Genomic DNA, 72,089 nt, shown 5'->3' on the forward strand with positions numbered 1-72,089 from the left:
AGCATGCACCCATAGGTGATTAGTGTGTGAGGAGTGAGAGAGTGGAGAGAGGATAGATGGGGACGAAATTCTGTCCACCATGCGGGTGGTTTCGGAGGGTGAAGAGAAAAGGAGAGATAGAGAGAGGGATGCAAGGTAATGGTGGTGTGTGATGGCCGGCATGTCCATCCCCCATATTTTTATTAGTATGAGAATTTGGTCAACACACTAGGGCATGACCCAAGGCCAGGTTGAGGCAAAATATAAGATGAGGCATAGGGGTCCTTGCTTGGAGAATTAGTAGAAAGGAAATGGGAAAAAGAATAAAAGAGAATTTGGTGGAGGAAAAAGGGAGGTTGTCATGATCTTGGAGGATCACATGTGATGATGATCACATGCACAATGGTTTTGGTAAGGCTTAATTTCCACAAGTGACAAACACACACATCCAACAATCAAATGCAAGATCAACTATATGCATGCAAATTTTAAAAAAAAAATTGTTGGCCCAAAAATTTGTATTCCAAAATCTTTAATCAATGCACAAAAGTTGGGTTGTTACAAACCTTCCCCCCTTAAAATGAATCTCGTCCTCGAGATTCGGTGGCTAAGAACTGAAGAGTGCGGGGAAATCCTTTCGGAGCTGATCCTCTCGTTCCCAAGTGGCTTCCTCCTCGGAGTGATTAGTCCATTGAACCTTGCAGAATTTGATCTTCCTTCTACGGGTGAGACGGATAGCTTCTTCCAAAATCCGAAGGGGTACCTCCCGGTAGGTTAAATCGGTGTTGAGGTCGAGGGTGCGATAATCGATGTTCTTGAATGTCTCAGGCTTGTCAGGCACTTGGAGGCATCGTCGAAGGAGAGAGATATGGAAGACATCGTGGAAATCTGCCAGCTCGGCAGGCAGTTCCAACTTGCAAGAAACTTCTCCTCGTCGATCGAGGATCTTGAAGGGTCCAATATATCTTGGCGCCAGCTTACCCTTAACATGAAACCGTTGCATTCCTTTGAGTGGGGTGACTCGAAGATAGACATAATCTCCAATATTAAAGGTCAATCCGCGACGCTTGGAATCAGCGTAACTCTTCTGACGGGATTGAGCGGCCTTGAGGCGGTCGCGAATCAGTTGAACTTGTTCTTCGGCTTCACGGAGGTGGTCAGGTCCAAAAACTTTACTATCTCCAGTCTCGGACCAGTTGAGAGGGGTTCGACAACGGCGACCATATAAGGCTTCGAAGGGGGCCATCTGCAGGCTGGCTTGGTAACTGTTGTTGTAGGAGAATTCGCGAAGGGTAGACAGTCTTCCCATTTTGCTCCATAGGCGAGGACACAAGCACGAAGCATATCTTCGAGGATCTGATTTACTCTTTCGGTTTGACCTCCGGTCTGTGGATGATAAGCGGTACTGAAGGACAGGTTTGTCCCGAGGGCTTCATGCAAGCTCTTCCAGAATCTGGAGGTGAATTGGGTGCCACGATCCGATACTATCCTTTTTGGTACTCCGTGGAGACTCACAATCCTGGATATGTATAGGTCGGCTAGTTGGGTTCCATGATAAGTGGTCTTGACGGGAATAAAGTGAGCTACTTTGGTAAGTCGATCGATGATGACCCAGATGGAGTCATGACCACGTTGAGACTTAGGAAGTCCCGTGATGAAATCCATTCCAACCTCTTCCCATTTCCACTCGGGGACTTGGAGGGGTTGGAGCAGTCCAGCTGGTCGCTGATGTTCAGCCTTCACTTTCTCGGCACACGTCGCATCGAGCGATGAAAAAGGCTATCTCTCGCTTCATACCGTGCCACCAGAATTGTTTCTTCAGGTCTTGATACATCTTGGTTCCTCCGGGGTGGATTGAGTATGGGGTGTCGTGGGCTTCCTTCATGATGAGTTGCTTCAGGTCTTCAACATTAGGCACGCATAGGCGTCCCTTGTACCATAAAACTCCTTCGGCATCAATTGAGAAACCGGGAACTTCTTCCCTATCCATCCTACGCTTAATTCCTTCAATGCTCTCATGACCCACTTGAGCTTCCTTGATCTGGTCGAATAAAGTAGGCTTCAACTCCAGATTTGCCAGAAAACCATGGCTGACCAACTCGAGGCCGAATTCCTCAAGTTCTTCATACAGCTTGGGTTGAGCAATCTTGATCAGGGCATTCAACGAACAGGGCTCTCGACTAAGGGCATCGGCTACGACATTGGCTTTACCGGGGTGATAATGAATGCCGAGGTCATAATCCTTGATGAGCTCCATCCATCTGCTTTGCCTCATATTCAGCTCCCGCTGAGTGAAGATATACTTCAGGCTCTTGTGATCGGTGTAGATCTCGCAGCGATTCCCAACTAAATAATGACGCCAGGTCTTCAGGGCATGAACCACTGCAGCAAGCTCTAAGTCATGAGTGGGGTAATTCATCTCGTGTGGTCGAAGTTGTCTTGACAAATAGGCTATCACCTTGCCTTCTTGCATCAACACACTTCCCAGACCAAGTTTCGATGCATCGCAGTATACATCAAAATCCTTGGTGATATCAGGCATGGTCAAGACAGGGGCTGTGACTAATCTCTTCTTGAGTTCCTGAAAACTGGCCTCACATTTATTGGTCCATTCGAACTTCTTATCCTTCTTCAACAGCTGCGTTAAGGGTCTCGCAATGCTGGAGAATCCCTCAACGAACTTGCGGTAATAACCCGCCAATCCTAAAAAGGCGCGGACCTCGGTCTGGTTGGTAGGGGCCTTCTTCTCCAAGATGGACTGAATCTTGGAGGGGTCGACGGACACTCCGCCGGCTGATATGACATGGCCTAGGAATCCTACCTCTTTCAGCCAAAATTCACATTTGCTAAACTTGGCGTAAAGTTGATGGTCTCTGAGAGTTCCCAAAACAATCCGCAGATGTTCAGCATGCTCTTCTTCATTCTTGGAGTAGATCAGAATATCATCGATGAAAACCACGACGAACTTGTCGAGGTACTTCATGAACACCTTGTTCATGAGATTCATAAAATAGGCAGGGGCATTGGTTAGTCCAAAGGACATCACGGTATATTCAAAAAGTCCGTACCGTGTGGTGAAGGCGGTCTTGGGGATGTCTGACTCTCGAACCTTGAGTTGGTGATATCCAGTTCGGAGATCGATCTTGGAGAAAACTCGGGCGCCATTCATCTGGTCGAACAAATCTTCAATCTTCGGGAGGGGGTATTTGTTCTTGATGGTGACATCATTCAATTTCCGGTAATCCACACACAGGCGGATAGTACCGTCCCGCTTATCCACAAAGATAACGGGAGATCCCCAGGGTGATGCGCTCGGGCGAATCAACCCTTTCCTCAACATGTCATCCAACTGCTTCTTCAACTCAACTAATTCTTGAGGGTTCATCCGGTAAGGTCGCTGAGCGATGGGAGCAGCTTCCGGGAACTAGCTCGATGATAAACTCGATATCCCGATCGGGGGGCATACCGGGTAACTCATCGTGGAAAACCTCGGGATACTCACAAGCTATGGGTACTTCATGCAGGGCTGGACTGGCTACACTCTTCTTGCATAAGGCCTTTGATGATGGCATGGTCGCCACATGCTCAACTACTTCACCATCCTCGGCAGTCAGGGTTATGGCTCGGCGAACTCAATCTATGTGACCCTTGTACTTCACCATCCAATTCATCCCGAGGATAACTTCTAAGCCTTTCTCTCCTAATACGATCAGATCCGCATGAAAACGCTTTCCCTGAATATCTATGGGAACATCCTTGCAGGATAGATCCGTTTTGGTGGAGGCTCCCGGAATTTGGACTATCATAGGCCGTTGCATGATGGTAGGTCTCAACCCACTCTTTCTAGCGAATGGCTTAGTGACAAACGAGTGCGATGCTCCGGAATCAAACAAGACAGTGGAGGGTACTGAGTTGACAGGGAACGTACCCAGAACAATATCCGGAGCTTCCTGTGCTTCTTCAGCATTGACATGATTCAGGTGACCTCTAGATGGTCCTGCTGACTTCTTTTGGTTCTGGTTTCTACCGGCAGCAGCGCGAGCTTGTCCCTGATTTGGCTTGGGCGCATTGGGGCGCTGAGCAGTGTTTACCTTGTTGGGACACTCCTTGGAGAAATGACCCGGCTGTCCGCAGGTGTAGCATCCGTTGGTGGGGATGCGGACAGTGTTGTTCTGGCGGTTGTAGTTGGGATTGAAGTTGCTTCCTCCAGAACGCTGAGGGTTGTAGTGGCGGTTAGGGTTGTTGGGGCGAGGTGCAGGGGGTGGTGCCCTCTGCTGTTGGTGCGCCGGCCTTGGCGGAGGAAAGCTGCGGGGTCGCTGAGTGCTGGAGCTGCCTTGCTGCATCATTGCCTTGCGCTTGCGATTCTCAAACGCACTCTTGCGCTTGCTCTCCACCATAATAGAGGCATCAACCAGCGACTCAAGGTCTGGGTAGGGAACGGCCACCAAGATACTCTGCATCTCATCATGCAGACCATTCAAGAAGCGATCCTTCTTCTTCTCTTCGGTGTCGGTGTCCTCTGGAGCATACCTAGACAGAGTGGTGAACTTGTCCATGTACTCCACCACAGACATGCTTCCTTGCCTCAGATTCATGAACTTGTCCTTCATGAGCTTGATCAACCCAGAAGGAATGTGGGTCTTGCGGAACTTGGCCTTGAATTCTTCCCAGTTGATGACGTGTCCTTCAGCTTGAATAGCTTTGACATTTTCCCACCAGGCACGTGCAGGTCCAGAAAGGAAATGAGTGGCGAATAACACTTTCTCATCATTGCCGACTCCGGCGACCTCAAGGTTGTTCTCGATGGTGCGAAGCCAATCATCGGCGTCGAGAGGTTCAGTGCACTTGGCGAAGACGGGAGGGTTGGTGCTCTGGAAATCCTTCAGCTTGGAGTGGGGGTCTCCATTTCCGTTCCCGCCATTGTGGTTGTTGGCGTTTCCTGTAGCAAGCTGAGCGAGGTGCTGAAGGGTAGCAAGGTTAGCTTGGCGCTCTGCGCGGGCTGCCTCGCGGTCTTCCATCATAAGGCGTAGAAGTTGCGCCATGGTTGGGTCCGGAGGTGGAGGGGGGTTTTGGTCTGACCCGCTGGCATTTCCGCTACGGGTTTCAACCATCCTGGAGAGGTGTGGATTCAGATATTAATGGGGAAACAAAGAGATGGGCAGCCACTTAAAAGGGGAGGGCTTGTTAAAAATGCATAATTTTGAAAACGGAAACACGCAAAAACATGGTAGGTAAACGATAGCATAACATAGCGAGGGTGCCAAAGGCACAAAAGCATCACACAACAATCATATCCAAACAATCAAGCTCACACTTCGAAACTACAACAACTACATGAATCGCGCATAGGACTAGTTTCAGGGGACACCTAATATTTGGGGTATCCTATTCGAATCAACTGGAGCTTGTCATGTCTTCAATACCTCGAGTCCGGTGAATCTGAGTTGGGGGAACATCGTCAAATATACAGGCTTGGAAGAGGATGAGATAGTAGAATAAGAACTTTCAAAGTCGCTAGAAATCAGAGGGGTGAGAATTAGAAGTTTTTGAAAGGGTAAGAAAGATAGAAGCTTAAACTTCTAGTATGTAGGAAAACAATTTTAGTAAATAATTTTACCAAAGTAGTATTTTTCCTAACTAACGCCCATGCTAACTAAGGTCTCCTACAGTCAGGATGGCTCTGATACCAGCTCTGTGGGGCCCCGGACTTACCATCCCAGAACTCCTGTTATGCATACAATTTCACGATCCCAAGATCATTCCATCGTGAATACATAACCGAACTGATACCAGATTACATCATCCATTACAGTACCGAATAATATTAATACGGAAGTCTTACATCATAGGCCATCAAGGCCGAAGTTCAACAAACATCAGCGGAATTTATTTGACTTCAAACAGCGGTGGAACCCAAGTCAGGCCTTTACCCTACAGGCGGCTGATCGGGAGAGCGTCCTAGTTCGCGTCTTCGGCGTCGTAGTCTTCTTCTTCGTAGTACTCCTCTTCAAAGTCCGGCCAAGTAAATAGCCGGGACAACAATGCCAATGAGTACGTTTGAATGTACTCGCAAACCACCTTAGAGAGAAATAAAGGATATGCAATATGGCAGTAGCAAGGAACAGGCACTAACTAAGGCGACAAAGAGCGAGAGAGAGTTTCTCTCGAGAATAAGATATCTATATAAATTTGTTGAAAATTCTTTTTGAAAACAATTGTCATTTGAAGACTAATAGGTAAGGGTGACCCAATTTACTTTTCCGGCCCTCAAAATGGCCAAAACAACTGTACCCACTTTCCACCGTACCTCTCAGGTACATTATCTCCAGTCCCACTGGCATTTTCCCGTACCTTCCCTGTACCTTTCAAAAATCTTTTCTTTGAAAACATTTGTAAAACAAAAACTCTTCAGCGTAGGTATCATGCCTTCCCAACCGTCCATGACCGCGGACGCGGCTATTCGAATAGTTTTCACTCTGCGAGAGGTTGTACACTTTCACCATAAGATCCGATAAATCCGCCGGGATCATCCCTGGTTCACCAAGCGTCAAAGCGCGAGGCTCGGATAACCGGTCGTAGTTTTTCGCTTGCTCGCCATAGCCTAAGACATGCCGCCTAGAGTTGTACCTCCCAACACCGAGTCCGAGGGATCGTTTACCCAGGAGTAGCAAATTCCCCGACCAGCTCGACCCTCCGAATGCCGCGACCAACCGCGGGGCATTATTCAATGGGAGCTCATAGGTTGTACCCTCGCCATCGATACGCAATGGAAAGGCGTCCCCGAGTGCGTCGGGGAGGCCACGGTCGATAGGTGTCCATGATCGGACTACCCCTTACATTTGCAGGACCGAAACTATGGCGAGACAAACTACTACGCTACGCCCCGTGCCCACTTTGGGGTAATATGGTTGCACTTGTCTAATTGGTCAGGTTAAGTACCCAAGGCACCGAAGTTTTCGAAAACCTTTTTATCTCCACTTTATTCCAGCAAAACTCACTTTTTCAAATCAGCTTTTCATTTTAAAACTCCCACTTGGGCAGGGCTACCCCATTCCAAGGTTTTCGAAAAAACATCTTTCTCGGAAACATTTTCCAAAAACTTTTCCACAAGGGCTCCCAACCTATAGTCCATCTTTTCTTGAAAATCGGCGACAAGGATGATGAGGTGATAAGCACCATATCACTATTAAGATGGGGATCAGTAGGTTCCAAAGAGGTCTGCACCCTAAGGGTGGATTAATTAAAACTCCGGCGGCGCTAACCACCGACAATAATAAATGAAAAACATGCACTTTGCAAAACCTGGAATAATGCAAGAACAAGGTATATGTAGGATCAGAGATGCATCAAAAGGTGGCTTGCCTTGATCAGCAAAGTGCCCCTGGTCTTCCTCTTCAATCCCTCCAAAGTCTCCTCCTCCTTCGTTGTTGGCGGTGTTCGAATCTAGCGTCGCAAAAAGAAAACAACAAGCAATACCCAATCACAAACCACACCAGAAAAATTCACATAAAAATTCGGTAAAATCACAGTATGTAAAGGTTTACTAATGCAAGCTACGGAAAGTGGTTTCACCCATTTATGATTTTTAAAACAAAAGATATGATTTTTGCAATTCCAGAAATGACTTAGGAACCATTTAAATGGTCTAAATCTTTCTGTATGTCATAAAAATGCATGCAGCATACCTACTGAAAGCTAATAACATGTAGAGTACACATGCACAAGAATCACATGAAAATAATCTTTTAAATGACCTAGGTAAATCAACTAAGGCAGAAACCAGAGCATACAAACAACAAGGCACACCAGTATCAAAGCATCACCAACCAACACCAAGCATACCCCTGGTTAGGTGAGACTAAATATGAACTAACCCCACTGGTGTGGTAATTTTCTGGTTTGTAAATGATTTTATAAAAATCAGATACTGAAAAGATATACTGTTTCAGTAAATAAATTCTTGGAATTAAACTATAATTCATAAAAATATTTCCTTTGGCACAAAATTACCCTACAACTATATCTACCAGTAGCCCTTGGTTTTGCTTCAAAATCATTTGTGGTTTTTGAAATAAAAATCACGGAATAGCTCTCTGGTCATATTTTGATTTGTAAACAAAACCAAAACCATGAAGCTTCTGCATGTCATACTAGTGCCAAAACAAAGTTATTAACTTCTACTTTACACCAAAGTTAACCTCATGCAGAAAGGGTTTGTAAAACTTACATCATAAATAAAATACAAAATCAGTAACATTTTAGGTTCTTATTTATCAGCACATTTTAACAAAACTAAATCACATGAATGCATTTATTTGTGGTAGAGATTTTATTTGTGAGCACATAGGAATTTGAATCAACGAATTTGAGTTAACGAGGAATTTACAACATTTTAAAACCTACCAAGCTATTTACTGGAGGGAAAAGGGCAGATTCAATTTTTAATTGGAAACGGGCCGGAAGAGAGGGGGCGGCCCAGTTCGGCTGCCGGCTAGCCCAGCGAGCGATGGCGACGAGCGGGAAGCCAGGTTTGAACGCCGGGGACGTGGCGGGCCACGCTGGCGTCCTGGGCCCCGAGCGGTCCTGCATGCATCCGTTGGATTACATCCAACGGTGCATGCCGTTTTCTTCCCCGACGCGACGGGAGACACGAGCGCCGGAAACCCTAGAAGAGGCGGGGGCTGGCGGGCTCACCTCAGTGCACAGAATTCGTCGGGGTAGGGTGCGTTGGACGCGGCGGAGGGAGGGCTTCCGAGCAGTTGTCCTGGCGGGCAAAACAGAGATGGCTCAGCGGCGGTTGACGGCGACGCAGACGTCGGAGACGGGGACGGAGGGCTCACCTAGGGGCGGATCGGTCTGGTCTGGCGTGGTCGAGGAGGACGAGGTGGGTCGGGGCAGTGCAGCCGTCGGCCCAGGTCCTGCATGCAGTGTCCCCAGCACCGGCCGGACAGCGACGGGGAAATCCCTAGCTCCGTCTGAGCGGTCGCTCGCTCTCCGTGGGTCGCAGAAAACGCCGGGAGAGGGTGCGCCGGACGCAGGGGAGGATGCTCTCTCGAATGACGGTGGCGGCTATGAAAACAACAGGGTCGGGGCGGTGGTCGACGGTGAAGGCGAGATCGGATGTCCGGCGTGGCGGCGTCTGGCGGCGTTCCTGGACGAAAAGGAGGGCGCATCGGTAGGAGAAGAGAGAGGGTTGTCCGAGAAGCTAGGGGAGAAGAAGAATGGGGGAGTCCCCTGCAACCTCGACCGTGACCTCGCGGTGGTCGAGCACGACCACGGCCAGCGGGGAGGAGCTGAGCTCCCCTCTGCTCGGGAGATGATCTGGAGGAGTGAGGGTGGTGTGCTGGTGAAGAGAGAGGAAAGGAGAGGGTTGGGGGCGTTTTAAGGCGTGACGCCGGTGCACGGTGCACCGGGTCCATGGCGAGGAGGAAAGGGCGGGCGGCAGCGATGGATTGGCGGAGAGGGGCGGTGGCTACGTGGCTGAGCGACGGTGCCACGCCGTGGACGCACGCGTGCGTCGGTATGCAGCGATAGGGAGGGAGACAGCACGGGGGCGGGCTATCTGCCAAGTGCTCGACGTATTGACACGACGCGGCATTGGCATTGGCGTGCACGGGGAAGGCTATGGCTTGTCCGGGCGGGGTCATTAGGGTGGTGGTGCGCCGTGGTGGAGGTTTCCTACAGGCGAGAGAGACCAGGGCCAGGGCGTGAGGTAGCCGACGTGGCTGTGGTCACCGTGGCGTGCACGGTGGCGTGCACGGTCACCACTGGGTGGCCTGCGCGGGCCAGGGTGGGTGAGCAAGAGAGGTGGCGCCTGATGAGGTGAGAAAAAGGGTAAGGCGTCGACAGATGATCTGGGGAGGTGCTGTCCATCAGCAGAGAGAAGGGGAGGTCTTGCTGATGTCCACCCGCAAGGTTCCAAGAACATGAGAGGATGTGAGGGAGGCTAGAAAGAGTAGGAAGGGAGCAGTAGGGGTGGTGCAGACGTGCATGCATTTTAGTCTTGTTTGCATCTGCTTGGCAAGATCACATGGAGGCAAGGACACCAACTAGCCCCGGCCACATATCTCTCCAATTTTCCCTCTCACTCACATGAGGCCAAAAGCATGCACCCATAGGTGATTAGTGTGTGAGGAGTGAGAGAGTGGAGAGAGGATAGATGGGGACGAAATTCTGTCCACCATGCAGGTGGTTTCGGAGGGTGAAGAGAAAAGGAGAGATAGAGAGAGGGATGCAAGGTAATGGTGGTGTGTGATGGCCGGCATGTCCATCCCCCATATTTTTATTAGTATGAGAATTTGGTCAACACACTAGGGCATGACCCAAGGCCAGGTTGAGGCAAAATATAAGATGAGGCATAGGGGTCCTTGCTTGGAGAATTAGTAGAAAGGAAATGGGAAAAAGAATAAAAGAGAATTTGGTGGAGGAAAAAGGGAGGTTGTCATGATCTTGGAGGATCACATGTGATGATGATCACATGCACAATGGTTTTGGTAAGGCTTAATTTCCACAAGTGACAAACACACACATCCAACAATCAAATGCAAGATCAACTATATGCATGCAAATTTTTTAAAAAAAATTGTTGGCCCAAAAATTTGTATTCCAAAATCTTTAATCAATGCACAAAAGTTGGGTTGTTACACTATACTCAAGAAAGATAGATAAGAAAAATTGACTCAAGTGTGTCAGGATTATTCTCAAGTGAATACCCATCTCAAGTCATAAGAGTAATTGGTTTAGATAAGACAACTTCCTATAGACACTACCAAACCTATAGGTCTCCTTTAAAGGGTTTTAATCCTAGGGTCAAAACATTTGCTCTGATACCAGCTGTGATGACCCAGCGTACCACTGCATGGTGTAGTACACAAGTCGTTGACATAACACAAGTGAAACACCGTTCCACTCATATTACATCTCTCGCAGTGGTACAACGAAACATATGCGAGTCCAAGGTATGTCTATAGAAGGATACACAATCTGTTTACATAAGATCAACACAACCTCCTACTTTACGGTGAGGTAAAACTTCAAATAAAGCTCCGGAAGAACGACTCGTAGTCTATCTTATTGCTAACTCAAGTTCAAGAGCTAATCGGCTTGCTATAGAACTCTAGCTACTTAGGTGCTAGGATTAGGGAAAGGTTCCCTTCTATTACTAGTCTAGGTTTCCATTATAGCTGATGCAGAAGTTGACTCCGTTGACTTCTTTGATTGAATTCTTCATCTTGTTGCAGTTGACTCCTTTGTCTCCGAGTTCCACGGTAGTTTCTCCTTCGGTGCCTTGATCTAAGAAGGGGGTTCAAATGGGATAGAATGAGTACGAGCGTACTCAGCAAGTTCATATTAGGAAATAGGTGTATCATGCACTAGCTACAACCATAGATCAGAAAGTCATAGGCCAATGCAAGTTTTCATAAACATTTCTTCAAAAGGTTTATTTTATTCTGAAAACTATGCCCGTCGGTCTTCACAGAGTTGACCGAACTTCGTGGAGTTCCTTTCCTGCCGCGTTCGCAGCTTCCTTCCCGGAACAGGGAGTGACGAGTCACAATTCGGTATCCTCTGCAGAGGTGCGTTACTTTTCCCATAAGAGACCTTATCCTTGATACCTATCCGAGATGCATGCTCGTCCACACTTCCTTGGTGTGGGGCCAGGTGTAAGATCCAAGCCAATCACTGCCTTCTCCGTGACCCTGCAAACCCACCCTTTTGTCCGACCCTACACCCCCAGTAGACTTCTCCCAATAATACGGCTTTACTCACGGTGTACTCCGGACAATCCATCATAGATCGTAGAGCTTATCATCACTAACGGATGGGGATTTAAAAGGATATCCCAACCTATTGCGGCGGTGCCTCTAACACCCCACCGGCTCTACAGATCCGTTGGCGTGCAGAAGGGAAAAGATACAACTGACTTCCCCAGAGCCATTATAGATCTTATGGTCAACGCGATATGTACGGCGCTAGAATCACTGGACGGCATTGGTACTTAGTCCTAGATGAGTAGTACCCATGCAATGGAACCTCCACCATATCAACACATACCATGGTTCCATTGCCCACCACATAGTCATATTCATAATTGTAAAATAATACTTTGCTTTTCAATGCATGAGTGATAAGTATAGTACTTTGCATATAGTTTGATACAAATAATCAAATGACATGAGCAAGCGATGAACTTGCCTTTCTTGACTGCAAGATTATGCATGCAAAAGCTTCGATACGTGAAAACTCCAATTTCTGAAATACCATCATCGTCCGGTAAGGACAATGTTTAAAGAACTGGCAAAAATGCTATAATGCATAGTATGAGATGCAATCGTCCCGAGCGTAACCTAACCTCGATGATTTAGGATGTATGAGTTGTAAAGATTTCTTTAGGGTTGGTTGCACTTTTAGAATGGTTCTCAAACAAGATTCTTATTAGGGTTTGGTTATATTAGCATCATAACCAAGTGATATAAGACATCATAACAATCATACACATAAAGAATAGTGGTGGAATAATATGTAAAGAACAATTGTCAATTTTAAGTTCTACAGAACATGGTTGATGACTACTTATACTATACTTCAAAAGAATAACTTTTGAAGAACATGTTAATTAAGAAATAATGAGCATTTCAAAGAAGGATTAGGGCTTCTAAGGTTTGATTGACATTTGTACTTCAAAAGAATAACTTTTGAAGAACAGGTTAATAATAATAAGGATTACTTTAAATAGGAGCTATGGCTTCTAGGGTTTACTAATGGTTTCATTTAGTTTTCTAATAGGGATGAGTTGGGTCCTTAAGTTGAATTGGTCTATATGTAGCAAGCTTTGGTAGGTTCATTACTTATGGTTTCTCCTAAGCATCATATCAAAGGATGATTATTAAGGTGTTGCTATGAGTTAGGGTTTACTATGGCTTCACATTTGCTTCACTAAGTAATCACTAATAGTTTCTATGCTAAGTGGGTTATTACTTTCTAAGTAGGGTTTTGTTGAATAGAAGCATGTGTTGTGTATTGCTACATAAGGTTGGTACTAGGGTTTATCTTATGGTTCTACTAGGGTTTGATGATTAAGGTTTATCCTAATGGTGTGGTATAATGGAGTGGTAATCAATGGTACTAATCCAATTAACAAGCTAGGGTTTGCATCTAGGTGATACTAGTTCATCATATAGGTTTTAATTAAGAATAGGAACATGAAATGATAATCTCATGTGACTTGGTTTATGCTAGTGGATCCTAAGCATGCATTCATTTGTTTCTTACTAGGGTTCTATAGGTATAGATGAAACTTATATGATTACATGAGCTAAACCCCTAGGGTTTTAGAATTGAAACAATTAATGATGAACACATAAAATAATGGGTTCAAGGTCTTACTTATATTAGAACTAGGGTTTCTAAATTATGGTACAACTCTTAAAATGATAATTGACAATAGAGATGTGGTCACTAATTATTTTGAAACAAATTTATAATGGTTTTAGCATTTTATTAGTTTTCACAAGAATTAATAATTAGGGTAACTCCTATTTAGGTTTAATTCAAAACTAGGGTTTAACAATTGTTATTAGGTTTTAAAATATGTAACTTGTTAACTAAAGATGTTCAAGTAAACATTTTTGAATTACCAAAATGATATTAGTTCATAGCATTTTCTTGTTTGATTATTATTTAAGAAAATGAGAAATAGTGATTTACAAATTAGGGTTTATGAATTATCACTAATATTTTAAGTTAATGAAAATATGATAAAGAAAACTAATCTTAATATTTTATTTAGTTACTGAATATCTAATATTTAATTTTTTAAACTTCACTAATTATTGAATTCAATTTGCATTTTAAACAATTAGAAAGACATAATTAATAAAGATAAAAAATAAGTGAATTTTTATTTTGACACACATTTTTGTTTTATATTTTATTTATATAGAGTTTATTTTTGTGAGCATTTTGATATATTTTTCATAATTTTCTGAGTTAATATGAATTTTATATGATTTTGCAAAGTTTCATCAATTTACTGGTTTTTAAATTAAACAAAAATGCTATTTGTACCGATTCAGATCTAGCCCTAGAGACAGATGATACGTCTCCAACGTATCGATAATTTCTTGTGTTCCATGCCACATTATTGATGTTATCTACATGTTTTATGCACACTTTATGTCATATTCGTGCATTTTCTGGAACTAACCTATTAACAAGATGCCGAAGTGCCGATTCGTTGTTCTCGCTGTTTTTGGTTTCAGAAATCCTAGTAAAGAAATATTCTCGGAATTGGACGAAATAAAAGCCCGGAGGCCTATTTTCTCACGAAGCTTCCGGAAGTCCGAAGACGAGACGAAGAGGGGCCACGGGGTGGCCAAACCCTAGGGCGGCGCGGCCCCACCCCGGCCGCGCCGGCCCGTGGTTTGGGCCCCCGTGCCGCCTCTCGACTTGCCCTTCCGCCTACTTAAAGCCTCCGTGACGAAACTTCCGGTACCGAGAGCCACGATACGGAAAACATTACCGAGACGCCGTCGCCGCCGATCCCATCTCGGGGGATCTCGGAGATCGCCTCCGGCACCCTGCCGGAGAGGGGAATCATCTCCCGGAGGACTCTACACCGCCATGGTCGCCTCCGGAGTGATGAGTGAGTAGTCTACCCCTGGACTATGGGTCCATAGCAGTAGCTAGATGGTTGTCTTCTCCCCATTGTGCTATCATTGTCGGATCTTGTGAGCTGCCTATCATGATCAAGATCATCTATCCGTAATTCTATATGTTGCGTTTGTTGGGATCCGATGAATAGAGAATACTTGTTATGTTGATTATCAAAGTTATGCTTATGTGTTGTTTATGATCTTGCATGCTCTCCGTTTCTAGTAGAGGCTCTGGCCAAGTTTTTACTTTTAACTCCAAGAGGGAGTACTTATGCTCGATAGTGGGTTCATGCCCGCATTGACACACGGGACGATGTGACGAAAGTTCTAAGGTTGTGTTGTGCTTGTTGCCACTAGGGATAAAACATTGATGCTATGTCTAAGGATGTAGTTGTTGATTACATTACGCACCATACTTAATGCAATTGTCCGTTGCTTTGCAACTTAATACCTGGAGGGGGTTCGGATGATAACTCGAAGGTGGACTTTTTAGGCATAGATGCAGTTGGATGGTGGTCTATGTACTTTGTCGTAATGCCCAATTAAATCTCACTATACTCATCATGATATGTATGTGCATGGTCATGCTCTCTTTATTTGTCAATTGCCCAACTGTAATTTGTTCACCCAACATGCTGTTCGTCTTATGGGAGAGACACCTCTAGTGAACTGTGGACCCCGGTCCAATTCTCTTTACTGAAATACAATCTACTGCAATACTTGTTTTTACTGTTTTCTCCGCAAACAATCATCTTCCACACAATACGGTTAATCCTTTGTTACAGCAAGCCGGTGAGATTGACAACCTCACTTGTTTCGTTGGGGCAAAGTACTTTGGTTGTGTTGTGCGGGTTCCACGTTGGCGCCGGAATCTCCGGTGTTGCGCCGCACTACATCCCGCCGCCATCAACCTTCAACGTGCTTCTTGGCTCCTCCTGGTTCGATAAACCTTGGTTTCTTTCCGAGGGAAAACTTGCTGCTGTGCGCATCATACCTTCCTCTTGGGGTTGCCCAACGAACGTGTGAAATACACGCCATCAAGCTCTTTTTCCGGCGCCGTTGCCGGGGAGATCAAGACACGCTGCAAGGGGAGTCTCCACTTCTCAATCTCTTTACTTTGTTTTTGTCTTGCTTTATTTTATTTACTACTTTGTTTGCTGCATTATATCAAAACACAAAAAAATTAGTTGCTAGTTTTACTTTATTTACTGTCTTGTTTGCTATATCAAAAACACAAAAAAATTAGTTTACTTGCATTTACTTTATCTAGTTGCTTTATTTACTATTGCTAAAATGGCCAACCCTGAAAATACTAAGTTGTGTGATTTCACTAGCACAAATAATAATGATTTCTTATGCACACCTATTGCTCCACCTGCTACTACAGCAGAATTCTTTGAAATTAAACCTGCTTTACTGAATCTTGTTATGAATAATCAATTTTCTGGAATTAGTTCTGATGATGCTGCTGCCCATCTTAATAATTTTGTTGAACTATGTGAAATTCAAAAATATAAAGATGTAGATGGTGATATTATTAAACTAAAATTGTTCCCTTTCTCATTAAGAGGAAGAGCTAAAGATTGGCTGCTATCTCTGCCTAAGAATAGTATTGATTCATGGACTAAATGCAAGGATGCTTTTATTGGTAGATATTATCCCCCTGCTAAAATTATATCTTTGAGGAGTAGCATAATGAATTTTAAACAATTAGATACTGAACATGTTGCTCAAGCTTGGGAAAGAATGAAATCTCTCGGTTAAAAATTGCCCAACCCATGGACTCGACTACTTGGATGATCATCCAAACCTTCTATGCAGGACTAAATTTTTCTTCGCGGAATTTATTGGATTCAGCTGCTGGAGGTACCTTTATGTCCATCACTCTTGGTGAAGCAACAAAGCTTCTTGATAATATGATGATCAACTACTCTGAATGGCACACGGAAAGAGCTCCACAAGGTAAGAAGGTAAATTCTGTTGAGGAATCCTCTTCCTTGAATGATAAGGTTGATGCTATTATGTCTATGCTTGCAAATGATAGGACTAATGTTGATCCTAATAATGTTCCATTAGCTTCATTGGTTGCACAAGAAGAACATGTTGATGTAAACTTCATTAAAAATAATAATTTCAACAACAATACTTATCGGAACAATTCTAGTAATAACTATAGGCCATATCCTTATAATAATGGTAACGGTTATGCTAATTCTTATGGGAATTCTTACAACAATAATAGGAATACACCCCCTGGACTTGAGGCCATGCTTAAAGAATTTATTAGTACACAAACTGCCTTTAACAAATCTAGTTGAGGAAAATCTCAATAAAATTGATATTCTTGTTTCTAGAGTTGATAGTCTTGCCTCCGATGTTGATCTTTTGAAATCGAAAGTTATGCCTAATAGGGATATTGAAAATAAAATTGTTACTACAGCAAATGCCATCCAAGTTAGAATTAATGAGAATATAAGATTAATGGCTGAACTGCGTGCTAGGTGGGATAGAGAAGAAAATGAAAAACTAGCTAAAGAGAAGAATATAGCTAAAGTTTGGACTATTACCACCACTAGTAGTGCTAATGCTACACATGTTGCTGGACCTCCTACTCATACTAATAAAAGAATTGGTGTTAGCAATGTTTCCACTTCTAATGCAAAGCGCGAAAACCGCTCGAAACTGCTAAAGCTGCTGAAACCGCTCGTGATAAAGCTGCTGAAATTTTTTCCAATATTGGGGATGATGATCCCATTGCTTTAGATTATAATGGTTTGAATTTTGATGATTTCCACATCTCTGAAGTTATAAAGTTCTTGCAAAAACTTGCTAAAAGTCCTAATGCTAGTGCTATAAATTTGGCTTTCACGCATCATATTACAAATGCTCTCATAAAAGCTAGAGAAGAGAAACTAGAGCGCGAAGCCTCTATTCCTAAAAAGCTAGAAGATGGTTGGGAGCCCATCATTAAGATGAAGGTTAAAGATTTTGATTGTAATGCTTTATGTGATCTTGGTGCAAGTATTTCTGTTATGCCGAAGAAAATTTATAATATGCTTGACTTGCCACCGCTGAAAAATTGTTATTTGGATGTTAATCTTGCTGATCATTCTACAAAGAAACCTTTGGGTAAAGTTGATAATGTTCGCATTACCGTTAACAATAATCTTGTTCCCGTTGATTTTGTTGTCTTGGATATTGAATGCAATGCATCTTGTCCAATTATATTGGGAAGACCTTTTCTTCGAACTTTTGGTGCTATTATTGATATGAGGGAAGGTAATATAAAATATCAATTTCCTCTCAAGAAAGGTATGGAACACTTCCCTAGAAAGAGAATGAAGTTACCTTATGATTCTATCATTAGAACAAATTATGATGTTGATGCTTCATCTCTCGATGTTACTTGAGTTACACTTTCTGCGCCTAGCTGAAAGGCGTTAAAGAAAAGCGCTTATGAGAGACAACCCATGTTTTTACCTACAGCACTTTGTTTTTATTTTGTGTCTTGGAAGTTGTTTACTACTGTAGCAACCTCTCCTTATCTTAGTTTTGAGTTTTGTTGTGCCAAGTTAAGCCGTTGATAGAAAAGTAAGTACTAGATTTGGATTACTGCGCAGTTCCAGATTTCTTTGCTGTCACGAATCTGAGCCCACTGCCCTGCAGGAAGCTCAGAAAATTATGCCAATTTACGTGCATGATCCTCAGATATGTACGCAACTTTCATTCAATTTGAGCATTCTCATTTGAGCAAGTCTGGTGCCATTTTAAAATTCGTCAATACGAACTGTTCTGTTTTGACAGATTCTGCCTTTTTTTTCGCATTGTCTCTTTCGCTATGTTGGATGAATTTCTTTGATCCACTAATGTCCAGTAGCATTATGCAATGTCCAGAAGTGTTAAGAATGATTGTGTCACCTCTGAATATGTCAATTTATATTGTGCACTAACCCTCTAATGAGTTGTTTCGAGTTTGGTGTGGAGGAAGTTTTCAAGGATCAAGAGAGGAGTATGATGCAACATGATCAAGGAGAGTGAAAGCTCTAAGCTTGGGGATGCACCCGGTGGTTCACCCCTGCATATATCAAGAAGACTCAAGCGTCTAAGCTTGGGGATGCCCAAGGCATCCCCTTCTTCATCGACAAATTATCAGGTTCCTCCCCTGAAACTATATTTTTATTCGGCCACATCTTATGTGCTTTTTCTTGGAGCGTCGATTTGTTTTTGTTTTTGTTTTGTTTGAATAAAATGGATCCTAGCATTCACTTTATGGGAGAGATACACGCTCCGCTGTAGCATATGGACAAATATGTCCTTGGTTTCTACTCATAGTATTCATGGCGAAGTTTCTCCTTCGTTAAATTGTTATATGGTTGGAATTGGAAAATGATACATGTAGTAATTGCTATAAATGTTTTGGGTAATGTGATACTTGGCAATTGTTGTGCTCATGTTTAAGCTCTTGCATCATATGCTTTGCACCCATTAATGAAGAAATACATAGAGCATGCTAAAATTTGGTTTGCATATTTGGTTTCTCTAAGGTCTAGATAATTTCTAGTATTGAGTTTGAACAACAAGGAAGACGGTGTAGAGTCTTATAATGCTTTCAATATGTCTTTTATGTGAGTTTTGCTGTACCGTTCATCCTTGTGTTTGTTTCAAATAAGCCTTGCTAGCCTAAACCTTGTATCGAGAGGGAATACTTCTCATGCATCCAAAATACTTGAGCCAACCACTATGCCATTTGTGTCCACCATACCTACCTATACTACATGGTATTTTCCCGCCATTCCAAAGTAAATTGCTTGAGTGCTACCTTTAAAATTCCATCATTTACCTTTGCAATATATAGCTCATGGGACAAATAGCTTAAAAACTATTGTGGTATTGAATATGTAATTATGCACTTTATCTCTTATTAAGTTGCTTGTTGTGCGATAACCATGTTTATCGGGGAACGCCATCAACTCATTGTTGAATTTCATGTGAGTTGCTATGCATGTTCGTCTTGTCTGAAGTAAGGGCGATCTACACTGAGTTGAATGGTTTGAGCATGCATATTGTGAGAGAAGAACATTGGGCCGCTAACTAAAGCCATGATTCATGGTGGAAGTTTCAGTTTTGGACAAATATCCTCAAATCTCTAACGAGAAAAGAATTAATTGTTGTCAAATGCTTAAAGCATTAAAAGAGGAGTCCATTATCTCGTTGTCTATGTTGTCCCGGTATGGATGTCTAAGTTGAGAATAATCAAAAGCGAGAAATCCAAATGCGAGCTTTCTCCTTAGACCTTTGTACAAAGCGGCATAGAGGTACCCCTTTGTGAAACTTGGTTAAAGCATATGTATTGCGGTGATAATCCGGGTAGTCCAAGCTAATTAGGACAAGGTGCGAGCACTATTAGTACACTATGCATGAGGCTTGCAACTTATAAGATATAATTTACATGATGCATATGCTTTATTACTACCGTTGACAAAATTGTTTCATGTTTTCAAAATCAAAGCTCTAGCACAAATATAGCAATCGATGCTTTTCCTCTATGAGGACCATTCTTTTACTTTCAATGTTGAGTCAGTTCACCTATTTCTCTCCACCTCAAGAGGCAAACACTTGTGTGAACTGTGCATTGATTCTTACATACTTGCTTATTGCACTTATTATATTACTCTATGTTGACAATATCCATGAGATATATATGTTACAAGTTGAAAGCAACCGCTGAAACTTAATCTTCTTTTGTGTTGCTTCAATATCTTTACTTTGAATTATTGCTTTATGAGTTAACTCTTATGCAAGACTTATTGATGCTTGTCTTGAAGTGCTATTCATGAAAAGTCTTTGCTTTATGATTCACTTGTTTACTCATGTCATACACATTGTTTTGATCGCTGCATTCACTACATATGCTTTACAAATAGTATGATCAAGTTTATGATGGCATGTCACTCCGAAATTATCTTTGTTATCGTTTTACTCGCTCGGGACGAGCAGTAACTAAGCTTGGGGATGCCGATACGTCTCCAACGTATCGATAATTTCTTGTGTTCCATGCCACATTATTGATGTTATCTACATGTTTTATGCACACTTTATGTCATATTCGTGCATTTTCCGGAACTAACCTATTAACAAGATGCCGAAGTGCCGATTCTTTGTTCTCGCTGTTTTTGGTTTCGGAAATCCTAGTAAAGAAATATTCTCGGAATTGGACGAAATAAAAGCCCGGAGGCCTATTTTCTCACGAAGCTTCCGGAAGTCCGAAGACGATACGAAGAGGGGCCACAGGGTGGCCAAACCCTAGGGCGGCGCGGCCCCACCCCTGGCCGCGCCGGCCCGTGGTTTGGGCCCCCGTGCCGCCTCTCGACTTGCCCTTCCGCCTACTTAAAGCCTCCGTGACGAAACTTCCGAGTACCGAGAGCCACGATACGGAAAACATTACCGAGACGTCGTCGCCGCCGATCCCATCTCGGGGGATCCCGGAGATCGCCTCCGGCACCCGCCGGAGAGGGGAATCATCTCCCGGAGGACTCTACACCGCCATGGTCGCCTCCGGAGTGATGAGTGAGTAGTCTACCCCTGGACTATGGGTCCATAGCAGTAGCTAGATGGTTGTCTTCTCCCCATTGTGCTATCATTGTCGGATCTTGTGAGCTGCCTATCATGATCAAGATCATCTATCTGTAATTCTATATGTTGCATTTGTTGGGATCCGATGAATAGAGAATACTTGTTATGTTGATTATCAAAGTTATGCTTATGTGTTGTTTATGATCTTGCATGCTCTCCGTTTCTAGTAGAGGCTCGGCCAAGTTTTTACTTTTAACTCCAAGAGGGAGTACTTATGCTCGATAGTGGGTTCATGCCCGCATTGACACCGGGACAATGGATGAAAGTTCTAAGGTTGTGTTGTGCTCGTTGCCACTAGGGATAAAACATTGATGCTATGTCTAAGGATGTAGTTGTTGATTACATTACGCACCATACTTAATGCAATTGTCTCGTTGCTTTGCAACTTAATACCGGAGGGGGTTCGGATGATAACCCGAAGGTGGACTTTTTAGGCATAGATGCGGTTGGATGGTGGTCTATGTACTTTGTCGTAATGCCCAATTAAATCTCACTATACTCATCATGATATGTATGTGCATGGTCATGCTCTCTTTATTTGTCAATTGCCCAACCGTAATTTGTTCACCCAACATGCTCGTTCGTCTTATGGGAGAGACACCTCTAGTGAACCGTGGACCCCGGTCCAATTCTCTTTACTCGAAATACAATCTATTGCAATACTTGTTTTTACCGTTTTCTCTGCAAACAATCATCTTCCACACAATACGGTTAATCCTTTGTTACAGCAAGCCGGTGAGATTGACAACCTCACTCGTTTCGTTGGGGCAAAGTACTTTGGTTGTGTTGTGCAGGTTCCACGTTGGCGCCGGAATCTCCGGTGTTGCGCCGCACTACATCCCGCCGCCATCAACCTTCAACGTGCTTCTTGGCTCCTCCTGGTTCGATAAACCTTGGTTTCTTTCTGAGGGAAAACTTGCTGCTGTGCGCATCATACCTTCCTCTTGGGGTTGCCCAACGAACGTGTGAAATACACGCCATCAACAGACAGGTGGGACCTGCATCCAGGTCACCTGCCACGGGGCAACGACCAAGTCAAAGGTCTCCCGGTCCCACGGCCACGTCACTCTCTCGCCGACGGCTTGACGCCGGCGGGCAGTAGAGGATGGCGCCGCCGTTTTAATGCCCCCCAGGACGACCTAGTGATATATTTTGACTCTCCTCGACTCGCTGAAGCTGCTGGTGGCGATGGATTTGCTCAGGGATCACCGGAGCTATCACCGGCGAGAGGTGCTGCGGCGGTGGCTCCGGCGAGAAATCAAATCGGACGCTATGATGGATGCTAGAACAAAATGAAAGGCTCCAGAGGTGCGTATGCTCACCCTGAGGTTGATGGTGTGCTCGACGGAGGCGGGGATGGTCAGAGACGACGGCGATAGATCGTTTTCCGACGAACCCGACGGAAAGGGAACGACTTGATTCCGGCGATAGGGACCTCCCCTTGATGCTGGACTCCTCCCAGATGCTCTCCTTGACGATGCGCTCCTCCCTGACCAAGCGACAGCCTCCGGGGTGACTCCAGTCGATGGCACCGTGGTGGTCACCGGCGATAGCTCACAGATGATTGGGAAATTTTTAGGAAGCAAAAAAGGAAATTGAAAGGGCCTAGGAGGATCAGGGTTCTTCGGCGGTCCTCCGTGTGCTTTTATAGGCTCGGAGGTGGTCGGCAATGGCGACACGACGACGATGACCGGCGCAGATGGAAGGTTGGTTACTAGCATGATTCGAGCGCGAATCTTAGTGCAAGTGGATAGGACGGACGTGAGAAGGATAGGGAGAGATACTGAGCTCGTCTGCGACGTCCGGGGTCATGTCTATCATCGACGAGGACGTGGCGAAGCTTCCCCGTCGCGTTGTCGTTCGCCAGGAGGAAGACGAAGGCGATGGCCTTCTATTAAACGTGAAACGGTATGGACCGTTTCCATGTGGGCTGGGCCAAAACTTGGGCTGCTGCTGGGCTGCGGTGGTTGCTGTGTTGGCCTGGCAAGGTGAGTTTTCCCTCTCTTTTTCCTTTTTAAATTTTCTGTTTTTATTTTCTGGTTTGAATTTGGTATTTGAATTCACATTTGGTTTCTGCTTTGCTTTGCAGGTTCTATAATATTTGATTTTCAATATCACTTGATAATAATACTCCCTGCATAATTGTGTTATCCAACCAATTATTTAATATTTGAATTAAATTGGTGTTCTTGTGATGTATAATTAAAATAGATAGGGTGTAGGTTTTGATCTTAATTCTTTTTATTTGAGAACCAATTCTATTTGAATGGTTTGAAATTTATAATCTGTGCATGGTGAACATATCATTTAATTTTGCAAGTGCTTAACCATATTGGTTATCCCCATATAATTTAGGTATGACTAATCTCTCTTCTTTAATACTTCTCTCAACACACTCACTTAGATTCTTAGGTTTTATAATTAATACCAAGTTGTGATGATTATGGAATTGGTTTCCTAAGGTATTGCTATTGGAATAGGGTTCTCACCTCCAAGATCAAATATTGACTTGAACAACTAGGATTAGTACTTTTCTAATATTCTTGTATGAACATGACTATGGTTAGTATTATAACTTCTCTCATTTCTCAATATCTTGGAATATCCTAAGATCCTACTCAAGAGATGATGATATGATCCTCTAAATATATGGTTTGCCTAGGAATTCTACCTTGCAATCTTATGTAGCTTGTTCTTCAGGAAATCCGATAAACCCGCATCTTGTGGTATGCCTCCACCTCCTAGCTTCTTCATCTTGATTCTAGCTAATTCACATGGAGTGGCTCTATGTGTTTGTTCCCATGTATGATGGTACTTGATGATCAAATGGATGAAGGATGTGGCTCTATTTATAGGCTTGGGCAAGCTCTAGTATCATGACACATATGTGGTGACTCTTGTGTTGGTTGGATGAGTAAGGTGCTTGGTTGTCATGCCCTCATCCATAGCAATCCTTTGAGCATGATGTGGCATAGCTTGGAAAGCAAGTCATGTAGATATTTTCATCCCATGTGGCATAGAGATTATCCTCTCATATGATTTATTTTTGGATAGCCAAGTGGCATTTGCTACTAAATATCATGTGGATGGTTTTATTATTGTGGATGATTCATCATACCATCTTTGATTGGATTTACATTATAATATTGGTAGAAAGATTAAGGTTGAAGGTTATTTCTCAATTTTGGATAGTTGGGTGATGTCTACGGGTGCTTCTATTCTTGTAGACAGTGTTGGGCCTCCAAGAGCAGAGGTTTGTAGAACAGCAGCAAGTTTCCCTTAAGTGGATCACCCAAGGTTTATCGAACTCAGGGAGGAAGAGGTCAAAGATATCCCTCTCATGCAACCCTGCAACCACAAAGCAAGAAGTCTCTTGTGTCCCCAACACACCTAATAGGTGCACTAGTTCGGCGAAGAGATAGTGAAATACAGGTGGTATGAATAAATGCGAGCAGTAGTAACGCAGTAAAACAGTAAACAAGCAGCGATAGCAGTATTTAGGAACAAGGCCTAGGGATTAGACTTTCACTAGTGGACACTCTCAACTTTGATCACATAACAGAATAGATAAATGCATACTCTACACTCTCTTGTTGGATGATTGATGTCTACGGGAGCTTCTATTCTTGTAGACAGTGTTGGGCCTCCAAGAGCAGAGGTTTGTAGAACAGCAGCAAGTTTCCCTTAAGTGAATCACCCAAGGTTTATCGAACTCAGGGAGGAAGAGGTCAAAGATATCCCTCTCATGCAACCCCGCAACCACAAAGCAAGAAGTCTCTTGTGTCCCCAACACACCTAATAGGTGCACTAGTTCGGCGAAGAGATAGTGAAATACAGGTGGTATGAATAAGTAGTAGCAACGGCACCAGAAAAGTGCTTTGCCCAGGACAGTAAACAAGCAGTAGTAATGCAGCAGTAGTAACGCAGCAAAACAGTAAACAAGCAGCGATAGCAGTATTTAGGAACAAGGCCTAGGGATTAGACTTTCGCTAGTGGACACTCTCAACATTGATCACATAACAGAATAGATAAATGCATACTCTACACTCTTGTTGGATGATGAACACATTGCGTAGGATTACACGAACCCTCAATGTCGGAGTTAACAAGCTCCACAATTCAATGTTCATATTTAAATAACCTTAGAGTGCATGAAAGATCAATTCGACTAAACCAAGTACTAACATAGTATGCACACTCGTCACCTTCACACTATGTAGGAGGAATAGATCACATCAATACCATCATAGCAATAGTTAACTTCATAATCTACAAGAGATCATAATCATAGCATAAACCAAGTACTAACACGGATGCACACACTGTCACCATTACACCGTGCCGGAGGAATAAAACTACTTTAATAACATTGCTAGAGTAGCACATAGATAAATTGTGATACAAAATACATTGCAATCATAAAGGGATATAAATAAGCACTTCACTATGCCATTCATAACGGTGAATAAGTATTCTCGTGAAATATAGCCTAAGAGACCCACACGGTGCACACACTCGTCACCTTTACACACGTGGGACAAGGAGTCTCCGGAGATCACATAAGTAAAATTCACTTGACTAGCATAACGACATCTAGATTACAAGCATCATCATATGAATCTCAATCATGTAAGGCAGCTCATGAGATTATTGTATTGAAGCACATAGGAGAGAGATGAACCACATAGCTACCGGTACAGCCCCGAGCCTCGATGGAGAACTACTCCCTCCTCATGGGAGCAGCAGCGGTGATGAAGATGGCGGTGGAGATGGCAGCGGTGTCGATGGAGAAGCCTTCCGGGGCACTTCCCCGTTCCGGCAGGGTGCCGAACGGAGACTCCTGTCCCCCGCATCTTGGCTTCGCGATGGCGGCGGCTCGGGAAGGTTTTCCGTATCGTGGTTCTTCGTATCGGGGTTTTCGCGACGGAGGCTTTAAATAGGCGGAAGGGCAGCCTCGGAGGGGGCTCGGGGGGCCCACACCATAGGGCGGCGCGGCCCCCCTCCGGCCGCGCCGGGGTGTGGTGTGGGGCCCCTGTGGCTTCCCTCCGGCGGCTCTCGGTGTTCCGGAAGGCTCCGGGAAAAATAGGACCCCGGGTCTTGATTTCGTCCAATTCCGAGAATATTTCGTTACTAGGATTTCTGAAACCAAAAACAGCAGAAAACGAGAACCGGCACTTCGGCATCTTGTTAATAGGTTAGTTCCAGAAAATGCACGAATATGACATAAAGCGTGCATAAAACATGTAGGTAACATCAATAATATGGCATGGAACATAAGAAATTATTGATACGTCGGAGACGTATCAAGCATCCTCAAGCTTAGTTCTGCTCGTCCCGAGCAGGTAAAACGATAACAAAGATAATTTCTGAAGTGACATGCCATCATAATCTTGATCATACTATTTGTAAACATATGTAGTGGATGCAGCGATCAAAACAATGGTAATGACATGAGTAAACAAGTGAATCATAAAGCAAAGACTTTTCATGAATAGTACTTCAAGACAAGCATCAATAAGTCTTGCATAAGAGTTAACTCATAAAGCAATAAATCAAAGTAAAGGCATTGAAGCAACACAAAGGAAGATTAAGTTTCAGCGGTTGCTTTCAACTTGTAACATGTATATCTCATAGATAATTGTCAACATAGAGTAATATAACAAGTACAATATGCAAGTATGTAGGAATCAATGCACAGTTCACACAAGTGTTTGCTTCTTGAGGTGGAGAGAGATAGGTGAACTGACTCAACATAAAAGTAAAAAGAATGGTCCTTCAAAGAGGAAAGCATCGATTGCTATATTTGTGCTAGAGCTTTTATTTTGAAAACATGAAACAATTTTGTCAACGGTAGTAATAAAGCATATGAGTTATGAAAGTTATATCTTACAAGTTGCAAGCCTCATGCATAGTATACTAATAGTGCCCGCACCTTGTCCTAATTAGCTTGGACTACCGGATCTTTGCAATGCACATGTTTTAACCAAGTGTCACAATGGGGTACCTCCATGCCGCCTGTACAAAGGTCTAAGGAGAAAGCTCGCATTTTGGATTTCTCGCTTTTGATTATTCTCAACTTAGACATCCATACCGGGACAACATGGACAAAAGATAATGGACTCCTCTTTAATGCATAAGCATGTGACAACAAATATTATTCTCAAATGAGATTGAGGATATATGTCCAAAACTGAAACTTCCACCATGAATCATGGCTTTAGTTAGCGGCCCAAAGTTCTTCTCTAACAATATGCATGCTCCAACCATAAAGGTGGTAGATCTCTCTTACTTCAGACAAGACGGACATGCATAGCAACTCACATGTTATTCAACAAAGAATAGTTGATGGCGTCCCCGTAAGCATGGTTATCGCACAACAAGCAACTTAATAAGAGATAAAGTGCATAAGTACATATTCAATGCCACAATAGTTTTTAAGCTATTTGTCCCATGAGCTATATATTGCAAAGGTGAATGATGGAATTTTAAAGGTAGCACTCAAGCAATTTACTTTGGAATGGCGGATAAACACCATGTAGTAGGTAGGTATGGTGGACACAAATGGCATAGTGGTTGGCTCAAGTATTTTGGATGCATGAGAAGTATTCCCTCTTGATACAAGGTTTAGGCTAGCAAGGTTATTTGAAACAAACACAAGGATGAACGGTGCAGCAATACTCACATAAAAGACATATTGTAAACATTATAAGACTCTACACCGTCTTCCTTGTTGTTCAAAACTCAATACTAGAAATTATCTAGACTCTAGAGAGACCAAATATGCAAACCAAATTTTAGCAAGCTCTATGTATTTCTTCATTAATGGGTGCAAAGCATATGATGCAAGAGCTTAAACATGAGCACAACAATTGCCAAGTATCACATTATCCAAGACATTATAGCAATTTACTACATGTATCATTTTCCAATTCCAACCATATAACAAATTAACGAAGAAGAAACTTCGCCATGAAAATTAAAAGCTAAGAACACATGTGTTCATATGAACCAGCAGAGCGTGTCTCTCTCCCACACAAGCATTTATTCAAACAAAAACAAAAACAAAAGCACACAGACGCTCCAAGTAAAGTACATAAGATGTGACGGAATAAAAATATAGTTTCGTGGGAGGAACCCTGATAATGTTGTCGATGAAGAAGGGGATGCCTTGGGCATCCCCAAGCTTAGATGCTTGAGTCTTCTTAGAATATGCAGGGGTGAACCACCGGGGCATCCCCAAGCTTAGAGCTTTCACTCTTCTTGATCATAGTATATCATCCTCCTCTCTTGACCCTTGAAAACTTCCTCCACACCAAACTCGAAACAACTCATTAGAGGGTTAGTGGACAATAAAAATTAACATGTTAAGAGGTGACACAATCATTCTTAACACTTCTGGACATTGCATAAAGCTACTGGACATTAATGGATCAAAGAAATTCATCCAACATAGCAAAAGAGGCAATGCGAAATAAAAGGCAGAATCTGTCAAAACAGAAAAGTCCGTAAAGATGGATTTTATTAGGGCACCAGACTTGCTCAAATGAAAATGCCCAAATTGGATGAAAGTTGCGTACATATCTGAGGATCATGCACGTAAATTGGCTTAATTTTCTGAGCTTCCTACAGGGAGGTAGACCCAGATTCGTGACAGCAAGGAAATCTGGAAATGCGCAGTAATCCAAATCTAGTACTTACTTTACTATCAAAGACTTTACTTGGCACAACAAAACACAAAACTAAGATAAGGAGAGGTTGCTACAGTAGTAAACAACTTCCAAGACACAAATATAAAACAAAGTACTGTAGCAAAATAACACATGGGTTATCTCCCAAGAAGTGCTTTCTTTATAGCCATTAAGATGGGCTCAGCAGTTTTAATGATGCACTCGCAAGAAATAGTATTTGAAGCAAAAGAGAGCATCAAGAGGCAAATTAAAAACACATTTAAGTCTAACATGCTTCTTATGCATAGGAGTCTTGTAAATAAACAAGTTCATGAAGAGCAACGTAACAAGCATAGGAAGGTAAAACAAGTGTAGCTTCAAAAATTTCAGCACATAGAGAGGCATTTTAGTAACATGAAAATTTCTACAACCATATTTTCCTCTCTCATAATAACTTTCAGTAGCATCATGATCAAACTCAACAATATAACTATCACATAAAGCATTCTTATCATGAGTCTCATGCATAAAATAATTACTCTCCACATAGGCATAATCAATTTTATTAGTAATAGTGGGAGCAAATTCAACAAAGTAGCTATCATTATTATTCTCATCAAGTGTAGGAGGCATAGTATAATCACAACAAAATTCACTCTCCATAGTAGGTCGTACCAAAAGACCACTATTATAATCATCATAAATAGGAGGCAAAGTATCATCAAAGAAAATTTTCTCCTCAATGCTTGGGGGACTAAAAAGATCATGAAAACCAGCTTCCCCAAGCTTAGAACTTTCTATATCATTATCAACAATGGTGTTCAAAGCGTTCATACTAATATTACTACCAGCATGCAAATAAGATTTCATAGGTTTTTTAATTTTCGCATCGAACAATCCATGTTTTAAATCAGGAAATAGAATAAGAAGCTCATTGTTGTCCATTATGCCAAACTAGTGTAAACAAGAAACAAAAAGATGCAATTGCAGGATCTAAAGGAAATAGCTTCGAGCACAAACACAATGGCGCTGCAAAAGCATCGTTACCCGGAACCGGAGTATGAGTGCCTTTTTACCTTTCCTCCCCAAGCAACGGCGCCTGTAAAAGTGCTTGATGTCTACGGGAGCTTCTAATCTTGTAGACGGTGTTGGGCCTCCAAGAGCAGAGGTTTGTAGAACAGCAGCAAGTTTCCCTTAAGTGAATCACCCAAGGTTTATCGAACTCGGGGAGGAAGAGGTCAAAGATATCCCTCTCATGCAACCCCGCAACCACAAAGCAAGAAGTCTCTTGTGTCCCCAACACACCTAATAGGTGCACTAGTTCGGCGAAGAGATAGTGAAATACAGGTGGTATGAATAAGTAGTAGCAACGGCACCAGTAAAAGTGCTTTGCCCAGGACAAGTAAACAAGCAGTAGTAATGCAGCGAGTAGTAACGCAAAGAAACAAGAAACAAGCAGCGATAGCGATATTTAGGAACAAGGCCTAGGGATTAGACTTTCGCTAGTGGACACTCTCAACATTGATCACATAACAGAATAGATAAATGCATACTCTACACTCTTGTTGGATGATGAACACATTGCGTAGGATTACACGAACCCTCAATGCCGGAGTTAACAAGCTCCACAATTCAATGTTCATATTTAAATAACCTTAGAGTGCATGAAAGATCAATTCGACTAAACCAAGTACTAACATAGTATGCACACTGTCACCTTCACACTATGTAGGAGGAATAGATCACATCAATACCATCATAGCAATAGTTAACTTCATAATCTACAAGAGATCATAATCATAGCATAAACCAAGTACTAACACGGATGCACACACTCGTCACCATTACACCGTGCAGGAGGAATAAAACTACTTTAATAACATTGCTAGAGTATCACATAGATAAATTGTGATACAAAATACATTGCAATCATAAAGGGATATAAATAAGCACTTCACTATGCCATTCATAACGAGTGAATAAGTATTCCGTGAAATATAGCCTAAGAGACCCACACGGTGCACACACTCGTCACCTTTACACACGTGGGACAAGGAGTCTCCGGAGATCACATAAGTAAAATTCACTTGACTAGCATAACGACATCTAGATTACAAGCATCATCATATGAATCTCAATCATGTAAGGCAGCTCATGAGATTATTGTATTGAAGCACATAGGAGAGAGATGAACCACATAGCTACCGGTACAGCCCCGAGCCTCGATGGAGAACTACTCCCTCCTCATGGGAGCAGCAGCGGTGATGAAGATGGCGGTGGAGATGGCAGCGGTGTCGATGGAGAAGCCTTCCGGGGCACTTCCCCGTTCCGGCAGGGTGCCGGAACGAGACTCTCGTCCCCCGGATCTTGGCTTCGCGATGGCGGCGGCTCCGGAAGGTTTTCCGTATCGTGGTTCTTCGTATCGGGGTTTTCGCGACGGAGGCTTTAAATAGGCGGAAGGGCAGCCTCGGAGGGGGCCTGGGGGCCCACACCATAGGGCGGCGCGGACCCCCCTCTGGCCGCGCCAGGGTGTGGTGTGGGGCCCCCATGGCTTCCCTCTGGCGGCTCTCGGATGTTCTGGAAGGCTCCGGGAAAAATAGGACCCTGGGTCTTGATTTCGTCCAATTCCGAGAATATTTCGTTACTAGGATTTCTGAAACCAAAAACAGCAGAAAACAGGAACCGGCACTTCGGCATCTTGTTAATAGGTTAGTTCCAGAAAATGCACGAATATGACATAAAGTGTGCATAAAACATGTAGGTAACATCAATAATATGGCATGGAACATAAGAAATTATCGATACGTCGGAGACGTATCAATGATGAACACCACTAATTGCGTAGGATTACACGAACCCTCAATGCCGGAGTTAACAAGCTCCACAATATTCAATGTTCATATTTAAATAACCTTAGAGTGCATGACAGATCAACACAACTAAACCAAGTACTAACATAGCATGCACACTGTCACCTTCACACTATGTAGGAGGAATAGATCACATCAATACCATCATAGCAATAGTTAACTTCATAATCTACAAGAGATCATAATCATAGCCTACGCCAAGTACTAACACGGATGCACACACCGTCACCATTACACCGTGCGGGAGGAATAAACTACTTTAATAACATCACTAGAGTAGCACATGGATAAATTGTGATACAAAACACATTGCAATCATAAAGGGATATAAATAAGCACTTCACTATGCCATTCATAACGGTGAATAAGTATTACGTGAAATATAGCCTAAGAGACCCACACGGTGCACACACCGTCACCTTTACACACGTGGGACAAGGAGTCTCCGGAGATCACATAAGTAAAACCCACTTGACTAGCATAATGACATCTAGATTACAAGCATCATCATATGAATCTCAATCATGTAAGGCAGCTCATGAGATTATTGTATTGAAGCACATAGGAGAGAGATTAACCACATAGCGACCGGTGCAGCCCCAGAGCCTCGATGGAGAACTACTCCCTCCTCATGGGAGACGAGCAGGCGTTAATGAAGATGGCGGTGGTGTCGATGCGAGGAGCCTTCCGGGGCACTTCCCCGTCCCGGCGGCGTGCCGGAACGGAGACTCCTGTCCCCCGGATCTTGGCTTCGCGATGGCGGCGGCTGCGGAAGGTTTTCTCCGGTTTCGTCGAACGTGTCGGGGTTTTCGCGACGGAGGCTTTAAATAGGCGGAAGGGCAAGGTCGGAGGGGTGCGGGGCCACCGGACACTAGGGGCGGCGCGCCCCCTCCTGGGCCGCGCCGCCACCATGTGTGGGCCCCCGTGGCCCCTCTCGGCGGTTCTCGGGTGTTCTGGAAGCTCCCGGGGATTCTAAGATCTCCGGTGTTGATTTCGTCCGATTCCGAGAATATTTCCTTACTAGGATTTCCGAAACCAAAAACGACGAAAACAGGAAGCGGCCCTTCGGCATCTCGTCAATAGGTTAGTTCCGGAAAACGCATAATAATGACATAAAGTATGCATAAAACATGTAGATATCATCAATAATGTGGCATGGAACATAAGAAATTATCGATACGTCGGAGACGTATCATTGGGTTTGATTTCACCAAGGCATGATCATATGAGTTTCAAAATACTCATAATTAGTTTTATTCAAATAGGTTGAACTATAATTTGTAATGTAAATGGATTTAGTTTTATGATATTCCATGTATATAATAAGTTATGATTTAAATAAGAATGTGTGGCTTTTATGCACTTTAGACCACTGTGGTTCACCTTATTTATAAGTGAATTGAATTACACACAAAGGTAGTTGCTAACTTTTAAGTGTTGTGTAATAGTTCTAGTTCCTTTTGATCCAACCTATGGATCAAATATGTCTACCCAAAATAAGGGTTTAGCAAAGATCACAGTGAAGTTTATAGCGCTTGACTTGATGATCTACTTTAATTCCAGCAAGTCAAGTGAAACCTGAGTTACTTTGGTAAGTTTTATTTGAAAGCGCGAAAATTCCCCGGATTTTCTATGCATGAATGCAATGCACACTTTGTTGTTCTCTCATTTTGTTGCCTCTAAACCTGGGATATTACAGGTGGCAAGTATGCAGTGGGTTCCGAGCTATTCGGAGAACTACCAGTACAGTTTGGTGAACCATGTGACATGCTTCCGGCTGCACCCATGCAAAACTAAATTGAGTAACCGGATCTACACTAGTCTTTCTTCTACAAGGCCGGCGCACGTACCGTTAATGGCGCGGTGGTCCTAAGGAGCTCCGGTGAAGTCAAAGTCGCCGGACTTGAAGCGAACTCCACCACTTGACCACGATTTGGCGGCGGGGAAGATTTCCCGTTCAACCATGAAGATTTTGGTGCGAAAGGAGGCTTGGAACGGCGGCGAGCGAAGCTTTCCGCGGGAGAGCTCGCCGGAGTCGAGATCTGGTGGGCGGCGCGGTGCGAGGAAGAAGACGAGGTGGGTGAGACGGAAAGAATGAGAAGTTACCGCGCGTGGGGGTATTTATAGACTTCACGCGGAGATTCGTGTTTTGGATCCGACGGCGGAAACTGAATGGTCGCGCCGTTGGATGCTTGACACGTGTCTTAGGTTAAAAGCGGTGAAACGACGTGGAGGTAACTTAACTGTGCACTCCCGAAATTTTCGGCTAGAAATTCGCATCTCCGAAAATTTAGCGCGGGAAAAAAGGAAGTTGTGCGCGGAAAAAGTGGAAAATCTGCTACGTTGTTGTTCCTGAAGAAAACAAGATTTCCGAGAAGATGACATCGGAATCGGAAACAAGGAAGTTTTTGAAGCTCTTCAAGATTCTCTTTGGATCCGTGCTGAATGAAGTCGGAGGAATGATGAATCTCGGAGAACTTCGGGGGCTACTGTTGTGGGTATACTTTAAGAGTATATCAACGGCGGTGCCTAGATCCGGCAAGCCTGGGTGGCCCATAGTTGGTGATGAGGCATGTGGCCCATCGGGCGGTCCAGTTGCTGTAGATCCTGAAGGATGAAGTCCAACCCAGGAACAGGAAGCCAGATCACAACCGACCTACGAAGGAGGCCGGATCCGTGGAGGCCCATGAAGTATCCGGATCCAGCACGGTCCCGATGAAAGGCGGATCCTTAACGTACACGGCAAGATATTGCACCGTAGTTAGGCAACTTGTATTCCGGCTAGGACTCTCCATGTAAACCCTAGATCCGTGCGCCTTTATAAGCCGGATCCCGGGAGCCCTAGAGGCACAACCACAACTCATTGTAAAAACGCGAAAGTGCCCAGATAATTCCAGACAAGCAGCAGTAGGCCCTGTAATCGTGCAGGTGTTCCGAAGCTGGGTAACTCGCGTACCACCATCCCGTGTGCACTCCGCCCTATGGCCCCTACTTCTTCTCCCCTTCGTGAGGATCCCTCCTCTGAGGTACCGTCGAATAGGCAACGACACCATCCATCTTCCAGCGGCGCCCAACCACACGTTGGGAGTACTCCACACCGGCATAACGCCATTCAGAGACACAAAACCTACACCTAGACTCGGCCTAAACCTACACCTAGTATCTATACTACACCGGCATAATTGGATTGACTTAGTCATTTAGCACAAAGCACGACAAAAATTGGAAACAACACATTTAAACGAGGACATAAGCTTCAAGAATTACTACTCGAGGTTATATTATCCTGATGCAAAGCAGAACAGAAATATAAAAAGACAAATTTAAACAACAATAATAGAATTACACGAAAGTTACTTACACATGCGGCAATTCCATGGCAAAAATCTCAGGTTTCATAATACTATACTCTGGTTATTCTGGAAGATTCATACTGTCACCAAGACCCAACAAGAAACAATGTGGTGTACCCAGAGATTTCAACAGCGCCTGCTCACTCTTCCCTCCTCCGCTCACCCACTCAACACGCACGTAACGTAACGTAACCTCTCCATTCCCATTCCCACGACCCACTTCTCCTCGGATGCCTTCGCCTCCCACTCCGCTCTGTCCGTATATATCTACCCGCGCGCGCGCGTCACGGCCTGCTCGCGCGGATCCGAACTCGACCAATCTGCAGAAAGGCGCGCAACCCAGGAGCGACCGATCAATCTTGAGTTCTCGTCCGACCGACCCATGCATCCCCTCCTGGGAGCGCTGCTGGTGGCGGGGGAGCGGCGGCGGCGGTGGTGCTGGTGGCCGCCGTGCTGGGGCCCGGCGGCGCGGCACGCGGCGGCATGGGCGGGCGCGCTGGCGCTGGCCGTCTCCGTGGCGTCGTTCGCGCCCGAGGCCGCGTTCGTGTGGGCGCTGACCGGCGGCGGCGGCGGCGGCCTGTGCCCCGCCGGGGCGGTGCGCGTGCCGCTCGACGGCGGCGGCGACCACGTCTGCGTGCCGGCGAGGATGGCCGGCCGGACCTGCGCGGACATCCTCGTGCCGCCCGCCTTCGCGGCGCTCTCCGTCGGCGCCTCCGCCGTCTTCGTCAGGGCGCTCGCCATCGGCCGCCGCCACGACTTCTAGCCACCGGACCGGAGCAGCAGCCGTCGGGCGCGCGGAGCAGGGACGGAACGGCAACTGAACTGCCTCTCGGTCTCAGAGCCACAGAGCACGTGAGAACTCGTTTACGTGCAGAGAATACGTATTCATGATTTGGACACGTCTTTTGCTTTTCTCTCTACATGATGTTCAGACATACGCAGATGGTGTGGTTTTTCTATACTGAATTGTAAGCCAATACTGTTCCAATACGATACATCACCTCAAATTAATGGTGGAATGGAAACAATGTCTATACAATCCATGCCATGTTTGCACCTGAATTTTTTTATGTCATTATCAGTGTGCTGTATTTGTCAAACCTGTTGTACCACTAATCCTAATAGTAAGTAAGCTACATCGATCGATCTCAAACAGAGTACTACATATGCATGCATGTTTGGTGATCTAATCAAGAACCTCCAAGTAGAAGTAGGGTGATCGATCACTCTCACCTCTCACTCACAATCTCACATCCACAATGGAGTGAGCTTCACCCTCATCTAGGAGCAGCTGGCCTGGATTGATCTGCGGCGACGACGACGACGACATCTTCCTGATCCTGTCAAGCTCCTCGGCGACTTCTCGCATGGAAGGCCTCCTCTCCCCCGACATCTCCAGGCACATCTTGGCGAGCTTCGCCACCCGCACCAGCGCCTCCGCCCCCACCTCGCTCTTGATCCGCTCGTCCAGCAGGCCGTCGAGCCGGGACTCCCTCGCCGCGGACAGGAAGCTGGCGGCGAGGCTCTTCTCGTCGTCGGGGGCGGCGAGGTTGAGCGCCTTGCGCGACGTGAGCAGCTCCAGGAGCACGACGCCGAAGCTGTACACGTCGCTCTTCTCCGTGAGCCGGCACGTCTGCATGTACTCCGGGTCCAGGTACCCGCACGTGCCCTGCACGAACGTCACCAGGTGCGCCTCGTCCGCGGGCGCCGGCGCCAGCGACGACGCCCCGAAGTCCGACACCTTGGCGCCATACCCCTCGTCGAGGAGGATGTTGGGGGACTTGACGTCGCCGTGGATGATGGGCGGGGACGCCATGGAGTGCAGGTACGCCAGCGCCTCCGCGGTCTCGTGCGCGATCCTCATGCGCGCCGCGAACGGCACCACGGCGCCGCTGGCGCCGTGGATGAGCTGGTAGAGGGTGCCGTTGGGGATGAACTGGTACACCAGCATCGGCACCTCCACCTCCAGGCAGCACCCGTAGAGCTTCACGATGTTCTTGTGGTTGATCTGGGACAGGATCAGCGTCTCCCTGCCGAACTCGCGCTGCTGCCGCTCGTCCTCGCCGGCGACCCGGCACCGCTTGATCGCCACCGCCGTGCCGTCCCGGAGCGTGCCGCGGTACACGGTGCCGTTGCCGCCCTTGCCCAGCACGTGCCGCTCGTCGAAGTCGCCCGTGGCTTCCTGCAGCTCCTGCCTGGTGAAGAGCGTGAAGGAGATCCCCTGCTTGCTGATGGACTTCTTCATCTCCTCGAAGAGGAGCTGCCCGCCGTGCTGCCGGAAGTGCCGGCTCTTGATCACGGCCAGCCGCCGCTTCTCCTGGATCGCGTACGTGCAGGACGCGCCCAATGCCAACATCACTACGCCGATGCTAACACCTGAAGGAGTGACCAACTTGATCATCATCACAAGACAAACAAAACAAAATAAAAACTTGAGCAGGTCAGACATGGAGATGGCAATACCAATTGCGGCTTGCCATGGACGCTCAGATCCCTTTTTCTCGCATGTCCCTGTATAAGCATTGCCTAATCTACCACCAGGGCATGAACACTTGAATCCCCCGGGAGTGTTAGAGCAGGTGTTACGAACAGAGCAGGGGTACGGCACATCTTTTCCCTCGCACTCGTTAATATCTGCAAAAGCAGAAAATTATATATTGAATTCACATTTTCAAAGCGCATTTTTCATTTAACAGGAGATGATTTGGATTATATACTATTCAAGGGAGCAGCTAGGACGCTTTTTGTCTCTCCTAGATGCTCCCTTGAAAATTACAATTAAAAGTTGATTTGGACTAATTTGTTCATGATTCAACAACCATACAGTTGTGCTTCCAATTTCTTACCACCAGATCAGAGCTTCATTATAATATATGATATATTTTAGAATTAAATATTTTAACCTTTTCTATCCCATACATATGCGCTTCGTTCCTTCCACTGATGTAAATAAATAAATTTATTAGACAAAGATTTCTGGGTCGAAGCATATTTCATTTGGAGTTGAAGCAGATTCTAAAAATAAGGAAATATGTTAGAAATCAACTAGAATAGTTTCATGAAATCGGGGCAGAATTCAAATCGGGACTAGTAGTTAACTAATTTCGCTCAACTAGCGTTAGGGCATGTACAATGGGATGATGTCAGTCTTCTCTTACAATCATCACGTTGGATTTTTATTTAGTTGGAGGAGAGAGATAAAGAAAAAGAAGGTTGCCTAGCCTTCCCTTAACTAAGGGATGATCCCTTAAAATATAAGAGAAGATTAATTTCTCCATTGTATCATGTGTGTTCTCTTATCAACCTTCTCCTATCAACCTAATTTCCTACTAAAACTAATTGATTCTCATTAATAGATAGAGATGACAACAAGAGATGCATTGTACCATCTATCTTTAGTGTCTTCTTTAAATAATTTGTACGGCTAAGAGAAGACCAGTCTTCTCTACCATTATACATGCTCTTAGGGCATGTACGATGGTAGGGAAGACATGTCTTCTCTTAGCAGCCCATGTCATCTAGAGAACACACTAATTATAAATGGTACAATGCATTACCTCTTATTGTCATCCTTAGCCATAAATGAGAATTAATCAATGAAATTTTAGAAGTAAACTAGGTTGCTAAGGGAAGACAAAATGATATAATGGGGAAAATAGTCTTCCCTTATCATCTCGTATCTAAGAAAAAGCAGGCTTCTCTTTTTACAATCTATGTGTTCCAATTAAGTACAAATCTGATGTAACAACCCTAACATCCGCCATTGTAATGCCCTTAGATATGGCACTGCATATATGAGTATTTGTTTTTTAGGTATTGCATATATGAGTAATTAATTAGCTATGCATAACAAAAATTGAGATGTTAGCTATGCAATACGGAAGCATGCAACCGGTCGCTTCAATAACGAAAGAGTAATGAGAGGTTTCGTTCAAAATCTCGACGTACAAATGAGGAAAACTGTTCCTTTTGTGATTCGTGCTAACCGAGAGTTGCAACTCACTAAAAACTGAACTAATTCTCCAACGAGAACTAGGTGTGACTATTGGTAGAGAAGCAGCAACTCCAAGCCATGAGGCGGATGGGCCAAAGATTCAAAAAAATTAAGATACGGATGAATGCACAAGTTGAATGATCAATTCCCTCAAAAAAAAAAAATTGAATGATCAAGATCACAGGATTACTGTACCTTTACAGCCATCGGTCACGTAAGGATTTCCTTTGTATCCTGTGGAGCAGTTGCAGAGGTAGCCGGGCCCGTTCCTGGAGTCGACGCACTCGCTGTTGCCGCTGATGCAGGCGTAGGCGGCGCTCCGTGGCGCCTCCCGGCACGTCTGGTTCCCAGCCACCCAGTCCAGCACGAGCGGCACCTGCCCGCCGGTGGCCTCCATGAACTGGCCGGTGGTCACGTACGTGGTCCGGAACTGGAACGCCGCCGCCTCGACCAGCACGGCGTAGCTGCACGGGCTGAAATCGGCCACGCCCCCCGAGCTGCTGTTGTACTTGTCCTCGAACCACACCTTGTAGAGGTTGAGCCCCGGCGGTATCGCCGCCTGGCAGCACCCCATGCCGGAGCAGGAGCCGTTGGCCAGCCGCCCCGCGCTGGGGCACATGGACCGGCACCCCACGCTGTACCGGTCGCTGGCGGCCCCTTCCGGCGGCGACCCGACGTAGGCGAGGGCGTCGCAGCCGATGACGGTGAACCGGTTCTCGGTGTCGGAGACCCGGAAGGAAGTGAGCTCGTACGCCCAGTTGTTCTGCACGTCCATGGACCGAGACGTGCGGTTGTAGCACCACGAGTTGATGCGGTTCTGGACGCGCAGCTGGCCCCGACGCAGGTTCACGTCGAGCACCTCCAGCATGTTGTTGAACGGCCGGAGGGTGCCGTCGGCGGTAAGGTTGCAGGTGAGCGAGAAGACAAGGTCGCTGGAGTCGCGGTAGCAGCCGCGGCCGATGCCGAATGGGTAAGGGATGTCCACCGAGCCGCACCGCCGCTGGCATGGCGCCGCTGCGGCCACCGCCGGCAGCCGCCGTAGCGACGCTAGCAGCAATGTGGCAACCAGTACTGGAAGGAGCATCTGCATTCTCATTTGGGTAGTTAATCAACTTCACTCGATCTGTCGGTGCTACCAAATGCTACATATAACAGGCCACTCCAAAGATTACTGGCAAATGCTACCGCGTCAAGTGTCTCCCTAAATTTGACGCACGTTTAACTCCGCCGAGCCCGTCACACGCAAACACCACAATATTATGATCAAGCACCTGCGAGCCGTGCATCATCTATAGTTGAGGAGGTAGTTGGGTCTCTCCAGGAAGGAGATCAGTGACCGGGATGATTCCTGATCATGATCGCCTCTACCACTAGCTCCAAAAGCTACTGATTTTTCACACTTATGTATTCCTTTTTTACTATTTTTATTGGTCCAAAGGTTCCTTTTGGGTATAAAGCCACATTGGCCAGCGACCAAGGGACAGGCCATGTGTATAGAGAAACGAAATATGGGTTACATATTGATCAAAGTTAACGAGACCACGATGGTATGGTGTCACTTTTAGCATATTTATTTATATATAGAGAGATAATATGTGTGGCTACTTCTGTTCATACACCTTGTGTTTACTTCATTCACAAAGTGGACTGCAGCTTTTCCGTTTTTGCTATCAAAGCGGGCCATATATATATGTTGTTTATGGTAGCGCTAGATATGTGTAAGATTCTAGGAAGGAAGCATCTGGTTTCAAAAGTTGTTGGATGTGTACAGAGAGAACCAGAGCATACACATTAACCATACACGTGATAGATTGTTGCATAGTTTGATTAGTTGTGATAATGAAAAATTGCATTGAGATCTCTAGAGAAGGATCGCAAACTATTGAAATGATCACGGAACATACTGTTACCTCACGTGCCCGCTTGATAGAACCACTACTGGATGATAGATTACATAATTTAGCCAGTGAAAGAGGAAGAAGATACACTGGAGATGAAGAACAGAGAGGAAGAGAGAGTCCGCCAACCTTGCCAGGGTCCTCTGGTTCTGGTTCTTCGACGCCGCCTCCAGTGTGTCGTCGATCCTTTAAGTGCAGCAGCGTGCATCACTCTTCCCTTGCGCATTGGGCATGTGGATCCCTTCTCACAGCGGCCCATGCCACCCAGTATGGAAGCCCAACACGAACCATGACATTCTCAATTCCTTGACATCCGGCTTGCCCTCAAGCCGATAACATCGAATGCTCGAGGGCGGTGGCCACCGGGATCCCACGAGCATAAAATTCCTTGCCAAGAATAGTCTCATAGGAAGAGACAATCCCATCAATGAGTCACTAGACATGCAGTGACAATGGTCCAGTTGCACATATAACATGGTGAACTAGGGCATCACCCAGATCCAAGGGGCGGAGAAGAGGGCGCATGCCAATCTATTCGAGTTTTGACTAATCAGAACAGTGTGGCAAGATCCTTCGAATAGATGACGAGTAAGTTGGTATGCATGAGGCAGCAACAAAATTGTTGGACTGAACAAGTAGCATTCAATTCCATAGAGGGCCCAGTGCTGAATTTGCTCACGAATTCAGCCACCATAGCAGTTCTGACCCCCCCCCCCCCCCCGGCCAGGGAAGAAGATACACTAGAGATGGAGAACGGAGAGGAAGAGAGACTGTGCCGCCCTTGCCAGGGTCCTCTAGTTATGGTTCTTCGACGCCGCCTCCAGTGTGTCGTCGATCCTTTAAGTGCAGCAGTGTGCATCACTCTTCCCTTGCGCATTGGGCATGTGGGTCCCTTCTCACAGCGGCCCATGCGACCCAGTATGGAAGCCCAACACGGACCATGACATTCTCAATTTCTTGACATCCGGCTTGCCCTCAAGCCGGTAACATTGAATGCTCGAGGGCGGTGGCCACCGGGATCCCACGGAGCATAAAATTCCTTGCCAAGAATAGTCTCATAGGAAGAGGCAATCTCATCAATGAGTCGCTAGACATGCAGTGACAGATGGTCCAGTTGCACATATAACATGGTGAACTAGGGCATCACCCAGATCCAAGGGGCGGAGAAGAGGGCGCATGCCAATCTATTCGAGTTTTGATTGATCAGAACAGTGTGGCAAGATCCTTCGGATAGATGACAAGTAAGTTGGTATGCATGAGGCAGCAGCAAAATTGTTGGACTGAACAAGTAGCATTCAGTTCCATAGAGGACCCAGTGCTGAATTTGCTCACGAATTCAGCCAACATAGAAGTTCTCCCCCCCCCCCCCCCCCCCCCACCCCACCTCATAAACTAGTGTGATATAGGCATCCCGAATGGGCCTGCCGAATAAGGTACCAGAGGATATTTGGAGTCCTATGACCCGAAGCTTTCAAGGCCCAGAAGCCCAGTAAAAGTCAATATGAAAGATAGAGTTATTTTAGGGATTGAGAGTCATGTAATTGTACGGGAAGGACTTGGATAGTCTCAGTTTGTAACTTGTACGATACGAAAGTCTCGGCTCTACCTCCTATATAAAGGGGAGCCGAGGGAGAAAGAAAGGATCGAATCCATTATCAACATACACCCTAGTTTTCATAGTCGAGCACCTTTTCGACTGAACCTTCGAGATCTACTTGCCCTCTACTTTCCGCGAAACCCAAGTCTACATTCTGTAGGCATTGACAAGTTAAACCCTTGTCACCATGTATGTCGAAGCATCACGTTGGATAAGAATAAGAAGAGCACCTCGACCAATTGAATTGTAGAATGTGCAAACTGCCCGTTTCGACAGTATTTTCCAACACGCAAAACAAAAGAAGGAGCAGGAGCAGGAGCACGAGGTGACCAAACCATTTGTATAGCTGGCCATAATAGATGAATCAGCATGTTTTTTTTTCGAAATGGAGATGAATCAGCATGTATCTCCTTGCAAGGAAAATCCACTTTGTTGTGTCTTCCCAAAAAACTCAGCAGTACAATGTGATGACCCACCATACCAGTGCATGTTGTAGTACGCAGGTCGTTGACATAACATCAATGAAACAGCGTTGCACTAGTATTACATCCGTTGGAGTGGTACAACTGAAATATTGTATGTACAAGGCATGTCTATAAAATTACAACACTGACTCTTTAGAAAAGATCAGCACAACCTCCTAATTACAATAAGGTAAAACTGCAAAAAAAAAAACTCCACATGAACAACTCGTAAACTAAACTATTACTAGCTCTACCTATAGAGGTACTTTGCTTGCTAAGGTAACTATAGCTGAACTCTAGCTACCTAGGTTCTAGGATCAGGAAATTGGTTCCCACCTACTCCTCATCTAGGTTTCCACCATAGTGTATGTATATAAGTTGACTTCATTAATTCCACTGATTGGTTCATTCCCTTTGTACTAGTTGACTCTTCCGTCTTTGAGTTTCACAATAGCCTCTCCTTTGATGACTCCCAATGTAAGAAGGGGGTTTAAGAGGGAACTGGTGAGCGTACTCAGCAAGTTAGAAATATGTGTTTCATGCACTAACTACAACCATGGACTAGGAAGTCATAGGCTAATGAAGGTTTTCATAATCATTTCTTCAAAGTTTGATTTTATTTTGAAAAGTTATGTCCGTTAGCCTTCACATGGTGTATAGAACTTCATGGAGATCCTTTCCTGCCACGTTTGTAGTTCCTTCCCATAACAAGGAGTGAGAAGCCACAATTCAATACAGTCTGCAGAGGTGTGTTACTTTTTCCATAAGAGATCATAAATCTTGTTGCACATCCAAGCAAAAATGCTAGACTTACGGATGAGTTCTTACGGAAACTGCTTACGGAATGATGTGGAAGAGACCCACTGGTTCAAATCTTTTACCTCCCCGTGATTTCCGGACCGTAATCCCTCTTCCCACTCCCCACGTCAGCCCGTAGGTGTGTTTCCGTAAGAATGAGTCCGTAGTTGTAGCATTACTGACATCCAAGTGGTCTACCTATACATACTCTCTTTGGTATAGGACCTAGTTTAAGATCCAAGCCAATCACTGCCCTTCTCCGCAACCTTGCAGACCCACATGTATTGTAGCCATGACTGAGTTAAGGTCCTGGCTTCACCTTGGTCACTTACCCCTCGGCGCTTAACCCTTCGCCACACCCTACAAGCCATCATAGAGCACCAGTACCGTGCAATGTTTGCGGGGTTTCCACCCTCATATTGCTCCCGCATGATGCCAATAGATATGGTACAATGCATCTATTGATAGCGAAAGGAAGAAGATCCCGCTAACTTCTCCATCCCACTCTAGACCTTATGGTTAACACGGTTGTTACAACACAAGAATCACTAGACGATATTTGTTGTTAATCTTGTGTGGATATAAACCCAGTTGCAATGGAACCTCCATCATAACTCATACCATGCTTCCATTTCCCACCACATAATCATATTTCGTACTTGTAAAAGTAGTACTTTGCTTTTAAATGCAAGAATGATATGAATAGATCTTTGCAAGTAACTTGATAAAAGTAAACAAGTTACATGAGCAAGCGATGAATTGCCTTGCTTGACTGCAAAATTATGCAGGAAAAACCTTCGAGGGACTTCAAATTCTGAAATATGATCATTATCTGGAAATGACAACGCTTAAAGGATTGGCAAATAGGCTATAATGCATAAATATGAAATGCAACCGTTCTAAGCGTAACGTAACCCTGATGATTTTGGATTAATGAGTTGTAATAATTTCTTTAGGATGTGTTGCAGTTTTAGAGTGGATTCACAAACAAGGTTCTTATTAGGATTTTACGTTGCTTTGAACATATCATACAAATCGAATGATAAAGTTCAACAATACAATAGCACACAATTTTTTATACTTGGTACACTTAATAAAAAGGCAATACTTCTTTAAGACTTATAATAAATGGTTTTGTAATTATTTATATGTAGTGAAAAAGAATAACTTTTGAAGAATATATTACTTTATGAATAAGAAGTATTTCAATTTAGGAATTAGTTGCTTTTAGAGTTTCCTATTATTCTTATTTGTTTTATAAGTAGGGTTAGATGACAAGATAAGATTTAGTGAAATTTGGTGTCACCCACTCCTTCAACTCATAAACGCACCATGTTTTTGGGGCCGGCAAATCCAACTCAACATACTGAAACTCACTCAAATCAGCTTCCACCAGAGTTGTTCGGACATTTCCACGACCGTAGTAAACAACAAATTTAACTAAAACAGACATGTCGCCTCACCTATACAAAATTCAAAGTCGTCAAAAACTACGAACCAATATCAACTAAATAAATATTTACTACCGGACCAACTAAAAATATATTTTCTACTAGACAACCTAAATAAGTATTTACTACGGGACCAACTAAATATGTACCTAATCTAACTGGCCAGTATGCAAACAAATGCCTGGCCATACCAGGTACCTGCATAAACTAAATCCACTAACATATACTCCCTCCATTTAGAAACGTAAGATATTTTAGATGCTTATAAAATTGACTAGATACAAACTAAAATAAGTAAATCTACTCACTAAAAATAGACTAGATTGGGTGAACCAAAGAAAGTGGTCAACATCTTACATTTCCAAATAGAGGTAGTAATTAGCAACTTTGCTAGCGGCCAAGCTTCATAAAACCCGCACCAGCTCCACCACGCAGCAGCAACACAAGCACCACCACCACGCATCACTAGGGGTGTAAATGATAGGATAATTTCCGCGTCGAAACCAGCCACGAATCCATTTTAAGTTATCCATATCCAGTTTTAAAGAATCCGACAGATAAAAATATCCGATTCCGAAGTGGTGCTCCAGATATGGTATAGCATATAGCATGCGATGTGGATTATCCGAAATTTAATTAAGATAATCTGATAAACCGCAAAATCCGATTTTTGAGTCAAAATCCAAAGCCAAATCTCACAAGGTTAGTAGTTACTGAGTTATTGAATTCATTTGGCAAGCATATTTAGCTCTAAATTTCTACCAATGCTTGAGTCTTAATCATAAGTTGTGTCTATTTTTTCTTAGTGCAAGGTTAAAAGTTTAAATCCCTCTCAAGATTTGCAAAACTATAATATCTATCGATAGAGCATATATCCGACTATTTTCCTTTCCGGTCCGAGCGAGCCCTATTTCCGCTTTGATTTTGTAGTTCGGTATATCCGCATTCAAATTTAAAATCGGTCATTATCCGCTTCGATCTGAATCCGAGAAAAATATATGGAAAATGATATAGTATGAGCAAAATCCGATCTGATCCGTTTACACCCCTACGCAGCACCACTAAAACTCCTCCACAAACTAACCCATTTGTAGATCGGCTTCTGTTTCATTTGGTGGAGAAATAGCAAACAAATGGACAACAAATCGATGTAATATGATAAAAAACAGAAGGAGAAGCGAGAGAAAACGAGAGAGGGGAGAGCGTTGAGGAAGAAGAGGGTGTCAGCCTGATTTATGGAAGGATGGAAAGAAATCGGGGCTGGCTTCCCCGATAGGCGTCCTTGGATTCCGCCACCCGACCGGCTTGTCGCCTGCCAGGCCGACACCGCTGGCACGCCCTATGGTAAAGTCATGCCTGACATATCCCTTCCAGAAAAGTAGAGCCCGAGCAGCTTTACGACCACGCGCGCAGGATTCCACCTTTTCGGAGCAAGATGGAAAGAAATTGGGGCCGGCTTCCCCAATAGGAGTCCTCCGAATTTCGTCACCCGATAGGAGTCCTCTGGATTTCGCCTGCCAGGCCGACACTGGTTGACACACCATATTGGCAAAGCCGTGCCTGACAAGTCTCTTTCAGGAAAGGAAAGCAGAGCCCGACCAACTTTATCAGCCAACTGCGCGTAGGATTCCACCTTTTTGGGGCATGCTTTCCAAAAAGGTCCCATTCGGGTTCGCCTAGCCCAAACCAGTAATTATAAAAAGAAAAATTTCAAACTCAAGTACTCCCTCTGATTCAAAAAAAAGTTTCGGAAGCCTAATACAAATCCATTTTACATTTAAGCCCTTCTAAATTAAGGAAAAGAGAAGCACAACGTTTTACAACCTGTGTATCCAAGGCACAGAGCATGTCGAGCACTGATTTGACATTCCAGAGCGAGACAGGAAGCGGGAGAAGGCGTGAGTGACGAAGACCTTTACATGGAACCCAGAGCGGGCGGACTTGGCCACAGGAGGGCCACCGATGGCAACCATCTGCATGGGAGCAAGGAGGTTAATGCCGGTGGGATTATTGGGATGGGGAATCAGACCGAGCAGTGGTCTGGGAGGACGACGAACTCACCAGGAATGTCAAAGGAGGGTCAGCGAGGCAAGGGAGGGCTCGGAGCTCCCGAATCGAAGAAATTGACCGGCGGCCAAAGTTGGGTATCGGCGAAACTGGAGATGATTTGGAGAGCCCTAGCTCGATTCCTCGCACCAGCACGTAGAGATCAACGAGGGTGAATCTTCCTGTGCTCTCGGATGAACCGGGGGTGGTTGGAAGCGACGGCATGGTCACATTTTTTAGCTCCCTGACATGGCGACATCTCTCTCCTGCGTGTGAGCGAGAGAGTTCAGGTGCGGAGCAAGAGAAAAAAATCGCGATAGGAATCAGGTCTAATTCCTCTGGTTTCAACCGCTGGCAAAGTGGCAATCAAAGGTTAACACGGAAAATGCTATACACTGAAACCATGAACAAGAAACACAATGGAACAATAATATATATTTCATTCATATTCACCGAAGATGGTGATTTAAAACAACAGTTTTGCATGTCATACACTACACTACTACAACAGTGAACACAAAGATTAAAACTGGAACAGGTAAATAGATCCGGCTCCACTGCTGTTATCAAGTCGGCCAAAAAGAAGCGTCCCTCTGTGTAGGGTATGCGACCCATTCATTCACCATATATGTCTGGTATCCATCGTCGTCAGCTGCCCATCAGTAACAACAGATGCTGTATGCTATCCACGACTATCTGATCCTAAAACTGTGCCTAAACCAGAAAACCATGCCGTCGTCATCATCACCGCCACCACTGACTCCAGGTAACTATGTCACTTGCAGTACACACAACATTCTAACTACAGCCTCCAGCGGTTCCATGTATCTACGCCATTTCCACCTGACAACACTAACTACAGCTCCAACTGACAAATCCCTGAGCTTCAGATCCATGCGGCAAAACTAGGGTGGCACCACATTCAGCTCTATACCTCGTTGCCTTGCAGCTTCGGCAATGCTCTCTGTGTTGCTTCCACTGACCTTGCAGGCTGTCAAGTAAGCATGCCATAGCTTGAAGGAGAAGGGGTACACTGATGTTGCCTGCTGGTGGAACCGCTTCACAATCTCTGAGGCCTGTAGTTTCTCCAGGAGACTGGCACCCTCTATCCATACTGATTCTGGCGCAACAGGTACAGCACGGAAGATGGCATTGATCAGAACAGAACTTGCCCAGAACCTGGTGCCCATGGAGGTAGGGTCAGCACCGCTGTAATGCTTAACCACAAATGTACCAACTGCCAGGGCTAGGCGGTAGTTTGCAGGAAGGATCTCCATCACCGATTCAACAAAATCGACCAAGTACTTTACTTCTATTTGTTCTGGAAGAAGACACGGGCCATAACACACCTCAAGGACAGAGTTTATCAGAGAAGAATCTGCAGAAGCTGGACCTATAGTGTCATCTATCAACAGCCTAAGCTTATGCTTCTTAACATTCTGGATAAACCTTCGCGACAGCAGTTCCCTCGTGGGTAAGTTCCGACGGTCTGCAATATAACCACTGATCAGGCTTAGCGTAGCTCGAGCTTGAGTGTCTGTACAAGATGATGGTCTCTCTAGAGTGTGAACTGCGGCATGTTCCCTTAAACAATGCTCATAGCTCTCCCCTTGGGCCAACTTCAATGCTTTGTCCACAGCAACCTGTGCTTCCTGTAGATTGCTCTCTAGCATCCTGTAAAGTGAGAGGTTCAACAACCAATAGACCTGATCTTCTGATGCAGATGGACTGGAACTAACTTCTAGGGTAGAGGCAAGTGATTGTTCTTCAGACACTTCATTACTGACTTCCATTGTACCAACATCAGCTCTACGACAGATATCACCTTCTTTTCCATATTCTTCAAACCAGCGAGTCAGGACCTTTTCAGCCAACTCAATATTGTCTGCCAAAGCATGCTCAGCATATTGATTCCACAGAAACTGAACTCCTTGCACATCTTTAGGCCAATCCATGAGCAACTCATCAAACCCTTTCAGACCAGGACACATGCCAAACTTTCGATATAGCCGAGCTGAGATAAGAAGAATATTAGGGCACCTTGGGTACTCCTTCATATACTTCACCAGCATATCAACAGAAGATTGGAGGCCTTCGATAGCAGCAAGACAACTAATGTGGCTAACAGCAAGGAATTGTGCCAGTGTCAGGTAAGATGGATCCCCATTTTTAACAGTCTCATTAATATCTACAGCCATCTTATCAACAGCGCATTTCAATAGTTCAGCAACCTTACATTTGTTATCTACCGTAAGTTCAACAGGATGCCATAGTAACGCATGAGGTAGATCTTTTGGAAATTCTAACTGATCACAAATTTCCTCTGGAAGCTTCCTATAAATTGAGACATATAGGCATGAAATCCAAAATATGCATCGATCAGACACGGTCAAGCAAGAAATGGCATCCGCCAGCAACCTGTCACCAGGGCAGTCAGGACTTGCAGTAGGTAGAATCCCATAAATCCTATAAATAGCCTTCTCTACATTTCCAGACATGCACAGGAAGTAAATCATCTGTAAGAAGATATCTAGGATGAAAGCACTTCTATCTTTCAATTCATTATCAGTATCAGCTGTCATCTGGCAGAGCATGCTCAAAGCATCATTATAAGCATCCAACCGGTCATCAAAGCGTAACCTACTATTAATATACATAAGCCATAATTCATAGGAGTTAACATTGTGTTGCACCTAAAAGAAAAAACACATGTCATTAGGTATCAATGACAAAAAAAAAAAGCAAACATGGACCAGATTGGATGCAGACTAAATATGGACAACATGCCTAACCTAATGTAATAATGGGTTAGTCTGGTCAACCAATTATAAATAATTGAGGTAAAAAAACTTAACAAATGGTGGAAACAAAATGACAAAGCATCAGTAAAGGTGAACCCAGGCAGTAGCCAACAGACAAGGTAAGGGTATGTTTGGTTCAAGCCCCAACAAGCCCTACCGAATTTTTGGCGCGACCAATTTTTTGGCAAAGGATTTGACCGCTCTCGGCTCACCCACACATTGGTGAAAAATGCACTGCCGTGCATGGACTGGGCTGGGTTAGCCAAAAAAACTGAACCCAACCAAACAGCAACCAAAGGTCACGGGTGTGCCAACTTGTTGGCAGGGTTAGCTTTGGCTCAAAAGCAAACATACCCCAAAAAGGATCTGTGTAGCCAATGCATCCTACTGTGATAATCGGTACGGCATGATGAATTTAAGTGGCAAGATATTGATAAATGGTGTACCGCATGGGAAAACATGTCATCTTTCCCAAGTCCTTCATCCTTTTGATAGTAAATATGAAGATAAAACACCCAGAGGATAACTGTGCTTGGATCTGCCTCAATGGAGCGTGCAAGAAGTAAAAGAGCCTACAGAATGTATGTTCAGAATTAGAGCTAAGCTGAGTAGCTGATAACAAAATAAATCCAATTCATGTTTGATTGTGTAACTGTAACATGTCACTAAGCAGTAAGCAATACAATGATCACCTTTAGCCTGTCAGGTTTGTTTACTTTTCCACAATATAAACCAAGTGCAGCCTCTAAGAATAGTTCGACATCGACAGATCCCTGTACAATCTTATTCTACAGAACAAAAGGTTAAATAAAAACTAATCAAAATATAAGCAGATCAGAGAGCAATGAACTAGTAAAAGATTCAAAGGAAAGTGTCATGTCATTAAATGTGAAAAGAAATGCAAGTGAATAAGACTGGACATTGTCAACAGCAGGTTGAATGTTTTTTGTCAACTGTTGATTAACTTTCCAAAGAATTTTAATTGCCAATCTTTTTGTAGGGGGTAGCATGAAAAGGGTGTGATATAAGCAAGCAACTACTCCAGAATAAGAGCTAATTCAACATTCTAAAAGGGAACACGAGAAAGTGATGAGCAGCAAATTTCTAAGAGTAAGTTTAGTGTTTGGAACCAGATACTGATATATATGGCACTTCCGCTGATGCCGTCATAGTGGAGATACAGATGGACTTTACCCATTACCCACCTTCCTACTATCCAGCATCCGAAGATTTGATAGCTGTCTGTTCCTTTCAAAATCTGCAACCGAACCATCACCAGCTTGTAAGAATGGTGCATCTGACGGAAGTACTCTCTGAACTGATAGAGGTAAAGGAAAGGAAGCGCAAAACCCCCTTTGCCAATACTGCCAAATACTGCTGGCCAAGACCGACTGCATCAAGTTCAGATCAGCTCGAATAAGATTGGAACCAACACGATATGTTGGTACAGGCAGAATATGCTGAAGCAGATCATAAGGACTCCGGCCTGCATATATTTAATCCAGGTATTAATGACGAACCTCTTCACCAAGCACAATGTTATGAAAGGCATATACATGTATTTTAAATTAAGTATTAAGAGGATATAATGATTGCACATAAAACAACCTGAAACACAGGGAACCGCATGGTTTGTGTGCTTTGGCTTTCTCCAAGCATGGTTCTCAACATGCTGCCATTGGCACTCTTCGTCATTGCATTTTCCTCGAAGCTCGAACATGCAGAAGGGCCAGAAGGGATCAATCCCACTGCGTGTCAAATCCTTATCGTTTGGAGCTGTTGAGACCATCTTCCCATTCTCCCCAGCACGGTCTTGTATCATATATGGCACACTTACTGCTGCTTCAGATGCTACATCACTGGTTGCAGAATCATTTATAAAATATGAAGCCTCCTTACGAAAGGTGTGAAATGCCCACTTGATGTGTCTAGCAGCATTTTGTGGAGCTGAAGAAGGACAAGTGAGATAATCCACACTTGATGGCACGCATAACTCTCTAAGAGAGGAAACGTTGTCTTCAGGCTCACAGTTTCCCATGGAAGGAGCATTACTAGAATTAGATAGCCCAGCCATCTTTTCAATACAATTAGCATCATCATTTGCAAGCTCCACTGTACCTACGCAATACAGTATCATTAATTCATTATGCAGATAGTATACATGCAGTGTAGAAAGGTATTGACATGTGAACCGGACATGGTACTCAAGAATATGCCCAGCAGTTAGTTACTTCAATTGCATGCACTCCCAAAATGTATGGGATTTAGATAAACCAATAGAAGTTCAACATAGAGAAAAGAATAGCAATGTGATTTTACTGAATTCATTGTTGTAACAGAGTACTAAATTTTCATATCATGTGGGTATATGAAAAGCATCAGCGCATCATCATAGTTACCACAAAGAAAACTGATGCTTGATTAACTTAACAGCAAAAGGATGCAACGCCTATCATTGCATGACGACAATCCTTCAACACATAAATAGGCCATCATTAAGAGGACAGCATATGGCAATAATAGAAAATAGGAATATGAATTACTTGGATAGAAATGTGAACCTTCAGCATTTGCCATAACAATATCATCTGCTTCCTGTAACTGAAGTTCAACATGTGCAGATTGCTTGTCTTGTTCAATCTCCGCTGCTTTTCCAACAGCAAGTTCTTCAGTGACTTCTACAGAGTTATTGAGACACGATTTCATCCCAAATCTTTTCACCAATCTGGATCTCAAAGAAGCCTCTAAAAGCTCATAGTCCTGTGTGCTATCACCAGAAGGCTGTCTGTTCTCCAAATATACTTGTATAGTTTCCTCCATGTGATTCTCCGGATTTGAAGTGCACTCTGATCTAGCCCGCTTAGGACGGAACAGAAGGTCATCCTCCCTGTACTCTGAAGGTGTGCTGTTAGCATGGACAGTACTCACAAATTTTGGATCAGCGATGCTGACAGCAAGCTCATCACCATAGCGCGAACGAGCCTCATGCTTATCTACTGGCTGTTGAGGAAGTTCATCCAGGTATGGACTGCTAGACCTACCACCCTGAATCTCAGGCATTTGACCATCTGCATGAAACTGAGAATTGAGTACTGATGGCATTACAAGGCCATGTCCAGCATTCTGAATATTTAAGCACTGCACCATAGAAGAATTTTCAGCAATTAAACCATGGACTTGTGCAGAGCAAATCTCTCTTTTTCTACGAAGAATGGCGCATCTTTCATTGGCCTCAATTAAATTTCTTTGTGCTTTACGATACGCTCTGAGAGCCTCTCTTTCTTCAACTTCGCATTTCCGCCTTAGCTCCTGAGCATCATCCAATTCCCTCTCTTGGAGTTCCTCCATCTCGAACAGAGAGACCAATGTTGTGTTCTGACCTCCTTTACTTATCTGGCCAACATGGTTCAAGAGATCGGCATTCTGGCAAAATAAGAATGGCACATTGATAAGTTACTATTACGTTGGGTAGTTATACAAAGATTATGATCATCAACATATGGGCATTAAACATAAAATGAATTCACAATGTTTAGAAGAAATTATCCAGGCGATTGTCAAATAAATAACAGTAGCAGCAACTACAATGGATTAAATTTTCAGTGACATCATGGAAGGTTATATACAAATTCAGAAAGTATGCTTTAATTTTATCTGCGCATTACAGACATCACGCTTAAAAAAGAGAGACAAGCCCAAGCATTTGCTAACCTTCTTTTACAAGCATTTACTAAGCTTTATTAGCGGTTTAGATGCATGTCCAATTAAACAACAAAAACTATCAGTTTCATATAGTGGGAGTGACAAACTAGCACAAAGATGTTGCTTACATTCCTTTCACTTTAATCATTTAAGAGAAGCAAATATAGTCGATTTTCTATTATTAATGAGAACACATCTGTATAAAAGGATATATATATCGTATTACTTCAGTTATAGCAACCAGCTAAATACCACTGGTTCCAAAAGGAAAAGACTCAAGCTGGTTAGGAATTATGAGTACATTTCAAGGTTCCATGCAATAAGAAACAGCAATAGAAGAGAACATAGCAAGGATAAATTAATGCTGAACCAACCTTCATTCCAGGCTGCAAGTGTGGCCTCTCATTTGACACGGTAGTGTCAACAGGCTTTACATGTTGCCCATCCGACGTTGAAATCATATGATCATTGCCATGATTAGATGACCTTTCTATATCAACCCCTGTTCGTACAGAAGTAACAGGAACCAAAGCACTAGTATCTTCAGCCATAGATTGGTCGCTAGTAAATGGTGGCGCTGAAGGCTTGCCAAGATATTCAGCTGTGGCATGGTTGCCCCCATCCTGTATAACCATGTCGTGGCTTTTGGATGGCAGAAGGTTCTTAGCAATACCACTAGGATACGTTTGATCTGACAGTTCTGTTGTGGCTGCCTGTTCTGTTTCATTAACAGTACAGTTCATGGTAATTTCATTTTCAATGTGATCCGTCCTTCCGGCAGATATTAAATTGTCATTTCCCAATGAACTTCCAGTTGGTACCAGTGTTACCAAATCACCGCTTGCTTGGTTGTTAATGCCCTGCTGATTGGGCTTAAGCCTTTTAGCTGGTCTATCATCATGCCCAAAGAGGCCATCAGGGTGAACACATCCACCACTGTTGGAAGCTTCAAAGCCGATCTTCTCCAAGGGCGGCCTTATCTGATCACTGGAGAAGTTAGCATCCTTCACTAAACCAGGTGACATGGGCCTTTTCTGAACTTTTAACTCATTTTCTCTAGCAGCGATTTTATGACGCAAACTTTCCAGCTTATCATCTGCTGAGTTTACTCCTGCACCATTCCCATCCTTCTGGGTAGACTTCAGAGGAGTAGCTTGACGAATCGGCGGCTCTCTTCTAGAGAAGGTAGCACTTGAGCCCCTGCCTGCCCCTGTATTTCTGAGTGTGTGAGGATTAGCAGACCATTTTGCAGATCCCACATTTGCAGCATGGGTCTTCTGTAGGGGTGCTTCCTCTCTCATGATTCTAGTCTGCATAGTAATCCCTGTTTTAAGTGCAACCTGTGAGCTGGCTTTCGTGCTTTTACTTCTATATTGCTTTGACATTCCAGAGTCGGTCTCACTATCCTCATCAGAGAAACTGATCACAAGGTTATCAGTTGAGACAGGCTTCATCCAGGCAAGATTGCGGTTGGTCCCAAGTTTGAATTGCCCTTGGTTTCCCCTCAAGGTCTTCTTATAGCCTGGAGCAACTGATTTCTGAGGAAGAGTACTTGAGAGACTCAAACTGCTACTGCCTGGAAAATCAGAAGTAGAAGCCAAAACAACAAGTTCAGCTAAGAGAACATCCGTCCAGGAAAGGGAACAACAGGATGATCGAAGAGCAACAATAGATGTGGCGTGAAATCATCAGGTGCAAATAACTGCAACGGATCTTACCTTTCACAGGGAAAGCTGCCGATGCCCCTTGAGCAGCAGCATGCGCCAGCTTCGCAGCATTGGACAGAGCTGTCAGCTTAGATTGCAGAGCCTGCTCACAGAGATTGGATAGATACGATAAGCTATAATCAAAGCTACATGCAAAGGTGATGAATGCACAATCGAGTACAAAGTATGTGACATACGGAGGCAATCAGTACGCAGATACATACATAGACAGAGAGAATAAACTTCACGAGGGTCACAGGACCATCAACTCACGGTACTATCCTGACCAAATCTGTCAACAACCCCTTGGTAATAGCAAGGGAGCACACAATTCACAACAAGTGTTTACTCGTACAGCTTCAATTAAGTACCAGAACCTAGGCAGTTGTAACTGTAAATCGGTACTGATTATCTGCCTGTACAGCTCGAATTGAGTAGCGGCGCAACTTAAGACAGCTCCAACTACAAGTTAGAACAGCTACAACCACAACTTAGAACAGCTCCAACCATAACCCCAGAAGCACATCACATCACATCACGCCCGTGTCAAAAACCCTACTCCTGTTCCAACAACCGAGCGATAATAAAGTCGTGATACCTCACCCCAAACAGGTGCTGCTATATCTCAGCGCCCTCCCCAATCAGCCGCACGGCACGCGGCCGTAATCCCATCCGTCCTACTACGGACGAGGCGACGAAGCACATCACGGCGTAAACATGTCGGCTCCTCCAAGCCGGAGCAGGTCAAACCCTACCCGGGCCGAGTCCAAAGGGGCAGCTGCCTACTAGGGCGAAGCTGCAGCTGATGCTGCTTCTACTTCCGCGCGCAGCTAGATCCGAGGCGTGCGACGTGGATTGGGGGGTCTCACCTCGTCGTCGGAGGGGCCGGAGGAGACCTCGCCCTCCTCGCGCACCCTGGCCGCCATCCTGGCGGGCGCCGACGCCGACGCCGGCGGCGCGGGAGCGGGAGCGGGCTGGGAGGGCGCCGGGGAGCTAGGGTTCGGCGCGGCGGCGGGTCGCGGGCCCGACATGGGAGGGAGAGGAGAGGAGGAGGCGCTTAGCGGGTTGCGGGTTTCCGCCGTGCTCGCCTCGTCTTTGTAGCCAGCCGCCAAAAGTCGAGAGGAGGGCGGAGACGGAGACACTGCCAGGTGGGCCCCGCTTGACAGCGGACGCGGAGTCCACACGTGGGGACTGCTGGCTCTGGCCCGTTCGCTGTGATGGCCGTGGGGGTTTCGCGGAACCTTCTGGACGGACGAACGAGGCTTCGTGGCCGTCGGATCATCTTCGTCCTAAGTTTAACATACGGCCGACTTGATTTTCGCAATGACAAAGCTGATTTACCAAATTTTGCCATATAGTTTGGTTTGTGTCTCATTCAGAACAACTTTTGGTAGCAACTTGGCTCGGTGGTTAGCTGATCCTATCAAATAGAGATGGTATCCAGCATTTTCGCACAAGTTTTACCATCCTTGTGTTTAACCAAAATGGGCAAGAAAATGCATAGCAGAGGTGACCGAATTAAATGGGCGTTAGAAAACTGGTGAGATTTCTACAAATGGCACTGGTGGATGACGATGGATTTTGCAAATGATCCAATGGAAATGTTGGTGGTATTAAACGCTTATGCAGGCAATAATTATCTGTGTCTCGTCGCAAAACTGGTTACCAAATCTTGCCAAAGAAGGGCTGCGTTTTGGTTTGTGTCTCATTCAGAGCAACATTTGATTTGGTAACTTTGCTCGGTTGGTGCCCAACCCCATCATCCTACCAGGAAGAAATGGTAGCCAACAATTTGGCACTGGATTCTCCTTATCCTTGTTTGGCCAAGATCTGCAAGATAATGTGTTGTAAATGACAAATGGCCACTTACGGAAGAAATCAATGTAAAACGTGTGGTTGCTTTTTGTTGGCTGTTTGCTGGAGTTAGAGCATCTCCAGTCGCGTCCCCCAAACCGTCCCCCAAACCGCGCCGGATCGAGCGTTTGGGGGACGTGTTTCGTTCGTGCCGCGTTTGGGGGACGTCGCTCCCCAGCCGCTTCCCCCAAACGCCGCCCCCAAACATTTAAAATAATTTTTCTTGGCATTTTTATTTCAATTTTCACAAACTAATACATAATTGGGAATGTGGTTTACACGAAGACATAGTTTGGAACATGGTTTTCCACAAACTAATACATAGTTTGAACCATGGTGGACACGAATATAAAATATTGCAAAGAAACTAAACCTAACTAGGCCGTGCATCGAAGGTTTCCTGTGTTCGCTGCTAAGAAAGAACACTCGAGGGCACACCTAGTCACCTAAACTGGAAAATCCAGCGGGAGGATGGTGCCCTTGTTGGTTCTACCGATGAGGCGAGCAGAGCGAAACCTCCGTGCACGTATTCGCTGCGAAGAAACAACACTCAGTCGTCCTCCTCGTCGGTGCTGTCGTCGTGGGAGTCCCTGTCGCCGTGGTAGTCCCGGAGGTAGCGCCTCTCGTCGAAGACCTTGACGCTCATGTCCCTATTGCCGAAGTAGGAGAACACGAGGATGAAGCCGGCTTCGAGGCTGTGGTGGCGCGCGAACTTCTCCCGGCCGATGTTGAGGTACATCTTGCCGCGCGCGTCGTAGATCGCCTTGACGATCCACCGGCGGTAGCCGCACGAATGCTCCCGCGGATGCATCGTGCGCGGGCGTACGCCGCCGACGTACTCGGCGAAGGAGTCCGGCAGCCTCTGGATGCCGCGCGGGTCGCCCTTGAGGACGTGGACGAACTCGAACAGGACGTCCGGCTCCACGTCCATCTCCGACGATGAAGACGACGACGTGGGAGGCGACGGCGAGCGTTCAGCTATGCCGCGGCCACGACCACGACCACGACCATGGCCGCGGCCGCGAGGTCGGCCTCCGCCTCTACCAGACATAGCGTCGAGTCTTGTTGGGAGATGGTGGCGGCTAGGGTTTGGGAGAGAGACGCTAGGGTTTGTGTGTGAGAGGGACGATGAGAGGCGCCCCTTTTTATAGGCCGGAGGGAGGCGGAGGAGCGGTGGCGCTCATTAACGCCGGCACGCAGAGCTAGGCGCGACGGGACGCGTCGCTGCGCCCTCTGCGGGAACTGCACCGTCGCTGTACGCCAATAACAAAGTAGCAGTACACGACTTAGGGCACAGCTTACACGACTTAGGGCACAGCTTGAACTAGTAAGTAGCAGGACAGCTCCAACTACAAGTTAGAACAGCTCCAACCATAACCCCAGAGGCACATCACATCACATGACGCCCGTGTCAAAAAACCCTACTCCTGTTTCAACAACCGAGCGATAATAAAGTCGTGATACCAACAGCTGGTGCCCAAGCCCATCCTACCAAGAAGAAGAAATGGTAGCCAACAATTTGGCACTGGATTCTACTTATCCTTGTTTGGCCAAGATCTGCAAGATAATGTGGTGTACATGACAAATGGCCACTTACGGAAGAAATCGATGTAAACGTGTGGTTGCTACTTAATATAGCGGGGAGTAGGCCTGTTTCAAGGTAGACAATGACAAGTTTGAAGCCCAAAAATTAAAACAGAATCCCCAGCACCAATTACAAATTTATTGTAGCAAACAGAACGGTGACTGAATTAAACGGTTGCTACTTAATATGCATAGCACTGGTAGAGGATGAAGAATTCGGCAAATGATCCAATGGGAAGATTTATATTAATGTGCATGAGTTGATCATTTTCACATGAAGTTGCATTAGATCAGGTGGGACAGAAACTCAAGCTAACCAATATATAGAACACTAGAACAGTGTCACAGATTCTAAAGTTACAGCGTAGATAAGTTGTGGTACGGGAAGAGTTTTCCCTGTTTAACATGGGTGACACATAAAACACTGGAGCCATCCTACTCCTGGGCAAAATGTTACAGGACAAGAAAGGAACAGAAGCCATGAATGTCCGTTCATATCTTCAGCTTCAAGTCTGCGTCTGAAGGTAGCGCCCTACCACGGTGGTTGAAGATCATGAAATCCAGGTTCGCTGGGAGCGATACAATCCTGATATTTTGCAATGGCAGAGGATTAGAAGCATGAAATGAATATAATAGCAGAGTTCCTCCCTAGGCAGTGTGTACCAATAACTGAACTAAAACAGACAGAGAACTGCAGTGCAAGCGACAATTCACGACAACATAATATGGGTGCAATAGTGAGCCTTGTGTCTTGACTGACTATTGGAGAGCAAAGGCATATATTCTAAAAAGAAACTTGGAAATAAGAGAATTTTACTTCTGATAAACATCCACATATTTCGAAATTCAGGAGCTGTCAGGCATACTAACTTGTGGTCGAAAAAGCTCACCATGATGCCACAAAGCGATTAATTGACACTATAACCTAGAAGACATGCCTAAATAAAACCATACGCATTTCAGATCTAGATATCTGTGCATACCAATTTACTGATGTAGGAAGAAGATCAACAGACCATAGGTTTAAAAATAGGCCATAGTATTATTTCCTACAGTCTATCCTAAACCTTGAAGGTGTTATCGGTTATCAATTTCTAACTTGAACAAATTTGAATAATGAGGATAATAATATTGCTGACAGCAACATGAATATAATTCCACCAACAACACTCAATTTAAATAGTTTCAGAAAGTCCCAACATACTTCAGACACGAGATATTCCTCTTCAGTTCAAAGTTTCAAATGAACAGGTGTCAGCACTGCATCAAATGCCCAGGTGCTTGCAAAGTCGAGAATCAAGACTATGTGCATAATTTGATCACAATTCTGATTTATGAGTTGCACCAATGTTATGTTTTGACTTTTGACTGAAGTTTGGCCATTTCATGCATTCCTGGATCATGTAGCTTTTGTCATTCTCTCCTACCACGCACAAATGCATTCTGTACATGTATCTCTATTCAGGTAATCTATCTCACTTTCAGTCTTACTATATGCTCTTACCACAAAATCATGTTACCACAGATGTCAATAATATCGTAATCTTGTAACAGGTTCTACTGGGACAACTAAAGATTTAATTCTATGACATTGTTACAAGGAAATCAACTGCTCAAGCAAAGCTGCAAAGGTATGAAATCACATTCCTATGAATCAATTGCCTAGTCTCATGTTCCACAATTTGCCAGTGGCAACCTAAAAAAAGAAACTATAGTACGCACTAATTTTCTAGCTCACGTAATATTTGAACCTAAGCTCCGACTGACCATCAGCCCTGATCGCACACCAAAACTGGGCATAAATTGAACACTGGTCCAAATAGGCTTACCTATTCTCCTCGGAATGTGGGAGCACCGAAAGGAACTTGGCTGGAACAGAGACACCAGCCCACATGCACAAGGCCAGACCCACAAGCAACTGAATAATCACCTGCACAACAGAAACCACAAGTTACTGATGGCTGCGGCATAAGCTAGCCCTATTCTGGGAATAAGGAGCTCAAAGCATTCAGTGCTAACAAACAACTTTCTGGAGCAGAAATAACTGAAACCACTAACAACTGTCACTGAACAGTTTATCTTGTGGAACTTCACAGGTACAATACAAATCATTGTCAGGCCAACACAACCAAAATCGCAACATATTGCTAAGATACAGTACTTAAGAAAAGTAAATAAAAAACATGCAGCATAATGAGTGTTATAGCAAGATAAAGGATTTCCAGAGCGAGGGAGCGCACGTACATCGAAGGGTGGGTACGAGAACTCCTCTTCCGTGATCTTGAGTACCGCGCGATCTGCAGCAGCAACAACACACAAATCAGATGCTGGAATCTAACCCCCCAACAGCTCGCGGGAAACCCAAAAGCAAGTCAGAAACCCTATCGTCCAACTCGACCTCAGCTAACCACGAATATCGCCGGGATCAGCGCGGAATAGAGTTCAAGCCGACCTAGATCTAAACCCCGGCATAACCAAAAACTGGAGCAGCTCCATGACCAGGCTCGGCCGGTCGAGGATCTGAGCGCGTGGAACCGGGAACCTCTCCGGGGTTTCCCCCACCCATCAGACAACGAGATCAGAAACCGCCGGAGGAAGAAGAGCGGAAGCAGGGCGGTCAGAGCACGGGGAGGAAAGCGGGCGTTACATTGGATGGTGGCGTAGGCGGCGTGGACGAGGAGTGCGCCGCCGATGGCGCCGAGGACGTAGCCGATCCCCATGGCGGAGGCGAGGCGAGGCGAGCTGCTCCGGCCGCCGTCTGCGCTTCCGATGCGGCTGCTTCCCTGATCCCGAATCCGGCTGGCTGCTCGATGCGACGCGGGGTTCTGCTGTGTTGTGCAGGCTGACGATGCGAGCTGACGGGTGGGGCAGGGTAGGGCAGGCTATGCTTCCTTGACCCTTGTGGCGAGAAGCCCATCCTTTCCCGAGTGCTCACATGTTTGCCCCATATGTCAGTGACTGCTCGCAGTTTTTTACTCCTACTGTACAACTCATTCCTGCAGTTTTTACCTCCGTTTCAAGGGCATCTCTAGCAGGTCCTTTCTCCCTGGGTCAAAAAAAAAAACGCAATATATAGACTAAGAGCATCTTCAGTCACGTCTTCAAAGCCGGATTAAGCGTTTGGGGACGTGTTTTTGTTCGTGCTACAGTTGGGGATGTCGCTCTCCAATCACGTCCCCCAAACGCCGCTCCCAAACTTCTTTTAAGGATTTTTGAAAACACAGTCATTTATTAAATATAGCATACAAATAAATATGTTTGCGGAGATTGTTTTCAAATTAAAATACAACAAACAATAAAACAACTAAACAAATATAATAAATAGGGCTAGATCAAGGTGACGCGGCTTCTGCTGATAATCTTTTGATCCTCCACAAATGCTCAACAAGATCAGCTTGAAGTTGATCATGACATTGCTGTCACGGACCTCTAGGTTCATGGCGAGAAAATCAGTAAAATCTGCAGGCAACTCATGATCAACCTCCGCAAGAGGGCCCTCACACTCATAGGGACCAACATGTCTCCTGGCATGATTCTTGCGGTCATCCTCGATGATCATGTTGTGCATGATCACACAAGCCTGCATCACCTCCCTCGTGAGACCAGCTTAGAGCAGGGTACCGAACAATTGCAAATTAAGCTTGAAGCACACCAAATGCCCGCTCGACATCCTTAATGCAAGCCTCATATCGCGCAGCAAAGTAGTAATTCTTCTGCTGATGGAGCTGAGATTGTTTTGACAAAAGTGGCCCATTTTGGATATATATCATTGGCTAGATAATAGCCTTTGGTATATTGGTGGTCATTGATCTCATAGTTGCATGGTGGAGCATGCCCTTCCACTAGTCTGCTGAACACCGGAGACTGCTGCAACACGTTGATGTCATTGTGTGATCCCGCCATGCCAAATAAAGAATGTCAAATCCACAGGTGATAATCTGCCACAGCTTCAAGCACAACACTGCAATATCCATGATGCCATTTGTATATATCTTGCCAAGCAAACGGACAGTTCTTCCATGATCAGTGCATGCAATCGATGCTTCCAAGTATTCCAAGAAATCCTCTTGTAGCATTTTGTGCCATGATCCTTGCAGTCTCTTCCTCAGTTGTCCCTCTCAAGTAGTATTTGCAAACTTTTTGTCAACACCCGGATTTTTAAGTCCAGATGCCTATTATGCCATACATCGCAATTCCAGGAAGATTGTTTTTGCGAGACATAACAGTTGAATATCATAGAGTCATCATTTATTACAACACATAATCGTCTTACAGCAATAGATCACATGATCCAATATTACACAAATAGTTGATCTACATGATCAACAACAATAACAAGTAGCGGAAGCGTAGTAATAGTAGTGGACTATCTATTCCACATGCAACGCTTGACGTTAGAAGATGCTCCTAGTTATCGTAGACGTCATGTTGTCCGTCGTCTTGATATTGTGGCTCCTCTTCATAGTCTGGCATTTGAATAGCCAGGGACACAGCCGTGAGTACTTTAAAGTACTCGCAAACTAATACTAATGTAATTACTTAACAACTTTAATAAGGGATGCTAAGCTCTAGGTTTATTTGCGTAAAGCCAAGTTTAGTTCATAAACATTTAGTAAAGACTCCTCAATTCTTGCTAACTAACTCAAGTGGGAACATTAGTGTTATTCCCACAAATCAATGGTAATTCAAGTCAAGTCACCTTTCAATTCATCATTCCTTTTTAAGACAAAAGTTCTGACAACGGACAGTATGGCCTTTCCAATCGTCCGTAACCGTGGACACGGCTATTATAATAGGTTTAACACTCTGCTGAGGTTGTACTCTTGTGTCACAACTTTTGAGTACATCTGTCGAGGATAACCCCGAATCATCGTAACTCAGTACCGGATCATCAACCTTAACCTTTCACTTATATATCCTAGTATAGGCACCTCTCCCCATGAGCTTGGCCTCCCGGTGAAGACAAACCGTCAACCCGGGAACTGCACAGGGCTTGGGTCGTACATTCACCTCATATTCGCATCATTTCCCTTTTAACGGAGGCAGCCTCGGCATAACCCCTATGATGCTTGTCTAGAGGGAATCCATACTAAGATACACAAACTTCTAGTTAAGCCCTACCCATAATCAGGTATTGTGGGGGTACTTGTATACTTGGAAAGGTATCGCATCCAAACCCAATCATCAGTTTTCATCAAAATTCACCAAGTCATTCATGTCACCTTCACCTTCAAAAATCTTTCAAAGTCATTTCACATGTTCCCATCTAGAGTAGTCAATTTTATTTAGTTAGCACTAGCCACTAGTCATGAGGGGTGCTATCTAGCTTTGATTTGCTCTAAGCTAACTGGGGTGCTCTTATTCTACTCTAGACCAAGTGAATCATGAATCAAAAATAAGCTTTGAAAAACAATAAGCAAATAATTGCAAGGTAAAAACATAGGATAGGTTTATTAGACAAAACGTAAAGAGTGATGGTGCCTTGCTCTGGTAGAGCTTTGCACTTGGGAACTTTGCAAGAGTGTTAGCTTGCCTTGAGCAGGGTAGTGGTCAAAGTTTTCCTCCTCCTTCTGGGAGTAGCCCTCCTCCTCTTGATACTCCTCGGTACTAGCGTCTATACACGAATACGAGGTATACAATCACCAAACAAGACTTAAGTGCTAGACTAAACACACCAAAGGTTCACACAAGCTTATTCTAGCATCACATCCATCATAGCATGGTGATTTACTTGGTTTTCTTATTTAAGAGAAAAATAATTTCCTCTCATTACAAATATTGATTTGGTTTGCTAATTACTTCTTTGGAGAAAATAAGTTCCTCTCGTTAAATCTTATTAAGATTTAATCTCCTCAAATAATAATAAGGTATGAAATATAGGTTGAACAAGGTCAACATTTCATACCTATTATGTGGGAGTATAATTTAAATGAGGTGCTACACCTCATGCATTTTAAGAATAGCATGGTAATGATTTAAAATCACTAAGTAATAAAATATGATGTTCATTAGACTAAGGGCATTGATGGCGTGTAACTCACACGTTCGTTGGGAACCCCAAGAGGAAGGTATGATGCGCACAGCAGCAAGTTTTCCCTCAGAAAGAAACCAAGGTTTATCGAACCAGGAGGAGCCAAGAAGCACGTTGAAGGTTGATGGCGGCGGGATGTAGTGCGGCGCAACACCGGGGATTTCGGCGCCAACGTGGAACCTGCACAACACAACCAAAGTACTTTGCCCCAACGAAACGGTGAGGTTGTCAATCTCACCGGCTTGTCTGTAACAAAGGATTAGATGTATAGTGTGGATGATGATTGTTTGCAGAAAACAGTAAAGAACAAGTATTACAGTAGATTGTATTCGATGTAAAAGAATGGACCGGGGTCCACAGTTCACTAGAGGTGTCTCTCCCATAAGATAAATAGCATGTTGGGTGAACAAATTACAGTAGGGCAATTGACAAATAGAGAGGGCATAACAATGCACATACATGATATGATGAATATTGTGAGATTTAATTGGGCATTACGACAAAGTACATAGACCGCTATCCGAGCATGCATCTATGTCTAAAAAGTCCACCTTCGAGGTTATCATCCGAACCCCTTCCGGTATTAAGTTGCAAAACAACGGACAATTGCATTAAGTATGGTGCGTAATGTAATCAATAACTACATCCTCGGACATAGCATCAATGTTTTATCCCTAGTGGCAACAAGTACATCCATAACCTTAGAGGTTTCGTCACTCCCCGATTCACGGAGACCGATACGTCTCCAACGTATCGATAATTTCTTATGTTCCATGCCACATTATTGATGATATCTACATGTTTTATGCACACTTTATGTCATATTCGTGCATTTTCCGGAACTAACCTATTAACAAGATGCCGAAGAGCCGATTCTTTGTTTTCTGCTGTTTTTGGTTTCGAAATCCTAGTAACGAAATATTCTCGGAATTGGACGAAATCAAGGCCCGGGGTCCTATTTTGCCACGAAGCTTCCGGAAGACCGAAGAGGAGTCGAAGTGGGGCCACGAGGGGCCGCCACTATAGGGCGGCGCGGCCCGGGTCTTGGCCGCGCCGACCTGTAGTGTGGGGCCCCGTGTGGCCCCCCATGTTGCCCTTCCGCCTACTTAAAGCCTCCGTCGCGAAACCCCGATGCGAAGAACCACGATACGGAAAACCTTCCGGAGACGCCGCCGCCGCCAATCCCATCTCGGGGGATTACGGAGATCTCCTCCGGCACCCTGCCGGGAGAGGGGATTCATCTCCCGGAGGACTCTACACCGCCATGGTCGCCTCCGGAGTGATGAGTGAGTAGTTCACCCCTGGACTATGGGTCCATAGCAGTAGCTAGATGGTTGTCTTCTCCTCATTGTGCTTCATTGTTGGATCTTGTGAGCTGCCTAACATGATCAAGATCATCTATCTGTAATACTCTATGTTGTGTTTGTCGGGATCCGATGGATAGAGAATACCATGTTATGTTAATTATCAAGTTATTACATATGTGTTGTTTATGATCTTCAATGCTCTCCGTTATTAGTAGAGGCTCTGCCAAGTTTTTGCTCTTAACTCCAAGAGGGAGTATTTATGCTCGATAGTGGGTTCATGCTCGCATTGACACCGGGACGATGATAGAAAGTTCTAAGGTTGTGTTGTGCTTGTTGCCACTAGGGATAAAACATTGATGCTATGTCCGAGGATGTAGTTATTGATTACATTACGCACCATACTTAATGCAATTGTCCGTTGCTTTGCAACTTAATACTGGAAGGGGTTCGGATGATAACCTCGAAGGTGGACTTTTTAGGCATAGATGCGGTTGGATGGCGGTCTATGTACTTTGTCGTAATGCCCAATTAAATCTCACTATACTTATCATGACATGTATGTGCATTGTTATGCTCTCTCTATTTGTCAATTGCCCGACTGTAATTTGTTCACCCAACATGCTTTTATCTTATGGGAGAGACACCTCTAGTGAACTGTGGACCCCGGTCCATTCTTTAATACTTGAAATACAAATCTGCTGCAATACTTGTTTCTACTGTTTTCTCCGCAAACAATCATCTTCCACACAATACGATTAATCCTTTGTTACGGCAAGCCGGTGAGATTGACAACCTCACCTGTTTCGTTGGGGCAAAGTACTTTGGATTGTGTTGTGCGGAGTTCCACGTTGGCGCCGGAATCCCGGTGTTGCGCCGCACTACATCCCGCCGCCATCAACCTTCAACGTGCTTCTTGGCTCCTCCTGGTTCGATAAACCTTGGTTTCTTTCGAGGGAAAACTTGCTTGTTGTGCGCATCATACCTTCCTCTTGGGGTTCCCAACGAACGTGTGAGTTACACACCATCAAGCTCTTTTTCTGGCGCCGTTGCCGGGGAGATCAAGACACGCTGCAAGGGGAGTCTCCACTTCCCAATCTCTTTACTTTATTTTTGTCTTGCTTTATTTTATTTACTACTTTGTTTGTTGCATTATATCAAAACACAAAAAAAATTAGTTGCTAGTTTTACTTTATTTACTGTCTTGTTTGCTATATCGAAAACACAAAAAAATTAGTTTACTTGCATTTACTTTATCTAGTTTGCTTTATTTACTACTGCTAAAATGAGTAATCCTGAAGTTGAAGTTCGTTCGTTTAAGCAACAAGGGGGAGAATGTTTAAAAGATGCTTGGTATAGAATTAGTGATGCCCATAATAGGTGCACTAAGAAACACTCCACCACTATCCTACTCGGGAATTTTTATGTTGGTATCTCTAGTCTGGAATAGATATGTTCTTTATTGTCTCGCGGGAGGTAACTTCCTAGGCGCTCCCGCTTTAGAAGCTAGTTGCATTATTGAAAGTTTATTTGGAACACCACCTGTTAATGAAACTAAAATTGAAACCTCCCTTGAGGATGTTATGAAAAAATTGGAAGCCATAGAGAAAAATTTTAGTGTTGAAACTAAGTTGGAGATGTTACTTGATAAAACTGACAAACTTGATAAATCCTTAGGAGGAATTGATGAAAGAATTAGTGTCCTAGGAACTTGTGTTGACCATGATAATCAAATTAATAGGATTGGCAAACTTGAAAAAGCTATGGGAACCTCGGGTTCAACCTTTTCACCTTTACAGTTTAGAGAGAAAGCTTATGTGGGAAAAGAGCAAAAGTTTATGTATGTCTCTAAAGTGCCTAAACCAAAGAAATATTATTATAGGCCTAAGATTGACAAAGCCATTAGTACCACTACAGATGGGGGAGCTTATGATATCAATGCTTCATCCCTCGATAATACTTGAGTCACACTTTCTGCGCCTAGCTGAAAGGCGTTAAAGAAAAGCGCTTATGGGAGACAACCCATGTTTTTACTACAGTATTTTTGTTTTATATTTGAGTTGTGGTGACCCAGCGTACCACTGCATGGTGTAGTACACAAGTCGTTGACATAACACAAGTGAAACACCGTTCCACTCATATTACATCTATCAGAGTGGTACAACAGAAACATATGCGAGTCCAAGGTATGTCTATAGAAGTACACACGAACTGTTTACATAAGATCAACACAACCTCCTACTTTACAGTGAGGTAAAACTTCAAATAAAGCTCCAGAAGAACGACTCATAGTCTATCTTATTGCTAACTCAAGATTATGAGCTACTTGGCTTGCTATAGAATTCTAGCTAATTAGGTGCTAGGATTAGGGAAAGGTTCCCTTCTATTACTAGTCTAGGTTTCCATTATAGCTGATGCAGAAGTTGACTCCATTGACTTCTTTGATTGGATTCTTCATCTTGTTGCAGTTGGCTCCTCTGTCTTCGAGTTCCACGGTAGTTTCTCCTTCAGTGCCTTGATCTAAGAAGGGGGTTCAAATGGGATAGAATGAGTACGGGCGTACTCAGCAAGTTCATATTAGGAAATAGGTGTATCATGCACTAGCTACAGCCATAGACCAGAAAGTCATAGGCCAATGCAAGTTTTTGTAATCATTTCTTCAAAAGGTTTATTTTTATTCTGAAAACTATGCCCGTCAGTCTTCACAGAGTTTACTAGAACTTCGTGGAGTTCCTTTCTGCCGCGTTCGCAGCTTCCTCCCGGAACAGGGAGTGACAGTCACAATTCTTGATACCCTCTGCAGAGGTGCGTTACTTTACCCCACAAGAGATCTTAACCTTGTTGCCGGCCGAGAGTATGTCCCCGTCCACACTTCCTTTGGTGTGAGGCCTAGTATAAGATCCAAGCCAATCACTGCCTTCTCCGCGACCCTGCAAACCCACCCTTTTGTCCAACCGTACACCTCCAGTAGACTTCCCCCGATAATACGGCTTTACTCATGGTGTACTCCGGACAATCCCTCATAGATCGAAGAGCTTATCATCACTAATGGATGGGGATTTAAAAGGATTTCCCAACCTATTGCGGCGAGTGCCTCCAAGCACCCCACCGGCTCTCCGATCCGTTGGCGTGCGTAAGGGAAAAGATACAGCTGACTTCCCCAGAGCCATTATAGATCTTATGGATAACGCGATATGTACGGCGCTAGAATCACCGGACCGGCATTGGTACTTAGTCCTAGATGAGTAGTACCCATGCAATGGAACCTCCACCATATCAACACATACCATGGTTCCATTGCCCACCACATAGTCATATTCATAATTGTAAAATAATACTTTGCTTTTCAATGCATGAGTGATAAGTATAGTACTTTGCATATAGTTTGATACAAATAATCAAATGACATGAGCAAGCGATGAACTTGCCTTTCTTGACTGCAAGATTATGCAGGCAAAAGCTTCGATACGTGATAACTCCAAATGTTGAAATACCATCATCGTCCGGTAAGGACAATGTTTAAAGAACTGGCAATAATGCTACAATGCATAGTATGAGATGCAATCGTCCCGAGCGTAACCTAACCTCGATGATTTAGGATGTATGAGTTGTAAAGATTTCTTTAGGGTTGGTTGCACTTTTAGAATGGTTCTCAAACAAGGTTCTTATTAGGGTTTGGTTATATTAGCATCATAATCAAGTGATATAAGGCATCATAACAATCATACACATAAGAATAGTGATGGAATAGTATGTAAAGAACAAGTTGTCAATTTTAAGTTCTACAGAACATGGTTGATGGTTACCTTTACTATATTTCAAAAGAATAACTTTTGAAGAACAGGTTAAATAAGAACAAGAACTACTATAAATAGAAGCTATAGAATTCTAGGGTTAACTATTGGATTCATTTAGTTTCACTAATAGGAACTAGTTGGTTCTTAACTTGGAATGGATTTCTATATAGCAAGTATTGGTAGATTTATTGCTATTAAGGTTTACTATGGCTTCACATTTGCTTTACTAAATAATTCCTAATGGTTCCTAAACTAAGTGGCTTATCATTTCCTAAGTAAGGTTTAGTTCGATAGGAACATGTGATGTGATTTGCTACACAAAGTTGATACTAGGGTTTATCATTATGGTTCTACTAGGGTTTAATGATTGAGGTTGATCTTAATGGTATGGTATATAAGAGTGGTGATCAATGGTACTAATTCAATTAACAAGTTAGGGTTTCTACCTAGGTGATACTAGTGCATCATGTAGGTTTTAATTAAGAATAGGAACATGAAATGATAATCTCATGTGAATTGGTTTTATGTTAATGGATCATGAGCATGCATTCATTGGTTGTTTATTAGGGTTCTATATGTAAATTAAATCTCCCATGATCACATGTTATAAATCCCTAGGGTTTTAGGGTTGCACTAATTCAGGGTGATCACATGAAATAATGAGATCAAGGTTCATGTTTATGTTAGAATTAGGATTTCTAAATTATGGTACAACTCTACAAATGATAATTGACAAGATAGGTGTGGTTACTATTTACTTTGAAACAACATTACTAATGGTTTGACATTTTATTCATGTTCACAAGAATTTCTAAATATTTAAGAAAATAGAAAATAACAATTTTCAAATTAGGGTTTATGAATTATCACTAATATTTTAAGTAAATGAAACATGATCATGAAACTAATCTTAATATTTTATTTAGTTACTGAATAGTTAAAATTTAAATTTGAAACTTCACTAATTATTGAATTCAAATTGTATTTTTAAATAATTGAAATGGCATAATTAATAAGGTTAAAAAAATTAAGTGGATTTTTGTTTTGACACACATTTTTGTTTTATATTTTATTTGAATAGAGTTTATTTTTGTGAGCATTTTGATATATTATTCATATTTTTCTGAGTTGAAATGGATTTTATATAATTTTGTAAAGTTTCAGTTATTTACTGGAATTTGAAATAAAACGAAAACACTAAACATACCGATTCGGTTACACACCCAGAGACGAGACGGTGGGGCTATCGCCACGTTGGATGCCACGCGAGCAACGACCGGTCAAAGTGGACTGGGGCTGTTGACCGTACCGACGTTTAACCGCCGGCGGCCAAAGCACGGTGGCGCCGCCGATTTAGGGTTCCCGGGACGCTCCAATAGGTTTTTCCGGACCTCCTCGACATTCTAAACTCGATGGTGATGATGCCTTTCCGAAATGACCACTCGGAGCTAGCTCCGACGAGGACTACCGCGGCCATGAACTCCGGCGAGATATCGAAATACGGCTACGGTTGATGCCAGGAAACGAAAGTGGGTTCTAAAGATGCGGAATCTCACCGTGAAGCTCAAGGTGTGGTCGGCGACGACGATGACTGCCGGAGTTGAGCTTGATTTGACCATTGCCGGTGATGTACTGAGAAAGGGAACGGCGAAATTGGATTGATCCCAAGCTCCCCTTGAAGCTCTGATCCTCCAGGATGCTCTACGCGGCCTGGCGCTTCCAACGAGCCACTGCACGAACTCCGGGATGCTCTCAATCGACGGTGCCATAGAGGTCACCGGCGACAGAGACTTGCAGCTAGAGGAAGAATTAGGAAACGAGGGAGGATAAGGATGGGAGCCTAGGGTTTCTCGAGCCGTGGCGATCTCTTCGACCTATTTATAGCTCCAAGCACGGTCTGGTTCGA

General features: G+C 44.3%; 4 protein-coding genes across 6 annotated transcripts; 1 reads left to right on the forward strand and 3 right to left on the reverse strand.

Moving 5' to 3' along the window:
• Positions 1–35,538: 35,538 nt before the first annotated feature.
• On the forward strand, positions 35,539–35,919 carry LOC124656007. The gene has a single exon (XM_047194821.1). The coding sequence runs from the start codon at positions 35,539–35,541 to the stop codon at positions 35,917–35,919; it is 381 nt and encodes a 126-aa protein (XP_047050777.1).
• A 477-nt stretch (positions 35,920–36,396) lies between these two features.
• On the reverse strand, positions 36,397–40,246 carry LOC124656008 (wall-associated receptor kinase 5-like). The gene is made up of 3 exons (XM_047194822.1): positions 39,346–40,246; positions 37,620–37,790; positions 36,397–37,532 (listed from the first exon to the last, which is right to left on the reverse strand). The coding sequence occupies exons 1-3, from the start codon at positions 40,244–40,246 to the stop codon at positions 36,397–36,399; spliced, it is 2,208 nt and encodes a 735-aa protein (XP_047050778.1).
• Positions 40,247–47,824: 7,578 nt separating this feature from the next.
• LOC124651525 lies at positions 47,825–56,644 on the reverse strand. Of its 3 annotated transcripts, none has more exons than XM_047190603.1 (9): positions 56,483–56,644; positions 55,626–55,716; positions 54,282–55,483; positions 52,767–53,628; positions 51,814–52,323; positions 51,411–51,691; positions 50,898–50,993; positions 50,652–50,777; positions 47,825–50,097 (listed from the first exon to the last, which is right to left on the reverse strand). In XM_047190603.1, the coding sequence occupies exons 1-9, from the start codon at positions 56,642–56,644 to the stop codon at positions 48,310–48,312; spliced, it is 5,118 nt and encodes a 1,705-aa protein (XP_047046559.1). In that variant the 3' UTR covers positions 47,825–48,309. The 3 variants fall into 3 exon arrangements, with proteins under 3 accessions (XP_047046559.1, XP_047046561.1, XP_047046560.1); XM_047190605.1 differs by having other exon boundaries at positions 51,814–52,317; positions 56,483–56,547; XM_047190604.1 differs by having other exon boundaries at positions 52,749–53,628; positions 56,483–56,547.
• Positions 56,645–59,353: 2,709 nt separating this feature from the next.
• Positions 59,354–61,824, reverse strand: LOC124652916 (membrane magnesium transporter). Its single transcript, XM_047191962.1, has 4 exons — positions 61,699–61,824; positions 61,296–61,348; positions 60,881–60,981; positions 59,354–59,637 (listed from the first exon to the last, which is right to left on the reverse strand). The coding sequence occupies exons 1-4, from the start codon at positions 61,769–61,771 to the stop codon at positions 59,544–59,546; spliced, it is 321 nt and encodes a 106-aa protein (XP_047047918.1). The 5' UTR covers positions 61,772–61,824; the 3' UTR covers positions 59,354–59,543.
• Between the last annotated feature and the right edge of the window lie 10,265 nt (positions 61,825–72,089).

The sequence above is a fragment of the Lolium rigidum genome, chromosome 5, assembly GCF_022539505.1.
Source record: "Lolium rigidum isolate FL_2022 chromosome 5, APGP_CSIRO_Lrig_0.1, whole genome shotgun sequence".
In the NCBI taxonomy this organism is placed as follows: Eukaryota; Viridiplantae; Streptophyta; class Magnoliopsida; order Poales; family Poaceae; genus Lolium; species Lolium rigidum.

What these genes read in the sequence shown, in the direction of transcription:
- LOC124656007 (XM_047194821.1), top strand. Translation starts at nt 35,539, where the DNA reads ATGCATCCCCTCCTGGGAGCGCTGCTGGTGGCGGGGGAGCGGCGGCGG.
- LOC124656008 (XM_047194822.1), bottom strand. Translation starts at nt 40,246, where the DNA reads ATGAGAATGCAGATGCTCCTTCCAGTACTGGTTGCCACATTGCTGCTA. An exon ending in CGTGACCGATGGCTGTAAAG is followed by an intron (nt 37,791 to 39,345) that starts GTACAGTAATCC and finishes CTGCTTTTGCAG; the next exon opens with ATATTAACGAGTGCGAGGGA. An exon ending in TCCATGGCAAGCCGCAATTG is followed by an intron (nt 37,533 to 37,619) that starts GTATTGCCATCT and finishes TCACTCCTTCAG; the next exon opens with GTGTTAGCATCGGCGTAGTG.
- LOC124652916 (XM_047191962.1), bottom strand. Translation starts at nt 61,771, where the DNA reads ATGGGGATCGGCTACGTCCTCGGCGCCATCGGCGGCGCACTCCTCGTC. An exon ending in TCTCGTACCCACCCTTCGAT is followed by an intron (nt 60,982 to 61,295) that starts GTACGTGCGCTC and finishes TCTGTTGTGCAG; the next exon opens with GTGATTATTCAGTTGCTTGT. An exon ending in CCACATTCCGAGGAGAATAG is followed by an intron (nt 59,638 to 60,880) that starts GTAAGCCTATTT and finishes GCAAAATATCAG; the next exon opens with GATTGTATCGCTCCCAGCGA.
- LOC124651525 (XM_047190603.1), bottom strand. Translation starts at nt 56,644, where the DNA reads ATGTCGGGCCCGCGACCCGCCGCCGCGCCGAACCCTAGCTCCCCGGCG. An exon ending in ACTTGCAGCCTGGAATGAAG is followed by an intron (nt 53,629 to 54,281) that starts GTTGGTTCAGCA and finishes TTATTTTGCCAG; the next exon opens with AATGCCGATCTCTTGAACCA. An exon ending in ATGACATGTTTTCCCATGCG is followed by an intron (nt 50,098 to 50,651) that starts GTACACCATTTA and finishes TTTTTCTTTTAG; the next exon opens with GTGCAACACAATGTTAACTC.